At 67.6% G+C, this 63,770-nt stretch overlaps 23 non-coding genes across 23 annotated transcripts; all 23 read left to right on the top strand.

Annotated features, from left to right (window-relative positions):
- The first annotated feature begins 2,494 nt into the window (after nt 1–2,494).
- LOC143640978 (5S ribosomal RNA) lies at nt 2,495–2,613 on the top strand. The gene has a single exon (XR_013155207.1). It is a non-coding gene; the product is annotated as a 5S ribosomal RNA (ribosomal RNA).
- Nucleotides 2,614–5,241: 2,628 nt separating this feature from the next.
- Nucleotides 5,242–5,360, top strand: LOC143640972 (5S ribosomal RNA). The gene has a single exon (XR_013155201.1). It is a non-coding gene; the product is annotated as a 5S ribosomal RNA (ribosomal RNA).
- A 2,625-nt stretch (nt 5,361–7,985) lies between these two features.
- LOC143640977 (5S ribosomal RNA) lies at nt 7,986–8,104 on the top strand. The gene has a single exon (XR_013155206.1). It is a non-coding gene; the product is annotated as a 5S ribosomal RNA (ribosomal RNA).
- Nucleotides 8,105–10,725: 2,621 nt separating this feature from the next.
- LOC143640980 (5S ribosomal RNA) lies at nt 10,726–10,844 on the top strand. The gene has a single exon (XR_013155209.1). It is a non-coding gene; the product is annotated as a 5S ribosomal RNA (ribosomal RNA).
- A 2,629-nt stretch (nt 10,845–13,473) lies between these two features.
- On the top strand, nt 13,474–13,592 carry LOC143640974 (5S ribosomal RNA). Its single transcript, XR_013155203.1, has one exon. It is a non-coding gene; the product is annotated as a 5S ribosomal RNA (ribosomal RNA).
- Nucleotides 13,593–16,220: 2,628 nt separating this feature from the next.
- LOC143640976 (5S ribosomal RNA) lies at nt 16,221–16,339 on the top strand. The gene has a single exon (XR_013155205.1). It is a non-coding gene; the product is annotated as a 5S ribosomal RNA (ribosomal RNA).
- Nucleotides 16,340–18,967: 2,628 nt separating this feature from the next.
- LOC143640973 (5S ribosomal RNA) lies at nt 18,968–19,086 on the top strand. Its single transcript, XR_013155202.1, has one exon. It is a non-coding gene; the product is annotated as a 5S ribosomal RNA (ribosomal RNA).
- A 2,629-nt stretch (nt 19,087–21,715) lies between these two features.
- LOC143640975 (5S ribosomal RNA) lies at nt 21,716–21,834 on the top strand. The gene has a single exon (XR_013155204.1). It is a non-coding gene; the product is annotated as a 5S ribosomal RNA (ribosomal RNA).
- Nucleotides 21,835–24,460: 2,626 nt separating this feature from the next.
- LOC143640979 (5S ribosomal RNA) lies at nt 24,461–24,579 on the top strand. Its single transcript, XR_013155208.1, has one exon. It is a non-coding gene; the product is annotated as a 5S ribosomal RNA (ribosomal RNA).
- A 2,626-nt stretch (nt 24,580–27,205) lies between these two features.
- LOC143380848 (5S ribosomal RNA) lies at nt 27,206–27,324 on the top strand. Its single transcript, XR_013088721.1, has one exon. It is a non-coding gene; the product is annotated as a 5S ribosomal RNA (ribosomal RNA).
- A 2,628-nt stretch (nt 27,325–29,952) lies between these two features.
- On the top strand, nt 29,953–30,071 carry LOC143380849 (5S ribosomal RNA). The gene has a single exon (XR_013088722.2). It is a non-coding gene; the product is annotated as a 5S ribosomal RNA (ribosomal RNA).
- A 2,623-nt stretch (nt 30,072–32,694) lies between these two features.
- LOC143380850 (5S ribosomal RNA) lies at nt 32,695–32,813 on the top strand. The gene has a single exon (XR_013088723.2). It is a non-coding gene; the product is annotated as a 5S ribosomal RNA (ribosomal RNA).
- Nucleotides 32,814–35,425: 2,612 nt separating this feature from the next.
- Nucleotides 35,426–35,543, top strand: LOC143380851 (5S ribosomal RNA). The gene has a single exon (XR_013088724.2). It is a non-coding gene; the product is annotated as a 5S ribosomal RNA (ribosomal RNA).
- Nucleotides 35,544–38,167: 2,624 nt separating this feature from the next.
- Nucleotides 38,168–38,286, top strand: LOC143380852 (5S ribosomal RNA). Its single transcript, XR_013088725.2, has one exon. It is a non-coding gene; the product is annotated as a 5S ribosomal RNA (ribosomal RNA).
- A 2,626-nt stretch (nt 38,287–40,912) lies between these two features.
- Nucleotides 40,913–41,031, top strand: LOC143380855 (5S ribosomal RNA). The gene has a single exon (XR_013088727.1). It is a non-coding gene; the product is annotated as a 5S ribosomal RNA (ribosomal RNA).
- A 2,627-nt stretch (nt 41,032–43,658) lies between these two features.
- On the top strand, nt 43,659–43,777 carry LOC143380856 (5S ribosomal RNA). The gene has a single exon (XR_013088728.2). It is a non-coding gene; the product is annotated as a 5S ribosomal RNA (ribosomal RNA).
- Nucleotides 43,778–46,407: 2,630 nt separating this feature from the next.
- On the top strand, nt 46,408–46,526 carry LOC143380857 (5S ribosomal RNA). Its single transcript, XR_013088729.1, has one exon. It is a non-coding gene; the product is annotated as a 5S ribosomal RNA (ribosomal RNA).
- Nucleotides 46,527–49,156: 2,630 nt separating this feature from the next.
- LOC143380858 (5S ribosomal RNA) lies at nt 49,157–49,275 on the top strand. Its single transcript, XR_013088731.2, has one exon. It is a non-coding gene; the product is annotated as a 5S ribosomal RNA (ribosomal RNA).
- Nucleotides 49,276–51,901: 2,626 nt separating this feature from the next.
- LOC143380859 (5S ribosomal RNA) lies at nt 51,902–52,020 on the top strand. Its single transcript, XR_013088732.2, has one exon. It is a non-coding gene; the product is annotated as a 5S ribosomal RNA (ribosomal RNA).
- A 2,625-nt stretch (nt 52,021–54,645) lies between these two features.
- LOC143380860 (5S ribosomal RNA) lies at nt 54,646–54,764 on the top strand. Its single transcript, XR_013088733.2, has one exon. It is a non-coding gene; the product is annotated as a 5S ribosomal RNA (ribosomal RNA).
- Nucleotides 54,765–57,387: 2,623 nt separating this feature from the next.
- Nucleotides 57,388–57,506, top strand: LOC143380861 (5S ribosomal RNA). The gene has a single exon (XR_013088734.2). It is a non-coding gene; the product is annotated as a 5S ribosomal RNA (ribosomal RNA).
- A 2,624-nt stretch (nt 57,507–60,130) lies between these two features.
- LOC143380862 (5S ribosomal RNA) lies at nt 60,131–60,249 on the top strand. Its single transcript, XR_013088735.2, has one exon. It is a non-coding gene; the product is annotated as a 5S ribosomal RNA (ribosomal RNA).
- A 2,629-nt stretch (nt 60,250–62,878) lies between these two features.
- LOC143380863 (5S ribosomal RNA) lies at nt 62,879–62,997 on the top strand. The gene has a single exon (XR_013088736.2). It is a non-coding gene; the product is annotated as a 5S ribosomal RNA (ribosomal RNA).
- The last annotated feature ends 773 nt before the right edge of the window (nt 62,998–63,770 follow it).

Below are 63,770 nucleotides of genomic sequence, written 5' to 3'. Positions count from 1 at the left end.
CAGCGCCGCGCCCCTGCAGCAAGGCCCACTGGCCTGGCTCTCCCCAGGGACGCTGGGACACTCACTCCATGAGAGCTGGCGAGGAGCCCAGCCGGGTCCAGGCCACGACCTCCCTGTGCAGCCTGACCCACCCCCCCACCCCTCGGCCTCCAGGATGGGGGGTCGGGGGGGACACCTGCCCTTCCCCAGAACGCGGGGCCCGCTCCCCCACCCGTTCCTGCCACACAAGCAGAACCTTGCCACCCACATCCTGGGAGTGGGACAGTCCATCCAGCGTCTCTGGCTGGGTCGGTCTCCCTTCGCACCACCTCCGCAAGGTCCCTCCTGTGTCTCTGCCTCCTTTCCCACCGCCTTCCTCCCTGAGGGTCCCCCTGAGTCTGTCTCTCTGCCTGTCTCTCTCTTTCTCTCTCATCGGAGCACCACATGTCTGTGTGTGTCTCTGCTCATCCATCTCTCCTTCTCCCTTGTGCCTCTCTTGGCCTGTGAGGAGGCATCCCTGTCTCCATCTCCCACTCAATGCCTCTCTGGCCTTGGCTCTCTTCTTTCTCTCTCTTTCACACACACACACACACACACACACACACACACACACACACAGACAGACACACACACACTCACAGAGACACACACTCACCCTTCTGTTCCCCCCCCTCCTCCCACCCAGCCAACTCACTCTGGGCTGCAAGTCACGGAGTCCATGGTCGCCTCGAGATTTTGCGGTCACAGGTTCTCTCATCTGCCGTCTAACTGCCCATGGATGTAAGAGTGGATTCAGACATAACCCTTGAAGTGCGCGCACCACTTCAGGGTGTGTGATCCGCAGAGGCTGAGAGGAGGCCGAGGAGGCCACAGGGTCTTAGGAGTCTGCGCTGAGAGCCAAGCAAGAGAGCAGATGGCAAAGGAGGGCAGGCGCTCCTGGAAGAGGAGGAAGCAGCCTTGAGAGCTGGCAACCGGTTCGGGGCCAGGGGGTTGCCCGGGAGGACCAGGTGCCAAGGGGAGCTGAAGCCCGGCCTGAGGGGACCGGGAGGCAGAGGTCCCTTGGTCGAGGTGACCCGTCCACCTGGAGACGACGGGACAACACGCAGGGCCTGACGACCCAGTGGGCCTGCGTGCCCACAACCAATGCTCCCCTCCCACTCCCCGACCCCCGCAATGCTTGCAGGTGAGGGGGCTTCCCCTCTGTTGAGGCCGCCGACTGAGCTCCCACGGGGCTTTGAATCAGGGTGCTTCTTCCACGGGACGTCCTTTCCGGCAGCACCGCCACTGGACGGAGGGGTCTGTGCCCTTCCTCAGGGCAGTGCTGTGCACGTGCTGGATGTTGACTGGTAGGAACACGGCACAGAGCACTCCGACCATGGCACTGGGTCCCAACCGAGTGACTCTGCGGTGCTTTGCAGAGTGGGCCAGAAACTCCGCGCCTCGGCCCCAGCGGCGCACTTCTGAGCCTGGCTGGCGACTGACTGACTGGGAGCCAGCGGGCCGCAGCCCCCTGGCCAGCCTCTGCCCGGGTTTCTGTGAGTCCCTGCGTGTGTTCCTCCCTCCTGCCCCTCCCTGTGCGTGGCTCCAGGCGCCAGGCACGCGTAGGGGTTGTGTGTGGCCGGCGGCCGGCCATTGCCCAGTCCGACTGCATTTCCAGCTGTCAGGGTCCCTGGGGTGTCCCAGGTGGTGCCCGTTCGCGTCTCCGCCCCTGGCTCTCTGGGCTCCCAGCTAGGCTAGGCTAGGCTAGGTTCTGGCGCCAGCGGGACACTGCTGCGGCCAGGGCTTCTGGGCTTCTCAGCCTGGCGAAGGGCGGGGTGGGCGTGGCGGTGGGGGGCCGGGGATCTCGGGGGGGGGGGGTGGGGTTCGCGGGGAGCCTGGGGCTTGGCGAGGAGGGGCTGAGGAGGCCAGGCCGCGCCAGGCCTGGTGGGGTGTCCGAGGGTGGTGCCCGCTCGCGTCTCCGCCCCTGGCTCTCTGGGCTCCCAGCTAGGCTAGGCTAGGCTAGGCTAGGTTCTGGCGCGAGCGGGACACTGCTGCGGCCAGGGTTTCTGGGCTTCTCCGCCTGGCGAAGGGCGGGGTGGGCGTGGCGGTGGGGGGCCGGGGATCTGGGGGGGGTGGGGGTCGCGGGGAGCCTGGGGCTTGGCGAGGAAGGGCTGAGGAGGCCAGGCCGCGCCAGGCCTGGCCGGGGCGGTGGGGGCCCTGTGGGATCTGGGTGGGGCTCGCGGGAGGTGGAGCCAGGTGGAGAGGGGCGGTGTTGGAGGCGGGACTCAGCCAGTCCCAGTCTCCCAGGACCCCCGGGCCCACTGCCGGGTCAAGTCAGGTGGGAGCGTGAGAGCCCCCAGCCTTGAGTTGAGTTGGGCTGGGCTGCGCTGTTCTGGGGCGGGCGAGGGAGGCCCCGTGCGACCACCCGCTCCGTTTCCCCCCCTCCACCCCCCTCCCCTCCACGCCCCTCCCCTCCCCTGGACTGAAGGGTGGAACCTGGAGCAGCCTCTGGAGGCGTCCCCGGGCGGCCCTCGCCGTCTACGGCCATACCACCCTGAACGCGCCCGATCTCGTCCGATCTCGGAAGCTAAGCAGGGTCGGGCCTGCTTAGTACTTGGATGGGAGACCGCCTGGGAATACCGGGTGCCGTAGGCTTTTGCGCCCCCTTCCCACACACACTTTTAACCCGCGTGGCCCCGAGAGACATGCCGAGACCCCCGGGCCCTCCGGGGCAGGGCGCAGGGGCAGCCCTGGGCTGCCGGTCGGTGTCCCTCCCGTGGGTCAGCGCCCAGCAGCGCCGCGCCCCTGCAGCAAGGCCCACTGGCCTGGCTCTCCCCAGGGACGCTGGGACACTCACTCCATGAGAGCTGGCGAGGAGCCCAGCCGGGTCCAGGCCACGACCTCCCTGTGCAGCCTGACCCACCCCCCCACCCCTCGGCCTCCAGGATGGGGGGTCGGGGGGACACCTGCCCTTCCCCAGAACGCGGGGCCCGCTCCCCCACCCGTTCCTGCCACACAAGCAGAACCTTGCCACCCACATCCTGGGAGTGGGACAGTCCATCCAGCGTCTCTGGCTGGGTCGGTCTCCCTTCGCACCACCTCCGCAAGGTCCCTCCTGTGTCTCTGCCTCCTTTCCCACCGCCTTCCTCCCTGAGGGTCCCCCTGAGTCTGTCTCTCTGCCTGTCTCTCTCTTTCTCTCTCATCGGAGCACCACATGTCTGTGTGTGTCTCTGCTCATCCATCTCTCCTTCTCCCTTGTGCCTCTCTTGGCCTGTGAGGAGGCATCCCTGTCTCCATCTCCCACTCAATGCCTCTCTGGCCTTGGCTCTCTTCTTTCTCTCTCTTTCACACACACACACACACACACACACACACACACACACACACAGACAGACACACACACACTCACAGAGACACACACTCACCCTTCTGTTCCCCCCCCTCCTCCCACCCAGCCAACTCACTCTGGGCTGCAAGTCACGGAGTCCATGGTCGCCTCGAGATTTTGCGGTCACAGGTTCTCTCATCTGCCGTCTAACTGCCCATGGATGTAAGAGTGGATTCAGACATAACCCTTGAAGTGCGCGCACCACTTCAGGGTGTGTGATCCGCAGAGGCTGAGAGGAGGCCGAGGAGGCCACAGGGTCTTAGGAGTCTGCGCTGAGAGCCAAGCAAGAGAGCAGATGGCAAAGGAGGGCAGGCGCTCCTGGAAGAGGAGGAAGCAGCCTTGAGAGCTGGCAACCGGTTCGGGGCCAGGGGGTTGCCCGGGAGGACCAGGTGCCAAGGGGAGCTGAAGCCCGGCCTGAGGGGACCGGGAGGCAGAGGTCCCTTGGTCGAGGTGACCCGTCCACCTGGAGACGACGGGACAACACGCAGGGCCTGACGACCCAGTGGGCCTGCGTGCCCACAACCAATGCTCCCCTCCCACTCCCCGACCCCCGCAATGCTTGCAGGTGAGGGGGCTTCCCCTCTGTTGAGGCCGCCGACTGAGCTCCCACGGGGCTTTGAATCAGGGTGCTTCTTCCACGGGACGTCCTTTCCGGCAGCACCGCCACTGGACGGAGGGGTCTGTGCCCTTCCTCAGGGCAGTGCTGTGCACGTGCTGGATGTTGACTGGTAGGAACACGGCACAGAGCACTCCGACCATGGCACTGGGTCCCAACCGAGTGACTCTGCGGTGCTTTGCAGAGTGGGCCAGAAACTCCGCGCCTCGGCCCCAGCGGCGCACTTCTGAGCCTGGCTGGCGACTGACTGACTGGGAGCCAGCGGGCCGCAGCCCCCTGGCCAGCCTCTGCCCGGGTTTCTGTGAGTCCCTGCGTGTGTTCCTCCCTCCTGCCCCTCCCTGTGCGTGGCTCCAGGCGCCAGGCACGCGTAGGGGTTGTGTGTGGCCGGCGGCCGGCCATTGCCCAGTCCGACTGCATTTCCAGCTGTCAGGGTCCCTGGGGTGTCCCAGGTGGTGCCCGTTCGCGTCTCCGCCCCTGGCTCTCTGGGCTCCCAGCTAGGCTAGGCTAGGCTAGGTTCTGGCGCCAGCGGGACACTGCTGCGGCCAGGGCTTCTGGGCTTCTCAGCCTGGCGAAGGGCGGGGTGGGCGTGGCGGTGGGGGGCCGGGGATCTCGGGGGGGGGGGTGGGGTTCGCGGGGAGCCTGGGGCTTGGCGAGGAGGGGCTGAGGAGGCCAGGCCGCGCCAGGCCTGGTGGGGTGTCCGAGGGTGGTGCCCGCTCGCGTCTCCGCCCCTGGCTCTCTGGGCTCCCAGCTAGGCTAGGCTAGGCTAGGCTAGGTTCTGGCGCGAGCGGGACACTGCTGCGGCCAGGGTTTCTGGGCTTCTCCGCCTGGCGAAGGGCGGGGTGGGCGTGGCGGTGGGGGGCCGGGGATCTGGGGGGGGTGGGGGTCGCGGGGAGCCTGGGGCTTGGCGAGGAAGGGCTGAGGAGGCCAGGCCGCGCCAGGCCTGGCCGGGGCGGTGGGGGCCCTGTGGGATCTGGGTGGGGCTCGCGGGAGGTGGAGCCAGGTGGAGAGGGGCGGTGTTGGAGGCGGGACTCAGCCAGTCCCAGTCTCCCAGGACCCCCGGGCCCACTGCCGGGTCAAGTCAGGTGGGAGCGTGAGAGCCCCCAGCCTTGAGTTGAGTTGGGCTGGGCTGCGCTGTTCTGGGGCGGGCGAGGGAGGCCCCGTGCGACCACCCGCTCCGTTTCCCCCCTCCACCCCCCTCCCCTCCACGCCCCTCCCCTCCCCTGGACTGAAGGGTGGAACCTGGAGCAGCCTCTGGAGGCGTCCCCGGGCGGCCCTCGCCGTCTACGGCCATACCACCCTGAACGCGCCCGATCTCGTCCGATCTCGGAAGCTAAGCAGGGTCGGGCCTGGTTAGTACTTGGATGGGAGACCGCCTGGGAATACCGGGTGCCGTAGGCTTTTGCGCCCCCTTCCCACACACACTTTTAACCCGCGTGGCCCCGAGAGACATGCCGAGACCCCCGGGCCCTCCGGGGCAGGGCGCAGGGGCAGCCCTGGGCTGCCGGTCGGTGTCCCTCCCGTGGGTCAGCGCCCAGCAGCGCCGCGCCCCTGCAGCAAGGCCCACTGGCCTGGCTCTCCCCAGGGACGCTGGGACACTCACTCCATGAGAGCTGGCGAGGAGCCCAGCCGGGTCCAGGCCACGACCTCCCTGTGCAGCCTGACCCACCCCCCCACCCCTCGGCCTCCAGGATGGGGGGTCGGGGGGGACACCTGCCCTTCCCCAGAACGCGGGGCCCGCTCCCCCACCCGTTCCTGCCACACAAGCAGAACCTTGCCACCCACATCCTGGGAGTGGGACAGTCCATCCAGCGTCTCTGGCTGGGTCGGTCTCCCTTCGCACCACCTCCGCAAGGTCCCTCCTGTGTCTCTGCCTCCTTTCCCACCGCCTTCCTCCCTGAGGGTCCCCCTGAGTCTGTCTCTCTGCCTGTCTCTCTCTTTCTCTCTCATCGGAGCACCACATGTCTGTGTGTGTCTCTGCTCATCCATCTCTCCTTCTCCCTTGTGCCTCTCTTGGCCTGTGAGGAGGCATCCCTGTCTCCATCTCCCACTCAATGCCTCTCTGGCCTTGGCTCTCTTCTTTCTCTCTCTTTCACACACACACACACACACACACACACACACACACACACACACAGACACACACACACTCACAGAGACACACACTCACCCTTCTGTTCCCCCCCCTCCTCCCACCCAGCCAACTCACTCTGGGCTGCAAGTCACGGAGTCCATGGTCGCCTCGAGATTTTGCGGTCACAGGTTCTCTCATCTGCCGTCTAACTGCCCATGGATGTAAGAGTGGATTCAGACATAACCCTTGAAGTGCGCGCACCACTTCAGGGTGTGTGATCCGCAGAGGCTGAGAGGAGGCCGAGGAGGCCACAGGGTCTTAGGAGTCTGCGCTGAGAGCCAAGCAAGAGAGCAGATGGCAAAGGAGGGCAGGCGCTCCTGGAAGAGGAGGAAGCAGCCTTGAGAGCTGGCAACCGGTTCGGGGCCAGGGGGTTGCCCGGGAGGACCAGGTGCCAAGGGGAGCTGAAGCCCGGCCTGAGGGGACCGGGAGGCAGAGGTCCCTTGGTCGAGGTGACCCGTCCACCTGGAGACGACGGGACAACACGCAGGGCCTGACGACCCAGTGGGCCTGCGTGCCCACAACCAATGCTCCCCTCCCACTCCCCGACCCCCGCAATGCTTGCAGGTGAGGGGGCTTCCCCTCTGTTGAGGCCGCCGACTGAGCTCCCACGGGGCTTTGAATCAGGGTGCTTCTTCCACGGGACGTCCTTTCCGGCAGCACCGCCACTGGACGGAGGGGTCTGTGCCCTTCCTCAGGGCAGTGCTGTGCACGTGCTGGATGTTGACTGGTAGGAACACGGCACAGAGCACTCCGACCATGGCACTGGGTCCCAACCGAGTGACTCTGCGGTGCTTTGCAGAGTGGGCCAGAAACTCCGCGCCTCGGCCCCAGCGGCGCACTTCTGAGCCTGGCTGGCGACTGACTGACTGGGAGCCAGCGGGCCGCAGCCCCCTGGCCAGCCTCTGCCCGGGTTTCTGTGAGTCCCTGCGTGTGTTCCTCCCTCCTGCCCCTCCCTGTGCGTGGCTCCAGGCGCCAGGCACGCGTAGGGGTTGTGTGTGGCCGGCGGCCGGCCATTGCCCAGTCCGACTGCATTTCCAGCTGTCAGGGTCCCTGGGGTGTCCCAGGTGGTGCCCGTTCGCGTCTCCGCCCCTGGCTCTCTGGGCTCCCAGCTAGGCTAGGCTAGGCTAGGTTCTGGCGCCAGCGGGACACTGCTGCGGCCAGGGCTTCTGGGCTTCTCAGCCTGGCGAAGGGCGGGGTGGGCGTGGCGGTGGGGGGCCGGGGATCTCGGGGGGGGGGGGGTTCGCGGGGAGCCTGGGGCTTGGCGAGGAGGGGCTGAGGAGGCCAGGCCGCGCCAGGCCTGGTGGGGTGTCCGAGGGTGGTGCCCGCTCGCGTCTCCGCCCCTGGCTCTCTGGGCTCCCAGCTAGGCTAGGCTAGGCTAGGCTAGGTTCTGGCGCGAGCGGGACACTGCTGCGGCCAGGGTTTCTGGGCTTCTCCGCCTGGCGAAGGGCGGGGTGGGCGTGGCGGTGGGGGGCCGGGGATCTGGGGGGGGTGGGGGTCGCGGGGAGCCTGGGGCTTGGCGAGGAAGGGCTGAGGAGGCCAGGCCGCGCCAGGCCTGGCCGGGGCGGTGGGGGCCCTGTGGGATCTGGGTGGGGCTCGCGGGAGGTGGAGCCAGGTGGAGAGGGGCGGTGTTGGAGGCGGGACTCAGCCAGTCCCAGTCTCCCAGGACCCCCGGGCCCACTGCCGGGTCAAGTCAGGTGGGAGCGTGAGAGCCCCCAGCCTTGAGTTGAGTTGGGCTGGGCTGCGCTGTTCTGGGGCGGGCGAGGGAGGCCCCGTGCGACCACCCGCTCCGTTTCCCCCCCTCCACCCCCCTCCCCTCCACGCCCCTCCCCTCCCCTGGACTGAAGGGTGGAACCTGGAGCAGCCTCTGGAGGCGTCCCCGGGCGGCCCTCGCCGTCTACGGCCATACCACCCTGAACGCGCCCGATCTCGTCCGATCTCGGAAGCTAAGCAGGGTCGGGCCTGCTTAGTACTTGGATGGGAGACCGCCTGGGAATACCGGGTGCCGTAGGCTTTTGCGCCCCCTTCCCACACACACTTTTAACCCGCGTGGCCCCGAGAGACATGCCGAGACCCCCGGGCCCTCCGGGGCAGGGCGCAGGGGCAGCCCTGGGCTGCCGGTCGGTGTCCCTCCCGTGGGTCAGCGCCCAGCAGCGCCGCGCCCCTGCAGCAAGGCCCACTGGCCTGGCTCTCCCCAGGGACGCTGGGACACTCACTCCATGAGAGCTGGCGAGGAGCCCAGCCGGGTCCAGGCCACGACCTCCCTGTGCAGCCTGACCCACCCCCCCACCCCTCGGCCTCCAGGATGGGGGGTCGGGGGGGACACCTGCCCTTCCCCAGAACGCGGGGCCCGCTCCCCCACCCGTTCCTGCCACACAAGCAGAACCTTGCCACCCACATCCTGGGAGTGGGACAGTCCATCCAGCGTCTCTGGCTGGGTCGGTCTCCCTTCGCACCACCTCCGCAAGGTCCCTCCTGTGTCTCTGCCTCCTTTCCCACCGCCTTCCTCCCTGAGGGTCCCCCTGAGTCTGTCTCTCTGCCTGTCTCTCTCTTTCTCTCTCATCGGAGCACCACATGTCTGTGTGTGTCTCTGCTCATCCATCTCTCCTTCTCCCTTGTGCCTCTCTTGGCCTGTGAGGAGGCATCCCTGTCTCCATCTCCCACTCAATGCCTCTCTGGCCTTGGCTCTCTTCTTTCTCTCTCTTTCACACACACACACACACACACACACACACACAGACAGACACACACACACTCACAGAGACACACACTCACCCTTCTGTTCCCCCCCCTCCTCCCACCCAGCCAACTCACTCTGGGCTGCAAGTCACGGAGTCCATGGTCGCCTCGAGATTTTGCGGTCACAGGTTCTCTCATCTGCCGTCTAACTGCCCATGGATGTAAGAGTGGATTCAGACATAACCCTTGAAGTGCGCGCACCACTTCAGGGTGTGTGATCCGCAGAGGCTGAGAGGAGGCCGAGGAGGCCACAGGGTCTTAGGAGTCTGCGCTGAGAGCCAAGCAAGAGAGCAGATGGCAAAGGAGGGCAGGCGCTCCTGGAAGAGGAGGAAGCAGCCTTGAGAGCTGGCAACCGGTTCGGGGCCAGGGGGTTGCCCGGGAGGACCAGGTGCCAAGGGGAGCTGAAGCCCGGCCTGAGGGGACCGGGAGGCAGAGGTCCCTTGGTCGAGGTGACCCGTCCACCTGGAGACGACGGGACAACACGCAGGGCCTGACGACCCAGTGGGCCTGCGTGCCCACAACCAATGCTCCCCTCCCACTCCCCGACCCCCGCAATGCTTGCAGGTGAGGGGGCTTCCCCTCTGTTGAGGCCGCCGACTGAGCTCCCACGGGGCTTTGAATCAGGGTGCTTCTTCCACGGGACGTCCTTTCCGGCAGCACCGCCACTGGACGGAGGGGTCTGTGCCCTTCCTCAGGGCAGTGCTGTGCACGTGCTGGATGTTGACTGGTAGGAACACGGCACAGAGCACTCCGACCATGGCACTGGGTCCCAACCGAGTGACTCTGCGGTGCTTTGCAGAGTGGGCCAGAAACTCCGCGCCTCGGCCCCAGCGGCGCACTTCTGAGCCTGGCTGGCGACTGACTGACTGGGAGCCAGCGGGCCGCAGCCCCCTGGCCAGCCTCTGCCCGGGTTTCTGTGAGTCCCTGCGTGTGTTCCTCCCTCCTGCCCCTCCCTGTGCGTGGCTCCAGGCGCCAGGCACGCGTAGGGGTTGTGTGTGGCCGGCGGCCGGCCATTGCCCAGTCCGACTGCATTTCCAGCTGTCAGGGTCCCTGGGGTGTCCCAGGTGGTGCCCGTTCGCGTCTCCGCCCCTGGCTCTCTGGGCTCCCAGCTAGGCTAGGCTAGGCTAGGTTCTGGCGCCAGCGGGACACTGCTGCGGCCAGGGCTTCTGGGCTTCTCAGCCTGGCGAAGGGCGGGGTGGGCGTGGCGGTGGGGGGCCGGGGATCTCGGGGGGGGGGGGTGGGGTTCGCGGGGAGCCTGGGGCTTGGCGAGGAGGGGCTGAGGAGGCCAGGCCGCGCCAGGCCTGGTGGGGTGTCCGAGGGTGGTGCCCGCTCGCGTCTCCGCCCCTGGCTCTCTGGGCTCCCAGCTAGGCTAGGCTAGGCTAGGCTAGGTTCTGGCGCGAGCGGGACACTGCTGCGGCCAGGGTTTCTGGGCTTCTCCGCCTGGCGAAGGGCGGGGTGGGCGTGGCGGTGGGGGGCCGGGGATCTGGGGGGGGTGGGGGTCGCGGGGAGCCTGGGGCTTGGCGAGGAAGGGCTGAGGAGGCCAGGCCGCGCCAGGCCTGGCCGGGGCGGTGGGGGCCCTGTGGGATCTGGGTGGGGCTCGCGGGAGGTGGAGCCAGGTGGAGAGGGGCGGTGTTGGAGGCGGGACTCAGCCAGTCCCAGTCTCCCAGGACCCCCGGGCCCACTGCCGGGTCAAGTCAGGTGGGAGCGTGAGAGCCCCCAGCCTTGAGTTGAGTTGGGCTGGGCTGCGCTGTTCTGGGGCGGGCGAGGGAGGCCCCGTGCGACCACCCGCTCCGTTTCCCCCCCTCCACCCCCCTCCCCTCCACGCCCCTCCCCTCCCCTGGACTGAAGGGTGGAACCTGGAGCAGCCTCTGGAGGCGTCCCCGGGCGGCCCTCGCCGTCTACGGCCATACCACCCTGAACGCGCCCGATCTCGTCCGATCTCGGAAGCTAAGCAGGGTCGGGCCTGGTTAGTACTTGGATGGGAGACCGCCTGGGAATACCGGGTGCCGTAGGCTTTTGCGCCCCCTTCCCACACACACTTTTAACCCGCGTGGCCCCGAGAGACATGCCGAGACCCCCGGGCCCTCCGGGGCAGGGCGCAGGGGCAGCCCTGGGCTGCCGGTCGGTGTCCCTCCCGTGGGTCAGCGCCCAGCAGCGCCGCGCCCCTGCAGCAAGGCCCACTGGCCTGGCTCTCCCCAGGGACGCTGGGACACTCACTCCATGAGAGCTGGCGAGGAGCCCAGCCGGGTCCAGGCCACGACCTCCCTGTGCAGCCTGACCCACCCCCCCACCCCTCGGCCTCCAGGATGGGGGGTCGGGGGGGACACCTGCCCTTCCCCAGAACGCGGGGCCCGCTCCCCCACCCGTTCCTGCCACACAAGCAGAACCTTGCCACCCACATCCTGGGAGTGGGACAGTCCATCCAGCGTCTCTGGCTGGGTCGGTCTCCCTTCGCACCACCTCCGCAAGGTCCCTCCTGTGTCTCTGCCTCCTTTCCCACCGCCTTCCTCCCTGAGGGTCCCCCTGAGTCTGTCTCTCTGCCTGTCTCTCTCTTTCTCTCTCATCGGAGCACCACATGTCTGTGTGTGTCTCTGCTCATCCATCTCTCCTTCTCCCTTGTGCCTCTCTTGGCCTGTGAGGAGGCATCCCTGTCTCCATCTCCCACTCAATACCTCTCTGGCCTTGGCTCTCTTCTTTCTCTCTCTTTCACACACACACACACACACACACACACACACACACACAGACAGACACACACACACTCACAGAGACACACACTCACCCTTCTGTTCCCCCCCCTCCTCCCACCCAGCCAACTCACTCTGGGCTGCAAGTCACGGAGTCCATGGTCGCCTCGAGATTTTGCGGTCACAGGTTCTCTCATCTGCCGTCTAACTGCCCATGGATGTAAGAGTGGATTCAGACATAACCCTTGAAGTGCGCGCACCACTTCAGGGTGTGTGATCCGCAGAGGCTGAGAGGAGGCCTAGGAGGCCACAGGGTCTTAGGAGTCTGCGCTGAGAGCCAAGCAAGAGAGCAGATGGCAAAGGAGGGCAGGCGCTCCTGGAAGAGGAGGAAGCAGCCTTGAGAGCTGGCAACCGGTTCGGGGCCAGGGGGTTGCCCGGGAGGACCAGGTGCCAAGGGGAGCTGAAGCCCGGCCTGAGGGGACCGGGAGGCAGAGGTCCCTTGGTCGAGGTGACCCGTCCACCTGGAGACGACGGGACAACACGCAGGGCCTGACGACCCAGTGGGCCTGCGTGCCCACAACCAATGCTCCCCTCCCACTCCCCGACCCCCGCAATGCTTGCAGGTGAGGGGGCTTCCCCTCTGTTGAGGCCGCCGACTGAGCTCCCACGGGGCTTTGAATCAGGGTGCTTCTTCCACGGGACGTCCTTTCCGGCAGCACCGCCACTGGACGGAGGGGTCTGTGCCCTTCCTCAGGGCAGTGCTGTGCACGTGCTGGATGTTGACTGGTAGGAACACGGCACAGAGCACTCCGACCATGGCACTGGGTCCCAACCGAGTGACTCTGCGGTGCTTTGCAGAGTGGGCCAGAAACTCCGCGCCTCGGCCCCAGCGGCGCACTTCTGAGCCTGGCTGGCGACTGACTGACTGGGAGCCAGCGGGCCGCAGCCCCCTGGCCAGCCTCTGCCCGGGTTTCTGTGAGTCCCTGCGTGTGTTCCTCCCTCCTGCCCCTCCCTGTGCGTGGCTCCAGGCGCCAGGCACGCGTAGGGGTTGTGTGTGGCCGGCGGCCGGCCATTGCCCAGTCCGACTGCATTTCCAGCTGTCAGGGTCCCTGGGGTGTCCCAGGTGGTGCCCGTTCGCGTCTCCGCCCCTGGCTCTCTGGGCTCCCAGCTAGGCTAGGCTAGGCTAGGTTCTGGCGCCAGCGGGACACTGCTGCGGCCAGGGCTTCTGGGCTTCTCAGCCTGGCGAAGGGCGGGGTGGGCGTGGCGGTGGGGGGCCGGGGATCTCGGGGGGGGGGGGGGTGGGGTTCGCGGGGAGCCTGGGGCTTGGCGAGGAGGGGCTGAGGAGGCCAGGCCGCGCCAGGCCTGGTGGGGTGTCCGAGGGTGGTGCCCGCTCGCGTCTCCGCCCCTGGCTCTCTGGGCTCCCAGCTAGGCTAGGCTAGGCTAGGCTAGGTTCTGGCGCGAGCGGGACACTGCTGCGGCCAGGGTTTCTGGGCTTCTCCGCCTGGCGAAGGGCGGGGTGGGCGTGGCGGTGGGGGGCCGGGGATCTGGGGGGGGTGGGGTTCGCGGGGAGCCTGGGGCTTGGCGAGGAAGGGCTGAGGAGGCCAGGCCGCGCCAGGCCTGGCCGGGGCGGTGGGGGCCCTGTGGGATCTGGGTGGGGCTCGCGGGAGGTGGAGCCAGGTGGAGAGGGGCGGTGTTGGAGGCGGGACTCAGCCAGTCCCAGTCTCCCAGGACCCCCGGGCCCACTGCCGGGTCAAGTCAGGTGGGAGCGTGAGAGCCCCCAGCCTTGAGTTGAGTTGGGCTGGGCTGCGCTGTTCTGGGGCGGGCGAGGGAGGCCCCGTGCGACCACCCGCTCCGTTTCCCCCCCTCCACCCCCCTCCCCTCCACGCCCCTCCCCTCCCCTGGACTGAAGGGTGGAACCTGGAGCAGCCTCTGGAGGCGTCCCCGGGCGGCCCTCGCCGTCTACGGCCATACCACCCTGAACGCGCCCGATCTCGTCTGATCTCGGAAGCTAAGCAGGGTCGGGCCTGGTTAGTACTTGGATGGGAGACCGCCTGGGAATACCGGGTGCCGTAGGCTTTTGCGCCCCCTTCCCACACACACTTTTAACCCGCGTGGCCCCGAGAGACATGCCGAGACCCCCGGGCCCTCCGGGGCAGGGCGCAGGGGCAGCCCTGGGCTGCCGGTCGGTGTCCCTCCCGTGGGTCAGCGCCCAGCAGCGCCGCGCCCCTGCAGCAAGGCCCACTGGCCTGGCTCTCCCCAGGGACGCTGGGACACTCACTCCATGAGAGCTGGCGAGGAGCCCAGCCGGGTCCAGGCCACGACCTCCCTGTGCAGCCTGACCCACCCCCCCACCCCTCGGCCTCCAGGATGGGGGGTCGGGGGGGACACCTGCCCTTCCCCAGAACGCGGGGCCCGCTCCCCCACCCGTTCCTGCCACACAAGCAGAACCTTGCCACCCACATCCTGGGAGTGGGACAGTCCATCCAGCGTCTCTGGCTGGGTCGGTCTCCCTTCGCACCACCTCCGCAAGGTCCCTCCTGTGTCTCTGCCTCCTTTCCCACCGCCTTCCTCCCTGAGGGTCCCCCTGAGTCTGTCTCTCTGCCTGTCTCTCTCTTTCTCTCTCATCGGAGCACCACATGTCTGTGTGTGTCTCTGCTCATCCATCTCTCCTTCTCCCTTGTGCCTCTCTTGGCCTGTGAGGAGGCATCCCTGTCTCCATCTCCCACTCAATGCCTCTCTGGCCTTGGCTCTCTTCTTTCTCTCTCTTTCACACACACACACACACACACACACACACACACACACAGACAGACACACACACACTCACAGAGACACACACTCACCCTTCTGTTCCCCCCCTCCTCCCACCCAGCCAACTCACTCTGGGCTGCAAGTCACGGAGTCCATGGTCGCCTCGAGATTTTGCGGTCACAGGTTCTCTCATCTGCCGTCTAACTGCCCATGGATGTAAGAGTGGATTCAGACATAACCCTTGAAGTGCGCGCACCACTTCAGGGTGTGTGATCCGCAGAGGCTGAGAGGAGGCCTAGGAGGCCACAGGGTCTTAGGAGTCTGCGCTGAGAGCCAAGCAAGAGAGCAGATGGCAAAGGAGGGCAGGCGCTCCTGGAAGAGGAGGAAGCAGCCTTGAGAGCTGGCAACCGGTTCGGGGCCAGGGGGTTGCCCGGGAGGACCAGGTGCCAAGGGGAGCTGAAGCCCGGCCTGAGGGGACCGGGAGGCAGAGGTCCCTTGGTCGAGGTGACCCGTCCACCTGGAGACGACGGGACAACACGCAGGGCCTGACGACCCAGTGGGCCTGCGTGCCCACAACCAATGCTCCCCTCCCACTCCCCGACCCCCGCAATGCTTGCAGGTGAGGGGGCTTCCCCTCTGTTGAGGCCGCCGACTGAGCTCCCACGGGGCTTTGAATCAGGGTGCTTCTTCCACGGGACGTCCTTTCCGGCAGCACCGCCACTGGACGGAGGGGTCTGTGCCCTTCCTCAGGGCAGTGCTGTGCACGTGCTGGATGTTGACTGGTAGGAACACGGCACAGAGCACTCCGACCATGGCACTGGGTCCCAACCGAGTGACTCTGCGGTGCTTTGCAGAGTGGGCCAGAAACTCCGCGCCTCGGCCCCAGCGGCGCACTTCTGAGCCTGGCTGGCGACTGACTGACTGGGAGCCAGCGGGCCGCAGCCCCCTGGCCAGCCTCTGCCCGGGTTTCTGTGAGTCCCTGCGTGTGTTCCTCCCTCCTGCCCCTCCCTGTGCGTGGCTCCAGGCGCCAGGCACGCGTAGGGGTTGTGTGTGGCCGGCGGCCGGCCATTGCCCAGTCCGACTGCATTTCCAGCTGTCAGGGTCCCTGGGGTGTCCCAGGTGGTGCCCGTTCGCGTCTCCGCCCCTGGCTCTCTGGGCTCCCAGCTAGGCTAGGCTAGGCTAGGTTCTGGCGCCAGCGGGACACTGCTGCGGCCAGGGCTTCTGGGCTTCTCAGCCTGGCGAAGGGCGGGGTGGGCGTGGCGGTGGGGGGCCGGGGATCTCGGGGGGGGGGGGGGTGGGGTTCGCGGGGAGCCTGGGGCTTGGCGAGGAGGGGCTGAGGAGGCCAGGCCGCGCCAGGCCTGGTGGGGTGTCCGAGGGTGGTGCCCGCTCGCGTCTCCGCCCCTGGCTCTCTGGGCTCCCAGCTAGGCTAGGCTAGGCTAGGCTAGGTTCTGGCGCGAGCGGGACACTGCTGCGGCCAGGGTTTCTGGGCTTCTCCGCCTGGCGAAGGGCGGGGTGGGCGTGGCGGTGGGGGGCCGGGGATCTGGGGGGGGTGGGGGTCGCGGGGAGCCTGGGGCTTGGCGAGGAAGGGCTGAGGAGGCCAGGCCGCGCCAGGCCTGGCCGGGGCGGTGGGGGCCCTGTGGGATCTGGGTGGGGCTCGCGGGAGGTGGAGCCAGGTGGAGAGGGGCGGTGTTGGAGGCGGGACTCAGCCAGTCCCAGTCTCCCAGGACCCCCGGGCCCACTGCCGGGTCAAGTCAGGTGGGAGCGTGAGAGCCCCCAGCCTTGAGTTGAGTTGGGCTGGGCTGCGCTGTTCTGGGGCGGGCGAGGGAGGCCCCGTGCGACCACCCGCTCCGTTTCCCCCCCTCCACCCCCCTCCCCTCCACGCCCCTCCCCTCCCCTGGACTGAAGGGTGGAACCTGGAGCAGCCTCTGGAGGCGTCCCCGGGCGGCCCTCGCCGTCTACGGCCATACCACCCTGAACGCGCCCGATCTCGTCCGATCTCGGAAGCTAAGCAGGGTCGGGCCTGCTTAGTACTTGGATGGGAGACCGCCTGGGAATACCGGGTGCCGTAGGCTTTTGCGCCCCCTTCCCACACACACTTTTAACCCGCGTGGCCCCGAGAGACATGCCGAGACCCCCGGGCCCTCCGGGGCAGGGCGCAGGGGCAGCCCTGGGCTGCCGGTCGGTGTCCCTCCCGTGGGTCAGCGCCCAGCAGCGCCGCGCCCCTGCAGCAAGGCCCACTGGCCTGGCTCTCCCCAGGGACGCTGGGACACTCACTCCATGAGAGCTGGCGAGGAGCCCAGCCGGGTCCAGGCCACGACCTCCCTGTGCAGCCTGACCCACCCCCCCACCCCTCGGCCTCCAGGATGGGGGGTCGGGGGGGACACCTGCCCTTCCCCAGAACGCGGGGCCCGCTCCCCCACCCGTTCCTGCCACACAAGCAGAACCTTGCCACCCACATCCTGGGAGTGGGACAGTCCATCCAGCGTCTCTGGCTGGGTCGGTCTCCCTTCGCACCACCTCCGCAAGGTCCCTCCTGTGTCTCTGCCTCCTTTCCCACCGCCTTCCTCCCTGAGGGTCCCCCTGAGTCTGTCTCTCTGCCTGTCTCTCTCTTTCTCTCTCATCGGAGCACCACATGTCTGTGTGTGTCTCTGCTCATCCATCTCTCCTTCTCCCTTGTGCCTCTCTTGGCCTGTGAGGAGGCATCCCTGTCTCCATCTCCCACTCAATGCCTCTCTGGCCTTGGCTCTCTTCTTTCTCTCTCTTTCACACACACACACACACACACACACACACACACACACAGACAGACACACACACACTCACAGAGACACACACTCACCCTTCTGTTCCCCCCCCTCCTCCCACCCAGCCAACTCACTCTGGGCTGCAAGTCACGGAGTCCATGGTCGCCTCGAGATTTTGCGGTCACAGGTTCTCTCATCTGCCGTCTAACTGCCCATGGATGTAAGAGTGGATTCAGACATAACCCTTGAAGTGCGCGCACCACTTCAGGGTGTGTGATCCGCAGAGGCTGAGAGGAGGCCGAGGAGGCCACAGGGTCTTAGGAGTCTGCGCTGAGAGCCAAGCAAGAGAGCAGATGGCAAAGGAGGGCAGGCGCTCCTGGAAGAGGAGGAAGCAGCCTTGAGAGCTGGCAACCGGTTCGGGGCCAGGGGGTTGCCCGGGAGGACCAGGTGCCAAGGGGAGCTGAAGCCCGGCCTGAGGGGACCGGGAGGCAGAGGTCCCTTGGTCGAGGTGACCCGTCCACCTGGAGACGACGGGACAACACGCAGGGCCTGACGACCCAGTGGGCCTGCGTGCCCACAACCAATGCTCCCCTCCCACTCCCCGACCCCCGCAATGCTTGCAGGTGAGGGGGCTTCCCCTCTGTTGAGGCCGCCGACTGAGCTCCCACGGGGCTTTGAATCAGGGTGCTTCTTCCACGGGACGTCCTTTCCGGCAGCACCGCCACTGGACGGAGGGGTCTGTGCCCTTCCTCAGGGCAGTGCTGTGCACGTGCTGGATGTTGACTGGTAGGAACACGGCACAGAGCACTCCGACCATGGCACTGGGTCCCAACCGAGTGACTCTGCGGTGCTTTGCAGAGTGGGCCAGAAACTCCGCGCCTCGGCCCCAGCGGCGCACTTCTGAGCCTGGCTGGCGACTGACTGACTGGGAGCCAGCGGGCCGCAGCCCCCTGGCCAGCCTCTGCCCGGGTTTCTGTGAGTCCCTGCGTGTGTTCCTCCCTCCTGCCCCTCCCTGTGCGTGGCTCCAGGCGCCAGGCACGCGTAGGGGTTGTGTGTGGCCGGCGGCCGGCCATTGCCCAGTCCGACTGCATTTCCAGCTGTCAGGGTCCCTGGGGTGTCCCAGGTGGTGCCCGTTCGCGTCTCCGCCCCTGGCTCTCTGGGCTCCCAGCTAGGCTAGGCTAGGCTAGGTTCTGGCGCCAGCGGGACACTGCTGCGGCCAGGGCTTCTGGGCTTCTCAGCCTGGCGAAGGGCGGGGTGGGCGTGGCGGTGGGGGGCCGGGGATCTCGGGGGGGGGGGGGTGGGGTTCGCGGGGAGCCTGGGGCTTGGCGAGGAGGGGCTGAGGAGGCCAGGCCGCGCCAGGCCTGGTGGGGTGTCCGAGGGTGGTGCCCGCTCGCGTCTCCGCCCCTGGCTCTCTGGGCTCCCAGCTAGGCTAGGCTAGGCTAGGCTAGGTTCTGGCGCGAGCGGGACACTGCTGCGGCCAGGGTTTCTGGGCTTCTCCGCCTGGCGAAGGGCGGGGTGGGCGTGGCGGTGGGGGGCCGGGGATCTGGGGGGGGTGGGGGTCGCGGGGAGCCTGGGGCTTGGCGAGGAAGGGCTGAGGAGGCCAGGCCGCGCCAGGCCTGGCCGGGGCGGTGGGGGCCCTGTGGGATCTGGGTGGGGCTCGCGGGAGGTGGAGCCAGGTGGAGAGGGGCGGTGTTGGAGGCGGGACTCAGCCAGTCCCAGTCTCCCAGGACCCCCGGGCCCACTGCCGGGTCAAGTCAGGTGGGAGCGTGAGAGCCCCCAGCCTTGAGTTGAGTTGGGCTGGGCTGCGCTGTTCTGGGGCGGGCGAGGGAGGCCCCGTGCGACCACCCGCTCCGTTTCCCCCCCTCCACCCCCCTCCCCTCCACGCCCCTCCCCTCCCCTGGACTGAAGGGTGGAACCTGGAGCAGCCTCTGGAGGCGTCCCCGGGCGGCCCTCGCCGTCTACGGCCATACCACCCTGAACGCGCCCGATCTCGTCTGATCTCGGAAGCTAAGCAGGGTCGGGCCTGGTTAGTACTTGGATGGGAGACCGCCTGGGAATACCGGGTGCCGTAGGCTTTTGCGCCCCCTTCCCACACACACTTTTAACCCGCGTGGCCCCGAGAGACATGCCGAGACCCCCGGGCCCTCCGGGGCAGGGCGCAGGGGCAGCCCTGGGCTGCCGGTCGGTGTCCCTCCCGTGGGTCAGCGCCCAGCAGCGCCGCGCCCCTGCAGCAAGGCCCACTGGCCTGGCTCTCCCCAGGGACGCTGGGACACTCACTCCATGAGAGCTGGCGAGGAGCCCAGCCGGGTCCAGGCCACGACCTCCCTGTGCAGCCTGACCCACCCCCCCACCCCTCGGCCTCCAGGATGGGGGGTCGGGGGGGACACCTGCCCTTCCCCAGAACGCGGGGCCCGCTCCCCCACCCGTTCCTGCCACACAAGCAGAACCTTGCCACCCACATCCTGGGAGTGGGACAGTCCATCCAGCGTCTCTGGCTGGGTCGGTCTCCCTTCGCACCACCTCCGCAAGGTCCCTCCTGTGTCTCTGCCTCCTTTCCCACCGCCTTCCTCCCTGAGGGTCCCCCTGAGTCTGTCTCTCTGCCTGTCTCTCTCTTTCTCTCTCATCGGAGCACCACATGTCTGTGTGTGTCTCTGCTCATCCATCTCTCCTTCTCCCTTGTGCCTCTCTTGGCCTGTGAGGAGGCATCCCTGTCTCCATCTCCCACTCAATACCTCTCTGGCCTTGGCTCTCTTCTTTCTCTCTCTTTCACACACACACACACACACACACACACACACACACACAGACAGACACACACACACTCACAGAGACACACACTCACCCTTCTGTTCCCCCCCCTCCTCCCACCCAGCCAACTCACTCTGGGCTGCAAGTCACGGAGTCCATGGTCGCCTCGAGATTTTGCGGTCACAGGTTCTCTCATCTGCCGTCTAACTGCCCATGGATGTAAGAGTGGATTCAGACATAACCCTTGAAGTGCGCGCACCACTTCAGGGTGTGTGATCCGCAGAGGCTGAGAGGAGGCCTAGGAGGCCACAGGGTCTTAGGAGTCTGCGCTGAGAGCCAAGCAAGAGAGCAGATGGCAAAGGAGGGCAGGCGCTCCTGGAAGAGGAGGAAGCAGCCTTGAGAGCTGGCAACCGGTTCGGGGCCAGGGGGTTGCCCGGGAGGACCAGGTGCCAAGGGGAGCTGAAGCCCGGCCTGAGGGGACCGGGAGGCAGAGGTCCCTTGGTCGAGGTGACCCGTCCACCTGGAGACGACGGGACAACACGCAGGGCCTGACGACCCAGTGGGCCTGCGTGCCCACAACCAATGCTCCCCTCCCACTCCCCGACCCCCGCAATGCTTGCAGGTGAGGGGGCTTCCCCTCTGTTGAGGCCGCCGACTGAGCTCCCACGGGGCTTTGAATCAGGGTGCTTCTTCCACGGGACGTCCTTTCCGGCAGCACCGCCACTGGACGGAGGGGTCTGTGCCCTTCCTCAGGGCAGTGCTGTGCACGTGCTGGATGTTGACTGGTAGGAACACGGCACAGAGCACTCCGACCATGGCACTGGGTCCCAACCGAGTGACTCTGCGGTGCTTTGCAGAGTGGGCCAGAAACTCCGCGCCTCGGCCCCAGCGGCGCACTTCTGAGCCTGGCTGGCGACTGACTGACTGGGAGCCAGCGGGCCGCAGCCCCCTGGCCAGCCTCTGCCCGGGTTTCTGTGAGTCCCTGCGTGTGTTCCTCCCTCCTGCCCCTCCCTGTGCGTGGCTCCAGGCGCCAGGCACGCGTAGGGGTTGTGTGTGGCCGGCGGCCGGCCATTGCCCAGTCCGACTGCATTTCCAGCTGTCAGGGTCCCTGGGGTGTCCCAGGTGGTGCCCGTTCGCGTCTCCGCCCCTGGCTCTCTGGGCTCCCAGCTAGGCTAGGCTAGGCTAGGTTCTGGCGCCAGCGGGACACTGCTGCGGCCAGGGCTTCTGGGCTTCTCAGCCTGGCGAAGGGCAGGGTGGGCGTGGCGGTGGGGGGCCGGGGATCTCGGGGGGGGGGGGGGTGGGGTTCGCGGGGAGCCTGGGGCTTGGCGAGGAGGGGCTGAGGAGGCCAGGCCGCGCCAGGCCTGGTGGGGTGTCCGAGGGTGGTGCCCGCTCGCGTCTCCGCCCCTGGCTCTCTGGGCTCCCAGCTAGGCTAGGCTAGGCTAGGCTAGGTTCTGGCGCGAGCGGGACACTGCTGCGGCCAGGGTTTCTGGGCTTCTCCGCCTGGCGAAGGGCGGGGTGGGCGTGGCGGTGGGGGGCCGGGGATCTGGGGGGGGTGGGGGTCGCGGGGAGCCTGGGGCTTGGCGAGGAAGGGCTGAGGAGGCCAGGCCGCGCCAGGCCTGGCCGGGGCGGTGGGGGCCCTGTGGGATCTGGGTGGGGCTCGCGGGAGGTGGAGCCAGGTGGAGAGGGGCGGTGTTGGAGGCGGGACTCAGCCAGTCCCAGTCTCCCAGGACCCCCGGGCCCACTGCCGGGTCAAGTCAGGTGGGAGCGTGAGAGCCCCCAGCCTTGAGTTGAGTTGGGCTGGGCTGCGCTGTTCTGGGGCGGGCGAGGGAGGCCCCGTGCGACCACCCGCTCCGTTTCCCCCCCTCCACCCCCCTCCCCTCCACGCCCCTCCCCTCCCCTGGACTGAAGGGTGGAACCTGGAGCAGCCTCTGGAGGCGTCCCCGGGCGGCCCTCGCCGTCTACGGCCATACCACCCTGAACGCGCCCGATCTCGTCCGATCTCGGAAGCTAAGCAGGGTCGGGCCTGCTTAGTACTTGGATGGGAGACCGCCTGGGAATACCGGGTGCCGTAGGCTTTTGCGCCCCCTTCCCACACACACTTTTAACCCGCGTGGCCCCGAGAGACATGCCGAGACCCCCGGGCCCTCCGGGGCAGGGCGCAGGGGCAGCCCTGGGCTGCCGGTCGGTGTCCCTCCCGTGGGTCAGCGCCCAGCAGCGCCGCGCCCCTGCAGCAAGGCCCACTGGCCTGGCTCTCCCCAGGGACGCTGGGACACTCACTCCATGAGAGCTGGCGAGGAGCCCAGCCGGGTCCAGGCCACGACCTCCCTGTGCAGCCTGACCCACCCCCCCACCCCTCGGCCTCCAGGATGGGGGGTCGGGGGGGACACCTGCCCTTCCCCAGAACGCGGGGCCCGCTCCCCCACCCGTTCCTGCCACACAAGCAGAACCTTGCCACCCACATCCTGGGAGTGGGACAGTCCATCCAGCGTCTCTGGCTGGGTCGGTCTCCCTTCGCACCACCTCCGCAAGGTCCCTCCTGTGTCTCTGCCTCCTTTCCCACCGCCTTCCTCCCTGAGGGTCCCCCTGAGTCTGTCTCTCTGCCTGTCTCTCTCTTTCTCTCTCATCGGAGCACCACATGTCTGTGTGTGTCTCTGCTCATCCATCTCTCCTTCTCCCTTGTGCCTCTCTTGGCCTGTGAGGAGGCATCCCTGTCTCCATCTCCCACTCAATGCCTCTCTGGCCTTGGCTCTCTTCTTTCTCTCTCTTTCACACACACACACACACACACACACACACACACACACAGACAGACACACACACACTCACAGAGACACACACTCACCCTTCTGTTCCCCCCCTCCTCCCACCCAGCCAACTCACTCTGGGCTGCAAGTCACGGAGTCCATGGTCGCCTCGAGATTTTGCGGTCACAGGTTCTCTCATCTGCCGTCTAACTGCCCATGGATGTAAGAGTGGATTCAGACATAACCCTTGAAGTGCGCGCACCACTTCAGGGTGTGTGATCCGCAGAGGCTGAGAGGAGGCCGAGGAGGCCACAGGGTCTTAGGAGTCTGCGCTGAGAGCCAAGCAAGAGAGCAGATGGCAAAGGAGGGCAGGCGCTCCTGGAAGAGGAGGAAGCAGCCTTGAGAGCTGGCAACCGGTTCGGGGCCAGGGGGTTGCCCGGGAGGACCAGGTGCCAAGGGGAGCTGAAGCCCGGCCTGAGGGGACCGGGAGGCAGAGGTCCCTTGGTCGAGGTGACCCGTCCACCTGGAGACGACGGGACAACACGCAGGGCCTGACGACCCAGTGGGCCTGCGTGCCCACAACCAATGCTCCCCTCCCACTCCCCGACCCCCGCAATGCTTGCAGGTGAGGGGGCTTCCCCTCTGTTGAGGCCGCCGACTGAGCTCCCACGGGGCTTTGAATCAGGGTGCTTCTTCCACGGGACGTCCTTTCCGGCAGCACCGCCACTGGACGGAGGGGTCTGTGCCCTTCCTCAGGGCAGTGCTGTGCACGTGCTGGATGTTGACTGGTAGGAACACGGCACAGAGCACTCCGACCATGGCACTGGGTCCCAACCGAGTGACTCTGCGGTGCTTTGCAGAGTGGGCCAGAAACTCCGCGCCTCGGCCCCAGCGGCGCACTTCTGAGCCTGGCTGGCGACTGACTGACTGGGAGCCAGCGGGCCGCAGCCCCCTGGCCAGCCTCTGCCCGGGTTTCTGTGAGTCCCTGCGTGTGTTCCTCCCTCCTGCCCCTCCCTGTGCGTGGCTCCAGGCGCCAGGCACGCGTAGGGGTTGTGTGTGGCCGGCGGCCGGCCATTGCCCAGTCCGACTGCATTTCCAGCTGTCAGGGTCCCTGGGGTGTCCCAGGTGGTGCCCGTTCGCGTCTCCGCCCCTGGCTCTCTGGGCTCCCAGCTAGGCTAGGCTAGGCTAGGTTCTGGCGCCAGCGGGACACTGCTGCGGCCAGGGCTTCTGGGCTTCTCAGCCTGGCGAAGGGCGGGGTGGGCGTGGCGGTGGGGGGCCGGGGATCTCGGGGGGGGGGGGTGGGGTTCGCGGGGAGCCTGGGGCTTGGCGAGGAGGGGCTGAGGAGGCCAGGCCGCGCCAGGCCTGGTGGGGTGTCCGAGGGTGGTGCCCGCTCGCGTCTCCGCCCCTGGCTCTCTGGGCTCCCAGCTAGGCTAGGCTAGGCTAGGCTAGGTTCTGGCGCGAGCGGGACACTGCTGCGGCCAGGGTTTCTGGGCTTCTCCGCCTGGCGAAGGGCGGGGTGGGCGTGGCGGTGGGGGGCCGGGGATCTGGGGGGGGTGGGGGTCGCGGGGAGCCTGGGGCTTGGCGAGGAAGGGCTGAGGAGGCCAGGCCGCGCCAGGCCTGGCCGGGGCGGTGGGGGCCCTGTGGGATCTGGGTGGGGCTCGCGGGAGGTGGAGCCAGGTGGAGAGGGGCGGTGTTGGAGGCGGGACTCAGCCAGTCCCAGTCTCCCAGGACCCCCGGGCCCACTGCCGGGTCAAGTCAGGTGGGAGCGTGAGAGCCCCCAGCCTTGAGTTGAGTTGGGCTGGGCTGCGCTGTTCTGGGGCGGGCGAGGGAGGCCCCGTGCGACCACCCGCTCCGTTTCCCCCCCTCCACCCCCCTCCCCTCCACGCCCCTCCCCTCCCCTGGACTGAAGGGTGGAACCTGGAGCAGCCTCTGGAGGCGTCCCCGGGCGGCCCTCGCCGTCTACGGCCATACCACCCTGAACGCGCCCGATCTCGTCCGATCTCGGAAGCTAAGCAGGGTCGGGCCTGGTTAGTACTTGGATGGGAGACCGCCTGGGAATACCGGGTGCCGTAGGCTTTTGCGCCCCCTTCCCACACACACTTTTAACCCGCGTGGCCCCGAGAGACATGCCGAGACCCCCGGGCCCTCCGGGGCAGGGCGCAGGGGCAGCCCTGGGCTGCCGGTCGGTGTCCCTCCCGTGGGTCAGCGCCCAGCAGCGCCGCGCCCCTGCAGCAAGGCCCACTGGCCTGGCTCTCCCCAGGGACGCTGGGACACTCACTCCATGAGAGCTGGCGAGGAGCCCAGCCGGGTCCAGGCCACGACCTCCCTGTGCAGCCTGACCCACCCCCCCACCCCTCGGCCTCCAGGATGGGGGGTCGGGGGGGACACCTGCCCTTCCCCAGAACGCGGGGCCCGCTCCCCCACCCGTTCCTGCCACACAAGCAGAACCTTGCCACCCACATCCTGGGAGTGGGACAGTCCATCCAGCGTCTCTGGCTGGGTCGGTCTCCCTTCGCACCACCTCCGCAAGGTCCCTCCTGTGTCTCTGCCTCCTTTCCCACCGCCTTCCTCCCTGAGGGTCCCCCTGAGTCTGTCTCTCTGCCTGTCTCTCTCTTTCTCTCTCATCGGAGCACCACATGTCTGTGTGTGTCTCTGCTCATCCATCTCTCCTTCTCCCTTGTGCCTCTCTTGGCCTGTGAGGAGGCATCCCTGTCTCCATCTCCCACTCAATGCCTCTCTGGCCTTGGCTCTCTTCTTTCTCTCTCTTTCACACACACACACACACACACACACACACACACACACAGACAGACACACACACACTCACAGAGACACACACTCACCCTTCTGTTCCCCCCCCTCCTCCCACCCAGCCAACTCACTCTGGGCTGCAAGTCACGGAGTCCATGGTCGCCTCGAGATTTTGCGGTCACAGGTTCTCTCATCTGCCGTCTAACTGCCCATGGATGTAAGAGTGGATTCAGACATAACCCTTGAAGTGCGCGCACCACTTCAGGGTGTGTGATCCGCAGAGGCTGAGAGGAGGCCGAGGAGGCCACAGGGTCTTAGGAGTCTGCGCTGAGAGCCAAGCAAGAGAGCAGATGGCAAAGGAGGGCAGGCGCTCCTGGAAGAGGAGGAAGCAGCCTTGAGAGCTGGCAACCGGTTCGGGGCCAGGGGGTTGCCCGGGAGGACCAGGTGCCAAGGGGAGCTGAAGCCCGGCCTGAGGGGACCGGGAGGCAGAGGTCCCTTGGTCGAGGTGACCCGTCCACCTGGAGACGACGGGACAACACGCAGGGCCTGACGACCCAGTGGGCCTGCGTGCCCACAACCAATGCTCCCCTCCCACTCCCCGACCCCCGCAATGCTTGCAGGTGAGGGGGCTTCCCCTCTGTTGAGGCCGCCGACTGAGCTCCCACGGGGCTTTGAATCAGGTGCTTCTTCCACGGGACGTCCTTTCCGGCAGCACCGCCACTGGACGGAGGGTCTGTGCCCTTCCTCAGGGCAGTGCTGTGCACGTGCTGGATGTTGACTGGTAGGAACACGGCACAGAGCACTCCGACCATGGCACTGGGTCCCAACCGAGTGACTCTGCGGTGCTTTGCAGAGTGGGCCAGAAACTCCGCGCCTCGGCCCCAGCGGCGCACTTCTGAGCCTGGCTGGCGACTGACTGACTGGGAGCCAGCGGGCCGCAGCCCCTGGCCAGCCTCTGCCCGGGTTTCTGTGAGTCCCTGCGTGTGTTCCTCCCTCCTGCCCCTCCCTGTGCGTGGCTCCAGGCGCCAGGCACGCGTAGGGGTTGTGTGTGGCCGGCGGCCGGCCATTGCCCAGTCCGACTGCATTTCCAGCTGTCAGGGTCCCTGGGGTGTCCCAGGTGGTGCCCGTTCGCGTCTCCGCCCCTGGCTCTCTGGGCTCCCAGCTAGGCTAGGCTAGGCTAGGTTCTGGCGCCAGCGGGACACTGCTGCGGCCAGGGCTTCTGGGCTTCTCAGCCTGGCGAAGGGCGGGGTGGGCGTGGCGGTGGGGGGCCGGGGATCTCTGGGGGGGGGGGTGGGGTTCGCGGGGAGCCTGGGGCTTGGCGAGGAGGGGCTGAGGAGGCCAGGCCGCGCCAGGCCTGGTGGGGTGTCCGAGGGTGGTGCCCGCTCGCGTCTCCGCCCCTGGCTCTCTGGGCTCCCAGCTAGGCTAGGCTAGGCTAGGCTAGGTTCTGGCGCGAGCGGGACACTGCTGCGGCCAGGGTTTCTGGGCTTCTCCGCCTGGCGAAGGGCGGGGTGGGCGTGGCGGTGGGGGGCCGGGGATCTGGGGGGGGGTGGGGGTCGGCGGGGAGCCTGGGGCTTGGCGAGGAAGGGCTGAGGAGGCCAGGCCGCGCCAGGCCTGGCCGGGGCGGTGGGGGCCCTGTGGGATCTGGGTGGGGCTCGCGGGAGGTGGAGCCAGGTGGAGAGGGGCGGTGTTGGAGGCGGGACTCAGCCAGTCCCAGTCTCCCAGGACCCCCGGGCCCACTGCCGGGTCAAGTCAGGTGGGAGCGTGAGAGCCCCCAGCCTTGAGTTGAGTTGGGCTGGGCTGCGCTGTTCTGGGGCGGGCGAGGGAGGCCCCGTGCGACCACCCGCTCCGTTTCCCCCCCTCCACCCCCCTCCCCTCCACGCCCCGCCCCCCTCCCTGGACTGAAGGGTGGAACCTGGAGCAGCTCTGGAGGCGTCCCCGGGCGGCCCTCGCCGTCTACGGCCATACCACCCTGAACGCGCCCGATCTCGTCTGATCTCGGAAGCTAAGCAGGGTCGGGCCTGGTTAGTACTTGGATGGGAGACCGCCTGGGAATACCGGGTGCCGTAGGCTTTTGCGCCCCCTTCCCACACACACTTTTAACCCGCGTGGCCCCGAGAGACATGCCGAGACCCCCGGGCCCTCCGGGGCAGGGCGCAAGGGCAGCCCTGGGCTGCCGGTCGGTGTCCCTCCCGTGGGTCAGCGCCCAGCAGCGCCGCGCCCCTGCAGCAAGGCCCACTGGCCTGGCTCTCCCCAGGGACGCTGGGACACTCACTCCATGAGAGCTGGCGAGGAGCCCAGCCGGGTCCAGGCCACGACCTCCCTGTGCAGCCTGACCCACCCCCCCACCCCTCGGCCTCCAGGATGGGGGGTCGGGGGGGACACCTGCCCTTCCCCAGAACGCGGGGCCCGCTCCCCCACCCGTTCCTGCCACACAAGCAGAACCTTGCCACCCACATCCTGGGAGTGGGACAGTCCATCCAGCGTCTCTGGCTGGGTCGGTCTCCCTTCGCACCACCTCCGCAAGGTCCCTCCTGTGTCTCTGCCTCCTTTCCCACCGCCTTCCTCCCTGAGGGTCCCCCTGAGTCTGTCTCTCTGCCTGTCTCTCTCTTTCTCTCTCATCGGAGCACCACATGTCTGTGTGTGTCTCTGCTCATCCATCTCTCCTTCTCCCTTGTGCCTCTCTTGGCCTGTGAGGAGGCATCCCTGTCTCCATCTCCCACTCAATGCCTCTCTGGCCTTGGCTCTCTTCTTTCTCTCTCTTTCACACACACACACACACACACACACACACACACACACAGACAGACACACACACACTCACAGAGACACACACTCACCCTTCTGTTCCCCCCCCTCCTCCCACCCAGCCAACTCACTCTGGGCTGCAAGTCACGGAGTCCATGGTCGCCTCGAGATTTTGCGGTCACAGGTTCTCTCATCTGCCGTCTAACTGCCCATGGATGTAAGAGTGGATTCAGACATAACCCTTGAAGTGCGCGCACCACTTCAGGGTGTGTGATCCGCAGAGGCTGAGAGGAGGCCGAGGAGGCCACAGGGTCTTAGGAGTCTGCGCTGAGAGCCAAGCAAGAGAGCAGATGGCAAAGGAGGGCAGGCGCTCCTGGAAGAGGAGGAAGCAGCCTTGAGAGCTGGCAACCGGTTCGGGGCCAGGGGGTTGCCCGGGAGGACCAGGTGCCAAGGGGAGCTGAAGCCCGGCCTGAGGGGACCGGGAGGCAGAGGTCCCTTGGTCGAGGTGACCCGTCCACCTGGAGACGACGGGACAACACGCAGGGCCTGACGACCCAGTGGGCCTGCGTGCCCACAACCAATGCTCCCCTCCCACTCCCCGACCCCCGCAATGCTTGCAGGTGAGGGGGCTTCCCCTCTGTTGAGGCCGCCGACTGAGCTCCCACGGGGCTTTGAATCAGGGTGCTTCTTCCACGGGACGTCCTTTCCGGCAGCACCGCCACTGGACGGAGGGGTCTGTGCCCTTCCTCAGGGCAGTGCTGTGCACGTGCTGGATGTTGACTGGTAGGAACACGGCACAGAGCACTCCGACCATGGCACTGGGTCCCAACCGAGTGACTCTGCGGTGCTTTGCAGAGTGGGCCAGAAACTCCGCGCCTCGGCCCCAGCGGCGCACTTCTGAGCCTGGCTGGCGACTGACTGACTGGGAGCCAGCGGGCCGCAGCCCCCTGGCCAGCCTCTGCCCGGGTTTCTGTGAGTCCCTGCGTGTGTTCCTCCCTCCTGCCCCTCCCTGTGCGTGGCTCCAGGCGCCAGGCACGCGTAGGGGTTGTGTGTGGCCGGCGGCCGGCCATTGCCCAGTCCGACTGCATTTCCAGCTGTCAGGGTCCCTGGGGTGTCCCAGGTGGTGCCCGTTCGCGTCTCCGCCCCTGGCTCTCTGGGCTCCCAGCTAGGCTAGGCTAGGCTAGGTTCTGGCGCCAGCGGGACACTGCTGCGGCCAGGGCTTCTGGGCTTCTCAGCCTGGCGAAGGGCGGGGTGGGCGTGGCGGTGGGGGGCCGGGGATCTCGGGGGGGGGGGGGTGGGGTTCGCGGGGAGCCTGGGGCTTGGCGAGGAGGGGCTGAGGAGGCCAGGCCGCGCCAGGCCTGGTGGGGTGTCCCAGGGTGGTGCCCGCTCGCGTCTCCGCCCCTGGCTCTCTGGGCTCCCAGCTAGGCTAGGCTAGGCTAGGCTAGGTTCTGGCGCGAGCGGGACACTGCTGCGGCCAGGGTTTCTGGGCTTCTCCGCCTGGCGAAGGGCGGGGTGGGCGTGGCGGTGGGGGGCCGGGGATCTGGGGGGGGTGGGGGTCGCGGGGAGCCTGGGGCTTGGCGAGGAAGGGCTGAGGAGGCCAGGCCGCGCCAGGCCTGGCCGGGGCGGTGGGGGCCCTGTGGGATCTGGGTGGGGCTCGCGGGAGGTGGAGCCAGGTGGAGAGGGGCGGTGTTGGAGGCGGGACTCAGCCAGTCCCAGTCTCCCAGGACCCCCGGGCCCACTGCCGGGTCAAGTCAGGTGGGAGCGTGAGAGCCCCCAGCCTTGAGTTGAGTTGGGCTGGGCTGCGCTGTTCTGGGGCGGGCGAGGGAGGCCCCGTGCGACCACCCGCTCCGTTTCCCCCCCTCCACCCCCCTCCCCTCCACGCCCCTCCCCTCCCCTGGACTGAAGGGTGGAACCTGGAGCAGCCTCTGGAGGCGTCCCCGGGCGGCCCTCGCCGTCTACGGCCATACCACCCTGAACGCGCCCGATCTCGTCCGATCTCGGAAGCTAAGCAGGGTCGGGCCTGGTTAGTACTTGGATGGGAGACCGCCTGGGAATACCGGGTGCCGTAGGCTTTTGCGCCCCCTTCCCACACACACTTTTAACCCGCGTGGCCCCGAGAGACATGCCGAGACCCCCGGGCCCTCCGGGGCAGGGCGCAGGGGCAGCCCTGGGCTGCCGGTCGGTGTCCCTCCCGTGGGTCAGCGCCCAGCAGCGCCGCGCCCCTGCAGCAAGGCCCACTGGCCTGGCTCTCCCCAGGGACGCTGGGACACTCACTCCATGAGAGCTGGCGAGGAGCCCAGCCGGGTCCAGGCCACGACCTCCCTGTGCAGCCTGACCCACCCCCCCACCCCTCGGCCTCCAGGATGGGGGGTCGGGGGGACACCTGCCCTTCCCCAGAACGCGGGCCCGCTCCCCCACCCGTTCCTGCCACACAAGCAGAACCTTGCCACCCACATCCTGGGAGTGGGACAGTCCATCCAGCGTCTCTGGCTGGGTCGGTCTCCCTTCGCACCACCTCCGCAAGGTCCCTCCTGTGTCTCTGCCTCCTTTCCCACCGCCTTCCTCCCTGAGGGTCCCCCTGAGTCTGTCTCTCTGCCTGTCTCTCTCTTTCTCTCTCATCGGAGCACCACATGTCTGTGTGTGTCTCTGCTCATCCATCTCTCCTTCTCCCTTGTGCCTCTCTTGGCCTGTGAGGAGGCATCCCTGTCTCCATCTCCCACTCAATGCCTCTCTGGCCTTGGCTCTCTTCTTTCTCTCTCTTTCACACACACACACACACACACACACACACACACACAGACACACACACACTCACAGAGACACACACTCACCCTTCTGTTCCCCCCCCTCCTCCCACCCAGCCAACTCACTCTGGGCTGCAAGTCACGGAGTCCATGGTCGCCTCGAGATTTTGCGGTCACAGGTTCTCTCATCTGCCGTCTAACTGCCCATGGATGTAAGAGTGGATTCAGACATAACCCTTGAAGTGCGCGCACCACTTCAGGGTGTGTGATCCGCAGAGGCTGAGAGGAGGCCGAGGAGGCCACAGGGTCTTAGGAGTCTGCGCTGAGAGCCAAGCAAGAGAGCAGATGGCAAAGGAGGGCAGGCGCTCCTGGAAGAGGAGGAAGCAGCCTTGAGAGCTGGCAACCGGTTCGGGGCCAGGGGGTTGCCCGGGAGGACCAGGTGCCAAGGGGAGCTGAAGCCGGCCTGAGGGGACCGGGAGGCAGAGGTCCCTTGGTCGAGGTGACCCGTCCACCTGGAGACGACGGGACAACACGCAGGGCCTGACGACCCAGTGGGCCTGCGTGCCCACAACCAATGCTCCCCTCCCACTCCCCGACCCCCGCAATGCTTGCAGGTGAGGGGGCTTCCCCTCTGTTGAGGCCGCCGACTGAGCTCCCACGGGGCTTTGAATCAGGGTGCTTCTTCCACGGGACGTCCTTTCCGGCAGCACCGCCACTGGACGGAGGGGTCTGTGCCCTTCCTCAGGGCAGTGCTGTGCACGTGCTGGATGTTGACTGGTAGGAACACGGCACAGAGCACTCCGACCATGGCACTGGGTCCCAACCGAGTGACTCTGCGGTGCTTTGCAGAGTGGGCCAGAAACTCCGCGCCTCGGCCCCAGCGGCGCACTTCTGAGCCTGGCTGGCGACTGACTGACTGGGAGCCAGCGGGCCGCAGCCCCCTGGCCAGCCTCTGCCCGGGTTTCTGTGAGTCCCTGCGTGTGTTCCTCCCTCCTGCCCCTCCCTGTGCGTGGCTCCAGGCGCCAGGCACGCGTAGGGGTTGTGTGTGGCCGGCGGCCGGCCATTGCCCAGTCCGACTGCATTTCCAGCTGTCAGGGTCCCTGGGGTGTCCCAGGTGGTGCCCGTTCGCGTCTCCGCCCCTGGCTCTCTGGGCTCCCAGCTAGGCTAGGCTAGGCTAGGTTCTGGCGCCAGCGGGACACTGCTGCGGCCAGGGCTTCTGGGCTTCTCAGCCTGGCGAAGGGCGGGGTGGGCGTGGCGGTGGGGGGCCGGGGATCTCGGGGGGGGGGGGGGGTGGGGTTCGCGGGGAGCCTGGGGCTTGGCGAGGAGGGGCTGAGGAGGCCAGGCCGCGCCAGGCCTGGTGGGGTGTCCCAGGGTGGTGCCCGCTCGCGTCTCCGCCCCTGGCTCTCTGGGCTCCCAGCTAGGCTAGGCTAGGCTAGGCTAGGTTCTGGCGCGAGCGGGACACTGCTGCGGCCAGGGTTTCTGGGCTTCTCCGCCTGGCGAAGGGCGGGGTGGGCGTGGCGGTGGGGGGCCGGGGATCTGGGGGGGGTGGGGGTCGCGGGGAGCCTGGGGCTTGGCGAGGAAGGGCTGAGGAGGCCAGGCCGCGCCAGGCCTGGCCGGGGCGGTGGGGGCCCTGTGGGATCTGGGTGGGGCTCGCGGGAGGTGGAGCCAGGTGGAGAGGGGCGGTGTTGGAGGCGGGACTCAGCCAGTCCCAGTCTCCCAGGACCCCCGGGCCCACTGCCGGGGTCAAGTCAGGTGGGAGGCGTGAGAGCCCCCAGCCTTGAGTTGAGTTGGGCTGGGCTGCGCTGTTCTGGGGCGGGCGAGGGAGGCCCCGTGCGACCACCCGCTCCGTTTCCCCCCCTCCACCCCCCTCCCCTCCACGCCCCTCCCCTCCCCTGGACTGAAGGGTGGAACCTGGAGCAGCCTCTGGAGGCGTCCCCGGGCGGCCCTCGCCGTCTACGGCCATACCACCCTGAACGCGCCCGATCTCGTCCGATCTCGGAAGCTAAGCAGGGTCGGGCCTGGTTAGTACTTGGATGGGAGACCGCCTGGGAATACCGGGTGCCGTAGGCTTTTGCGCCCCCTTCCCACACACACTTTTAACCCGCGTGGCCCCGAGAGACATGCCGAGACCCCCGGGCCCTCCGGGGCAGGGCGCAGGGGCAGCCCTGGGCTGCCGGTCGGTGTCCCTCCCGTGGGTCAGCGCCCAGCAGCGCCGCGCCCCTGCAGCAAGGCCCACTGGCCTGGCTCTCCCCAGGGACGCTGGGACACTCACTCCATGAGAGCTGGCGAGGAGCCCAGCCGGGTCCAGGCCACGACCTCCCTGTGCAGCCTGACCCACCCCCCACCCCTCGGCCTCCAGGATGGGGGTCGGGGGGGACACCTGCCCTTCCCCAGAACGCGGGGCCCGCTCCCCCACCCGTTCCTGCCACACAAGCAGAACCTTGCCACCCACATCCTGGGAGTGGGACAGTCATCCAGCGTCTCTGGCTGGGTCGGTCTCCCTTCGCACCACCTCCGCAAGGTCCCTCCTGTGTCTCTGCCTCCTTTCCCACCGCCTTCCTCCCTGAGGGTCCCCCTGAGTCTGTCTCTCTGCCTGTCTCTCTCTTTCTCTCTCATCGGAGCACCACATGTCTGTGTGTGTCTCTGCTCATCCATCTCTCCTTCTCCCTTGTGCCTCTCTTGGCCTGTGAGGAGGCATCCCTGTCTCCATCTCCCACTCAATGCCTCTCTGGCCTTGGCTCTCTTCTTTCTCTCTCTTTCACACACACACACACACACACACACACACACACAGACAGACACACACACACTCACAGAGACACACACTCACCCTTCTGTTCCCCCCCTCCTCCCACCCAGCCAACTCACTCTGGGCTGCAAGTCACGGAGTCCATGGTCGCCTCGAGATTTTGCGGTCACAGGTTCTCTCATCTGCCGTCTAACTGCCCATGGATGTAAAGAGTGGATTCAGACATAACCCTTGAAGTGCGCGCACCACTTCAGGGTGTGTGATCCGCAGAGGCTGAGAGGAGGCCGAGGAGGCCACAGGGTCTTAGGAGTCTGCGCTGAGAGCCAAGCAAGAGAGCAGATGGCAAAGGAGGGCAGGCGCTCCTGGAAGAGGAGGAAGCAGCCTTGAGAGCTGGCAACCGGTTCGGGGCCAGGGGTTGCCCGGGAGGACCAGGTGCCAAGGGGAGCTGAAGCCCGGCCTGAGGGGACCGGGAGGCAGAGGTCCCTTGGTCGAGGTGACCCGTCCACCTGGAGACGGACACACACGCAGGGCCTGACGACCCAGTGGGCCTGCGTGCCCACAACCAATGCTCCCCTCCCACTCCCCGACCCCCGCAATGCTTGCAGGTGAGGGGGCTTCCCCTCTGTTGAGGCCGCCGACTGAGCTCCCACGGGGCTTTGAATCAGGGTGCTTCTTCCACGGGACGTCCTTTCCGGCAGCACCGCCACTGGACGGAGGGGTCTGTGCCCTTCCTCAGGGCAGTGCTGTGCACGTGCTGGATGTTGACTGGTAGGAACACGGCACAGAGCACTCCGACCATGGCACTGGGTCCCAACCGAGTGACTCTGCGGTGCTTTGCAGAGTGGGCCAGAAACTCCGCGCCTCGGCCCCAGCGGCGCACTTCTGAGCCTGGCTGGCGACTGACTGACTGGGAGCCAGCGGGCCGCAGCCCCCTGGCCAGCCTCTGCCCGGGTTTCTGTGAGTCCCTGCGTGTGTTCCTCCCTCCTGCCCCTCCCTGTGCGTGGCTCCAGGCGCCAGGCACGCGTAGGGGTTGTGTGTGGCCGGCGGCCGGCCATTGCCCAGTCCCACTGCATTTCCAGCTGTCAGGGTCCCTGGGGTGTCCCAGGTGGTGCCCGTTCGCGTCTCCGCCCTGGCTCTCTGGGCTCCCAGCTAGGCTAGGCTAGGCTAGGTTCTGGCGCCAGCGGGACACTGCTGCAGCCAGGGCTTCTGGGCTTCTCAGCCTGGCGAAGGGCGGGGTGGGCGTGGCGGTGGGGGGCCGGGGATCTCGGGGGGGGGGGGGGTTCGCGGGGAGCCTGGGGCTTGGCGAGGAGGGGCTGAGGAGGCCAGGCCGCGCCAGGCCTGGTGGGGTGTCCGAGGGTGGTGCCCGCTCGCGTCTCCGCCCCTGGCTCTCTGGGCTCCCAGCTAGGCTAGGCTAGGCTAGGCTAGGTTCTGGCGCGAGCGGGACACTGCTGCGGCCAGGGTTTCTGGGCTTCTCCGCCTGGCGAAGGGCGGGGTGGGCGTGGCGGTGGGGGGCCGGGGATCTGGGGGGGGTGGGGGTCGCGGGGAGCCTGGGGCTTGGCGAGGAAGGGCTGAGGAGGCCAGGCCGCGCCAGGCCTGGCCGGGGCGGTGGGGGCCCTGTGGGATCTGGGTGGGGCTCGCGGGAGGTGGAGCCAGGTGGAGAGGGGCGGTGTTGGAGGCGGGACTCAGCCAGTCCCAGTCTCCCAGGACCCCCGGGCCCACTGCCGGGTCCAGTCAGGTGGGAGCGTGAGAGCCCCCAGCCTTGAGTTGAGTTGGGCTGGGCTGCGCTGTTCTGGGGCGGGCGAGGGAGGCCCCGTGCGACCACCCGCTCCGTTTCCCCCCCTCCACCCCCCTCCCCTCCACGCCCCTCCCCTCCCCTGGACTGAAGGGTGGAACCTGGAGCAGCCTCTGGAGGCGTCCCCGGGCGGCCCTCGCCGTCTACGGCCATACCACCCTGAACGCGCCCGATCTCGTCCGATCTCGGAAGCTAAGCAGGGTCGGGCCTGCTTAGTACTTGGATGGGAGACCGCCTGGGAATACCGGTGCCGTAGGCTTTTGCGCCCCCTTCCCACACACACTTTTAACCCGCGTGGCCCCGAGAGACATGCCGAGACCCCCGGGCCCTCCGGGGCAGGGCGCAGGGGCAGCCCTGGGCTGCCGGTCGGTGTCCCTCCCGTGGGTCAGCGCCCAGCAGCGCCGCGCCCCTGCAGCAAGGCCCACTGGCCTGGCTCTCCCCAGGGACGCTGGGACACTCACTCCATGAGAGCTGGCGAGGAGCCCAGCCGGGTCCAGGCCACGACCTCCCTGTGCAGCCTGACCCACCCCCCCACCCCTCGGCCTCCAGGATGGGGGGTCGGGGGGGACACCTGCCCTTCCCCAGAACGCGGGGCCCGCTCCCCCACCCGTTCCTGCCACACAAGCAGAACCTTGCCACCCACATCCTGGGAGTGGGACAGTCCATCCAGCGTCTCTGGCTGGGTCGGTCTCCCTTCGCACCACCTCCGCAAGGTCCCTCCTGTGTCTCTGCCTCCTTTCCCACCGCCTTCCTCCCTGAGGGTCCCCCTGAGTCTGTCTCTCTGCCTGTCTCTCTCTTTCTCTCTCATCGGAGCACCACATGTCTGTGTGTGTCTCTGCTCATCCATCTCTCCTTCTCCCTTGTGCCTCTCTTGGCCTGTGAGGAGGCATCCCTGTCTCCATCTCCCACTCAATGCCTCTCTGGCCTTGGCTCTCTTCTTTCTCTCTCTTTCACACACACACACACACACACACACACACACACACACACACAGACACACACACACTCACAGAGACACACACTCACCCTTCTGTTCCCCCCCCTCCTCCCACCCAGCCAACTCACTCTGGGCTGCAAGTCACGGAGTCCATGGTCGCCTCGAGATTTTGCGGTCACAGGTTCTCTCATCTGCCGTCTAACTGCCCATGGATGTAAGAGTGGATTCAGACATAACCCTTGAAGTGCGCGCACCACTTCAGGGTGTGTGATCCGCAGAGGCTGAGAGGAGGCCGAGGAGGCCACAGGGTCTTAGGAGTCTGCGCTGAGAGCCAAGCAAGAGAGCAGATGGCAAAGGAGGGCAGGCGCTCCTGGAAGAGGAGGAAGCAGCCTTGAGAGCTGGCAACCGGTTCGGGGCCAGGGGGTTGCCCGGGAGGACCAGGTGCCAAGGGGAGCTGAAGCCCGGCCTGAGGGGACCGGGAGGCAGAGGTCCCTTGGTCGAGGTGACCCGTCCACCTGGAGACGACGGGACAACACGCAGGGCCTGACGACCCAGTGGGCCTGCGTGCCCACAACCAATGCTCCCCTCCCACTCCCCGACCCCCGCAATGCTTGCAGGTGAGGGGGCTTCCCCTCTGTTGAGGCCGCCGACTGAGCTCCCACGGGGCTTTGAATCAGGGTGCTTCTTCCACGGGACGTCCTTTCCGGCAGCACCGCCACTGGACGGAGGGGTCTGTGCCCTTCCTCAGGGCAGTGCTGTGCACGTGCTGGATGTTGACTGGTAGGAACACGGCACAGAGCACTCCGACCATGGCACTGGGTCCCAACCGAGTGACTCTGCGGTGCTTTGCAGAGTGGGCCAGAAACTCCGCGCCTCGGCCCCAGCGGCGCACTTCTGAGCCTGGCTGGCGACTGACTGACTGGGAGCCAGCGGGCCGCAGCCCCCTGGCCAGCCTCTGCCCGGGTTTCTGTGAGTCCCTGCGTGTGTTCCTCCCTCCTGCCCCTCCCTGTGCGTGGCTCCAGGCGCCAGGCACGCGTAGGGGTTGTGTGTGGCCGGCGGCCGGCCATTGCCCAGTCCCACTGCATTTCCAGCTGTCAGGGTCCCTGGGGTGTCCCAGGTGGTGCCCGTTCGCGTCTCCGCCCCTGGCTCTCTGGGCTCCCAGCTAGGCTAGGCTAGGCTAGGTTCTGGCGCCAGCGGGACACTGCTGCGGCCAGGGCTTCTGGGCTTCTCAGCCTGGCGAAGGGCGGGGTGGGCGTGGCGGTGGGGGGCCGGGGATCTCGGGGGGGGGTGGGGTTCGCGGGGAGCCTGGGGCTTGGCGAGGAGGGGCTGAGGAGGCCAGGCCGCGCCAGGCCTGGTGGGGTGTCCGAGGGTGGTGCCCGCTCGCGTCTCCGCCCCTGGCTCTCTGGGCTCCCAGCTAGGCTAGGCTAGGCTAGGCTAGGTTCTGGCGCGAGCGGGACACTGCTGCGGCCAGGGTTTCTGGGCTTCTCCGCCTGGCGAAGGGCGGGGTGGGCGTGGCGGTGGGGGGCCGGGGATCTGGGGGGGGTGGGGGTCGCGGGGAGCCTGGGGCTTGGCGAGGAAGGGCTGAGGAGGCCAGGCCGCGCCAGGCCTGGCCGGGGCGGTGGGGGCCCTGTGGGATCTGGGTGGGGCTCGCGGGAGGTGGAGCCAGGTGGAGAGGGGCGGTGTTGGAGGCGGGACTCAGCCAGTCCCAGTCTCCCAGGACCCCCGGGCCCACTGCCGGGTCAAGTCAGGTGGGAGCGTGAGAGCCCCCAGCCTTGAGTTGAGTTGGGCTGGGCTGCGCTGTTCTGGGGCGGGCGAGGGAGGCCCCGTGCGACCACCCGCTCCGTTTCCCCCCCTCCACCCCCCTCCCCTCCACGCCCCTCCCCTCCCCTGGACTGAAGGGTGGAACCTGGAGCAGCCTCTGGAGGCGTCCCCGGGCGGCCCTCGCCGTCTACGGCCATACCACCCTGAACGCGCCCGATCTCGTCCGATCTCGGAAGCTAAGCAGGGTCGGGCCTGCTTAGTACTTGGATGGGAGACCGCCTGGGAATACCGGGTGCCGTAGGCTTTTGCGCCCCCTTCCCACACACACTTTTAACCCGCGTGGCCCCGAGAGACATGCCGAGACCCCCGGGCCCTCCGGGGCAGGGCGCAGGGGCAGCCCTGGGCTGCCGGTCGGTGTCCCTCCCGTGGGTCAGCGCCCAGCAGCGCCGCGCCCCTGCAGCAAGGCCCACTGGCCTGGCTCTCCCCAGGGACGCTGGGACACTCACTCCATGAGAGCTGGCGAGGAGCCCAGCCGGGTCCAGGCCACGACCTCCCTGTGCAGCCTGACCCACCCCCCCACCCCTCGGCCTCCAGGATGGGGGGTCGGGGGGGACACCTGCCCTTCCCCAGAACGCGGGGCCCGCTCCCCACCCGTTCCTGCCACACAAGCAGAACCTTGCCACCCACATCCTGGGAGTGGGACAGTCCATCCAGCGTCTCTGGCTGGGTCGGTCTCCCTTCGCACCACCTCCGCAAGGTCCCTCCTGTGTCTCTGCCTCCTTTCCCACCGCCTTCCTCCCTGAGGGTCCCCCTGAGTCTGTCTCTCTGCCTGTCTCTCTCTTTCTCTCTCATCGGAGCACCACATGTCTGTGTGTGTCTCTGCTCATCCATCTCTCCTTCTCCCTTGTGCCTCTCTTGGCCTGTGAGGAGGCATCCCTGTCTCCATCTCCCACTCAATGCCTCTCTGGCCTTGGCTCTCTTCTTTCTCTCTCTTTCACACACACACACACACACACACACACACACACACACACAGACAGACACACACACACTCACAGAGACACACACTCACCCTTCTGTTCCCCCCCCTCCTCCCACCCAGCCAACTCACTCTGGGCTGCAAGTCACGGAGTCCATGGTCGCCTCGAGATTTTGCGGTCACAGGTTCTCTCATCTGCCGTCTAACTGCCCATGGATGTAAGAGTGGATTCAGACATAACCCTTGAAGTGCGCGCACCACTTCAGGGTGTGTGATCCGCAGAGGCTGAGAGGAGGCCGAGGAGGCCACAGGGTCTTAGGAGTCTGCGCTGAGAGCCAAGCAAGAGAGCAGATGGCAAAGGAGGGCAGGCGCTCCTGGAAGAGGAGGAAGCAGCCTTGAGAGCTGGCAACCGGTTCGGGGCCAGGGGGTTGCCCGGGAGGACCAGGTGCCAAGGGGAGCTGAAGCCCGGCCTGAGGGGACCGGGAGGCAGAGGTCCCTTGGTCGAGGTGACCCGTCCACCTGGAGACGACGGGACAACACGCAGGGCCTGACGACCCAGTGGGCCTGCGTGCCCACAACCAATGCTCCCCTCCCACTCCCCGACCCCCGCAATGCTTGCAGGTGAGGGGGCTTCCCCTCTGTTGAGGCCGCCGACTGAGCTCCCACGGGGCTTTGAATCAGGGTGCTTCTTCCACGGGACGTCCTTTCCGGCAGCACCGCCACTGGACGGAGGGGTCTGTGCCCTTCCTCAGGGCAGTGCTGTGCACGTGCTGGATGTTGACTGGTAGGAACACGGCACAGAGCACTCCGACCATGGCACTGGGTCCCAACCGAGTGACTCTGCGGTGCTTTGCAGAGTGGGCCAGAAACTCCGCGCCTCGGCCCCAGCGGCGCACTTCTGAGCCTGGCTGGCGACTGACTGACTGGGAGCCAGCGGGCCGCAGCCCCCTGGCCAGCCTCTGCCCGGGTTTCTGTGAGTCCCTGCGTGTGTTCCTCCCTCCTGCCCCTCCCTGTGCGTGGCTCCAGGCGCCAGGCACGCGTAGGGGTTGTGTGTGGCCGGCGGCCGGCCATTGCCCAGTCCGACTGCATTTCCAGCTGTCAGGGTCCCTGGGGTGTCCCAGGTGGTGCCCGTTCGCGTCTCCGCCCCTGGCTCTCTGGGCTCCCAGCTAGGCTAGGCTAGGCTAGGTTCTGGCGCCAGCGGGACACTGCTGCGGCCAGGGCTTCTGGGCTTCTCAGCCTGGCGAAGGGCGGGGTGGGCGTGGCGGTGGGGGGCCGGGGATCTCGGGGGGGGGGGTGGGGTTCGCGGGGAGCCTGGGGCTTGGCGAGGAGGGGCTGAGGAGGCCAGGCCGCGCCAGGCCTGGTGGGGTGTCCGAGGGTGGTGCCCGCTCGCGTCTCCGCCCCTGGCTCTCTGGGCTCCCAGCTAGGCTAGGCTAGGCTAGGCTAGGTTCTGGCGCGAGCGGGACACTGCTGCGGCCAGGGTTTCTGGGCTTCTCCGCCTGGCGAAGGGCGGGGTGGGCGTGGCGGTGGGGGGCCGGGGATCTGGGGGGGTGGGGGGTCGCGGGGAGCCTGGGGCTTGGCGAGGAAGGGCTGAGGAGGCCAGGCCGCGCCAGGCCTGGCCGGGGCGGTGGGGGCCCTGTGGGATCTGGGTGGGGCTCGCGGGAGGTGGAGCCAGGTGGAGAGGGGCGGTGTTGGAGGCGGGACTCAGCCAGTCCCAGTCTCCCAGGACCCCGGGCCCACTGCCGGGTCAAGTCAGGTGGGAGCGTGAGAGCCCCCAGCCTTGAGTTGAGTTGGGCTGGGCTGCGCTGTTCTGGGGCGGGCGAGGGAGGCCCCGTGCGACCACCCGCTCCGTTTCCCCCCCTCCACCCCCCTCCCCTCCACGCCCCTCCCCTCCCCTGGACTGAAGGGTGGAACCTGGAGCAGCCTCTGGAGGCGTCCCCGGGCGGCCCTCGCCGTCTACGGCCATACCACCCTGAACGCGCCCGATCTCGTCTGATCTCGGAAGCTAAGCAGGGTCGGGCCTGGTTAGTACTTGGATGGGAGACCGCCTGGGAATACCGGGTGCCGTAGGCTTTTGCGCCCCCTTCCCACACACACTTTTAACCCGCGTGGCCCCGAGAGACATGCCGAGACCCCCGGGCCCTCCGGGGCAGGGCGCAGGTCAGCCCTGGGCTGCCGGTCGGTGTCCCTCCCGTGGGTCAGCGCCCAGCAGCGCCGCGCCCCTGCAGCAAGGCCCACTGGCCTGGCTCTCCCCAGGGACGCTGGGACACTCACTCCATGAGAGCTGGCGAGGAGCCCAGCCGGGTCCAGGCCACGACCTCCCTGTGCAGCCTGACCCACCCCCCACCCCTCGGCCTCCAGGATGGGGGGTCGGGGGGGACACCTGCCCTTCCCCAGAACGCGGGGCCCGCTCCCCCACCCGTTCCTGCCACACAAGCAGAACCTTGCCACCCACATCCTGGGAGTGGGACAGTCCATCCAGCGTCTCTGGCTGGGTCGGTCTCCCTTCGCACCACCTCCGCAAGGTCCCTCCTGTGTCTCTGCCTCCTTTCCCACCGCCTTCCTCCCTGAGGGTCCCCCTGAGTCTGTCTCTCTGCCTGTCTCTCTCTTTCTCTCTCATCGGAGCACCACATGTCTGTGTGTGTCTCTGCTCATCCATCTCTCCTTCTCCCTTGTGCCTCTCTTGGCCTGTGAGGAGGCATCCCTGTCTCCATCTCCCACTCAATGCCTCTCTGGCCTTGGCTCTCTTCTTTCTCTCTCTTTCACACACACACACACACACACACACACACACACACACACAGACAGACACACACACACTCACAGAGACACACACTCACCCTTCTGTTCCCCCCCCTCCTCCCACCCAGCCAACTCACTCTGGGCTGCAAGTCACGGAGTCCATGGTCGCCTCGAGATTTTGCGGTCACAGGTTCTCTCATCTGCCGTCTAACTGCCCATGGATGTAAGAGTGGATTCAGACATAACCCTTGAAGTGCGCGCACCACTTCAGGGTGTGTGATCCGCAGAGGCTGAGAGGAGGCCGAGGAGGCCACAGGGTCTTAGGAGTCTGCGCTGAGAGCCAAGCAAGAGAGCAGATGGCAAAGGAGGGCAGGCGCTCCTGGAAGAGGAGGAAGCAGCCTTGAGAGCTGGCAACCGGTTCGGGGCCAGGGGGTTGCCCGGGAGGACCAGGTGCCAAGGGGAGCTGAAGCCCGGCCTGAGGGGACCGGGAGGCAGAGGTCCCTTGGTCGAGGTGACCCGTCCACCTGGAGACGACGGGACAACACGCAGGGCCTGACGACCCAGTGGGCCTGCGTGCCCACAACCAATGCTCCCCTCCCACTCCCCGACCCCCGCAATGCTTGCAGGTGAGGGGGCTTCCCCTCTGTTGAGGCCGCCGACTGAGCTCCCACGGGGCTTTGAATCAGGGTGCTTCTTCCACGGGACGTCCTTTCCGGCAGCACCGCCACTGGACGGAGGGGTCTGTGCCCTTCCTCAGGGCAGTGCTGTGCACGTGCTGGATGTTGACTGGTAGGAACACGGCACAGAGCACTCCGACCATGGCACTGGGTCCCAACCGAGTGACTCTGCGGTGCTTTGCAGAGTGGGCCAGAAACTCCGCGCCTCGGCCCCAGCGGCGCACTTCTGAGCCTGGCTGGCGACTGACTGACTGGGAGCCAGCGGGCCGCAGCCCCCTGGCCAGCCTCTGCCCGGGTTTCTGTGAGTCCCTGCGTGTGTTCCTCCCTCCTGCCCCTCCCTGTGCGTGGCTCCAGGCGCCAGGCACGCGTAGGGGTTGTGTGTGGCCGGCGGCCGGCCATTGCCCAGTCCGACTGCATTTCCAGCTGTCAGGGTCCCTGGGGTGTCCCAGGTGGTGCCCGTTCGCGTCTCCGCCCCTGGCTCTCTGGGCTCCCAGCTAGGCTAGGCTAGGCTAGGTTCTGGCGCCAGCGGGACACTGCTGCGGCCAGGGCTTCTGGGCTTCTCAGCCTGGCGAAGGGCGGGGTGGGCGTGGCGGTGGGGGGCCGGGGATCTCGGGGGGGGGGGGTGGGGTTCGCGGGGAGCCTGGGGCTTGGCGAGGAGGGGCTGAGGAGGCCAGGCCGCGCCAGGCCTGGTGGGGTGTCCGAGGGTGGTGCCCGCTCGCGTCTCCGCCCCTGGCTCTCTGGGCTCCCAGCTAGGCTAGGCTAGGCTAGGCTAGGTTCTGGCGCGAGCGGGACACTGCTGCGGCCAGGGTTTCTGGGCTTCTCCGCCTGGCGAAGGGCGGGGTGGGCGTGGCGGTGGGGGGCCGGGGATCTGGGGGGGGTGGGGGTCGCGGGGAGCCTGGGGCTTGGCGAGGAAGGGCTGAGGAGGCCAGGCCGCGCCAGGCCTGGCCGGGGCGGTGGGGGCCCTGTGGGATCTGGGTGGGGCTCGCGGGAGGTGGAGCCAGGTGGAGAGGGGCGGTGTTGGAGGCGGGACTCAGCCAGTCCCAGTCTCCCAGGACCCCCGGGCCCACTGCCGGGTCAAGTCAGGTGGGAGCGTGAGAGCCCCCAGCCTTGAGTTGAGTTGGGCTGGGCTGCGCTGTTCTGGGGCGGGCGAGGGAGGCCCCGTGCGACCACCCGCTCCGTTTCCCCCCCTCCACCCCCCTCCCCTCCACGCCCCTCCCCTCCCCTGGACTGAAGGGTGGAACCTGGAGCAGCCTCTGGAGGCGTCCCCGGGCGGCCCTCGCCGTCTACGGCCATACCACCCTGAACGCGCCCGATCTCGTCCGATCTCGGAAGCTAAGCAGGGTCGGGCCTGCTTAGTACTTGGATGGGAGACCGCCTGGGAATACCGGGTGCCGTAGGCTTTTGCGCCCCCTTCCCACACACACTTTTAACCCGCGTGGCCCCGAGAGACATGCCGAGACCCCCGGGCCCTCCGGGGCAGGGCGCAGGGGCAGCCCTGGGCTGCCGGTCGGTGTCCCTCCCGTGGGTCAGCGCCCAGCAGCGCCGCGCCCCTGCAGCAAGGCCCACTGGCCTGGCTCTCCCCAGGGACGCTGGGACACTCACTCCATGAGAGCTGGCGAGGAGCCCAGCCGGGTCCAGGCCACGACCTCCCTGTGCAGCCTGACCCACCCCCCCACCCCTCGGCCTCCAGGATGGGGGGTCGGGGGGGACACCTGCCCTTCCCCAGAACGCGGGGCCCGCTCCCCCACCCGTTCCTGCCACACAAGCAGAACCTTGCCACCCACATCCTGGGAGTGGGACAGTCCATCCAGCGTCTCTGGCTGGGTCGGTCTCCCTTCGCACCACCTCCGCAAGGTCCCTCCTGTGTCTCTGCCTCCTTTCCCACCGCCTTCCTCCCTGAGGGTCCCCCTGAGTCTGTCTCTCTGCCTGTCTCTCTCTTTCTCTCTCATCGGAGCACCACATGTCTGTGTGTGTCTCTGCTCATCCATCTCTCCTTCTCCCTTGTGCCTCTCTTGGCCTGTGAGGAGGCATCCCTGTCTCCATCTCCCACTCAATGCCTCTCTGGCCTTGGCTCTCTTCTTTCTCTCTCTTTCACACACACACACACACACACACACACACACACACACACACAGACAGACACACACACACTCACAGAGACACACACTCACCCTTCTGTTCCCCCCCTCCTCCCACCCAGCCAACTCACTCTGGGCTGCAAGTCACGGAGTCCATGGTCGCCTCGAGATTTTGCGGTCACAGGTTCTCTCATCTGCCGTCTAACTGCCCATGGATGTAAGAGTGGATTCAGACATAACCCTTGAAGTGCGCGCACCACTTCAGGGTGTGTGATCCGCAGAGGCTGAGAGGAGGCCGAGGAGGCCACAGGGTCTTAGGAGTCTGCGCTGAGAGCCAAGCAAGAGAGCAGATGGCAAAGGAGGGCAGGCGCTCCTGGAAGAGGAGGAAGCAGCCTTGAGAGCTGGCAACCGGTTCGGGGCCAGGGGGTTGCCCGGGAGGACCAGGTGCCAAGGGGAGCTGAAGCCCGGCCTGAGGGGACCGGGAGGCAGAGGTCCCTTGGTCGAGGTGACCCGTCCACCTGGAGACGACGGGACAACACGCAGGGCCTGACGACCCAGTGGGCCTGCGTGCCCACAACCAATGCTCCCCTCCCACTCCCCGACCCCCGCAATGCTTGCAGGTGAGGGGGCTTCCCCTCTGTTGAGGCCGCCGACTGAGCTCCCACGGGGCTTTGAATCAGGGTGCTTCTTCCACGGGACGTCCTTTCCGGCAGCACCGCCACTGGACGGAGGGGTCTGTGCCCTTCCTCAGGGCAGTGCTGTGCACGTGCTGGATGTTGACTGGTAGGAACACGGCACAGAGCACTCCGACCATGGCACTGGGTCCCAACCGAGTGACTCTGCGGTGCTTTGCAGAGTGGGCCAGAAACTCCGCGCCTCGGCCCCAGCGGCGCACTTCTGAGCCTGGCTGGCGACTGACTGACTGGGAGCCAGCGGGCCGCAGCCCCCTGGCCAGCCTCTGCCCGGGTTTCTGTGAGTCCCTGCGTGTGTTCCTCCCTCCTGCCCCTCCCTGTGCGTGGCTCCAGGCGCCAGGCACGCGTAGGGGTTGTGTGTGGCCGGCGGCCGGCCATTGCCCAGTCCGACTGCATTTCCAGCTGTCAGGGTCCCTGGGGTGTCCCAGGTGGTGCCCGTTCGCGTCTCCGCCCCTGGCTCTCTGGGCTCCCAGCTAGGCTAGGCTAGGCTAGGTTCTGGCGCCAGCGGGACACTGCTGCGGCCAGGGCTTCTGGGCTTCTCAGCCTGGCGAAGGGCGGGGTGGGCGTGGCGGTGGGGGGCCGGGGATCTCGGGGGGGGGGGGTGGGGTTCGCGGGGAGCCTGGGGCTTGGCGAGGAGGGGCTGAGGAGGCCAGGCCGCGCCAGGCCTGGTGGGGTGTCCGAGGGTGGTGCCCGCTCGCGTCTCCGCCCCTGGCTCTCTGGGCTCCCAGCTAGGCTAGGCTAGGCTAGGCTAGGTTCTGGCGCGAGCGGGACACTGCTGCGGCCAGGGTTTCTGGGCTTCTCCGCCTGGCGAAGGGCGGGGTGGGCGTGGCGGTGGGGGGCCGGGGATCTGGGGGGGGTGGGGGTCGCGGGGAGCCTGGGGCTTGGCGAGGAAGGGCTGAGGAGGCCAGGCCGCGCCAGGCCTGGCCTGGGCGGTGGGGGCCCTGTGGGATCTGGGTGGGGCTCGCGGGAGGTGGAGCCAGGTGGAGAGGGGCGGTGTTGGAGGCGGGACTCAGCCAGTCCCAGTCTCCCAGGACCCCCGGGCCCACTGCCGGGTCAAGTCAGGTGGGAGCGTGAGAGCCCCCAGCCTTGAGTTGAGTTGGGCTGGGCTGCGCTGTTCTGGGGCGGGCGAGGGAGGCCCCGTGCGACCACCCGCTCCGTTTCCCCCCCTCCACCCCCCTCCCCTCCACGCCCCTCCCCTCCCCTGGACTGAAGGGTGGAACCTGGAGCAGCCTCTGGAGGCGTCCCCGGGCAGCCCTCGCCGTCTACGGCCATACCACCCTGAACGCGCCCGATCTCGTCTGATCTCGGAAGCTAAGCAGGGTCGGGCCTGGTTAGTACTTGGATGGGAGACCGCCTGGGAATACCGGGTGCCGTAGGCTTTTGCGCCCCCTTCCCACACACACTTTTAACCCGCGTGGCCCCGAGAGACATGCCGAGACCCCCGGGCCCTCCGGGGCAGGGCGCAGGGGCAGCCCTGGGCTGCCGGTCGGTGTCCCTCCCGTGGGTCAGCGCCCAGCAGCGCCGCGCCCCTGCAGCAAGGCCCACTGGCCTGGCTCTCCCCAGGGACGCTGGGACACTCACTCCATGAGAGCTGGCGAGGAGCCCAGCCGGGTCCAGGCCACGACCTCCCTGTGCAGCCTGACCCACCCCCCCACCCCTCGGCCTCCAGGATGGGGGGTCGGGGGGGACACCTGCCCTTCCCCAGAACGCGGGGCCCGCTCCCCCACCCGTTCCTGCCACACAAGCAGAACCTTGCCACCCACATCCTGGGAGTGGGACAGTCCATCCAGCGTCTCTGGCTGGGTCGGTCTCCCTTCGCACCACCTCCGCAAGGTCCCTCCTGTGTCTCTGCCTCCTTTCCCACCGCCTTCCTCCCTGAGGGTCCCCCTGAGTCTGTCTCTCTGCCTGTCTCTCTCTTTCTCTCTCATCGGAGCACCACATGTCTGTGTGTGTCTCTGCTCATCCATCTCTCCTTCTCCCTTGTGCCTCTCTTGGCCTGTGAGGAGGCATCCCTGTCTCCATCTCCCACTCAATGCCTCTCTGGCCTTGGCTCTCTTCTTTCTCTCTCTTTCACACACACACACACACACACACACACACACACACACACAGACAGACACACACACACTCACAGAGACACACACTCACCCTTCTGTTCCCCCCCCTCCTCCCACCCAGCCAACTCACTCTGGGCTGCAAGTCACGGAGTCCATGGTCGCCTCGAGATTTTGCGGTCACAGGTTCTCTCATCTGCCGTCTAACTGCCCATGGATGTAAGAGTGGATTCAGACATAACCCTTGAAGTGCGCGCACCACTTCAGGGTGTGTGATCCGCAGAGGCTGAGAGGAGGCCGAGGAGGCCACAGGGTCTTAGGAGTCTGCGCTGAGAGCCAAGCAAGAGAGCAGATGGCAAAGGAGGGCAGGCGCTCCTGGAAGAGGAGGAAGCAGCCTTGAGAGCTGGCAACCGGTTCGGGGCCAGGGGGTTGCCCGGGAGGACCAGGTGCCAAGGGGAGCTGAAGCCCGGCCTGAGGGGACCGGGAGGCAGAGGTCCCTTGGTCGAGGTGACCCGTCCACCTGGAGACGACGGGACAACACGCAGGGCCTGACGACCCAGTGGGCCTGCGTGCCCACAACCAATGCTCCCCTCCCACTCCCCGACCCCCGCAATGCTTGCAGGTGAGGGGGCTTCCCCTCTGTTGAGGCCGCCGACTGAGCTCCCACGGGGCTTTGAATCAGGGTGCTTCTTCCACGGGACGTCCTTTCCGGCAGCACCGCCACTGGACGGAGGGGTCTGTGCCCTTCCTCAGGGCAGTGCTGTGCACGTGCTGGATGTTGACTGGTAGGAACACGGCACAGAGCACTCCGACCATGGCACTGGGTCCCAACCGAGTGACTCTGCGGTGCTTTGCAGAGTGGGCCAGAAACTCCGCGCCTCGGCCCCAGCGGCGCACTTCTGAGCCTGGCTGGCGACTGACTGACTGGGAGCCAGCGGGCCGCAGCCCCCTGGCCAGCCTCTGCCCGGGTTTCTGTGAGTCCCTGCGTGTGTTCCTCCCTCCTGCCCCTCCCTGTGCGTGGCTCCAGGCGCCAGGCACGCGTAGGGGTTGTGTGTGGCCGGCGGCCGGCCATTGCCCAGTCCGACTGCATTTCCAGCTGTCAGGGTCCCTGGGGTGTCCCAGGTGGTGCCCGTATGCGTCTCCGCCCCTGGCTCTCTGGGCTCCCAGCTAGGCTAGGCTAGGCTAGGTTCTGGCGCCAGCGGGACACTGCTGCGGCCAGGGCTTCTGGGCTTCTCAGCCTGGCGAAGGGCGGGGTGGGCGTGGCGGTGGGGGGCCGGGGATCTCGGGGGGGGGGGGGTGGGGTTCGCGGGGAGCCTGGGGCTTGGCGAGGAGGGGCTGAGGAGGCCAGGCCGCGCCAGGCCTGGTGGGGTGTCCGAGGGTGGTGCCCGCTCGCGTCTCCGCCCCTGGCTCTCTGGGCTCCCAGCTAGGCTAGGCTAGGCTAGGCTAGGTTCTGGCGCGAGCGGGACACTGCTGCGGCCAGGGTTTCTGGGCTTCTCCGCCTGGCGAAGGGCGGGGTGGGCGTGGCGGTGGGGGGCCGGGGATCTGGGGGGGGTGGGGGTCGCGGGGAGCCTGGGGCTTGGCGAGGAAGGGCTGAGGAGGCCAGGCCGCGCCAGGCCTGGCCGGGGCGGTGGGGGCCCTGTGGGATCTGGGTGGGGCTCGCGGGAGGTGGAGCCAGGTGGAGAGGGGCGGTGTTGGAGGCGGGACTCAGCCAGTCCCAGTCTCCCAGGACCCCCGGGCCCACTGCCGGGTCAAGTCAGGTGGGAGCGTGAGAGCCCCCAGCCTTGAGTTGAGTTGGGCTGGGCTGCGCTGTTCTGGGGCGGGCGAGGGAGGCCCCGTGCGACCACCCGCTCCGTTTCCCCCCCTCCACCCCCCTCCCCTCCACGCCCCTCCCCTCCCCTGGACTGAAGGGTGGAACCTGGAGCAGCCTCTGGAGGCGTCCCCGGGCGGCCCTCGCCGTCTACGGCCATACCACCCTGAACGCGCCCGATCTCGTCCGATCTCGGAAGCTAAGCAGGGTCGGGCCTGGTTAGTACTTGGATGGGAGACCGCCTGGGAATACCGGGTGCCGTAGGCTTTTGCGCCCCCTTCCCACACACACTTTTAACCCGCGTGGCCCCGAGAGACATGCCGAGACCCCCGGGCCCTCCGGGGCAGGGCGCAGGGGCAGCCCTGGGCTGCCGGTCGGTGTCCCTCCCGTGGGTCAGCGCCCAGCAGCGCCGCGCCCCTGCAGCAAGGCCCACTGGCCTGGCTCTCCCCAGGGACGCTGGGACACTCACTCCATGAGAGCTGGCGAGGAGCCCAGCCGGGTCCAGGCCACGACCTCCCTGTGCAGCCTGACCCACCCCCCCACCCCTCGGCCTCCAGGATGGGGGGTCGGGGGGGACACCTGCCCTTCCCCAGAACGCGGGGCCCGCTCCCCCACCCGTTCCTGCCACACAAGCAGAACCTTGCCACCCACATCCTGGGAGTGGGACAGTCCATCCAGCGTCTCTGGCTGGGTCGGTCTCCCTTCGCACCACCTCCGCAAGGTCCCTCCTGTGTCTCTGCCTCCTTTCCCACCGCCTTCCTCCCTGAGGGTCCCCCTGAGTCTGTCTCTCTGCCTGTCTCTCTCTTTCTCTCTCATCGGAGCACCACATGTCTGTGTGTGTCTCTGCTCATCCATCTCTCCTTCTCCCTTGTGCCTCTCTTGGCCTGTGAGGAGGCATCCCTGTCTCCATCTCCCACTCAATGCCTCTCTGGCCTTGGCTCTCTTCTTTCTCTCTCTTTCACACACACACACACACACACACACACACACACACACAGACAGACACACACACACTCACAGAGACACACACTCACCCTTCTGTTCCCCCCCCTCCTCCCACCCAGCCAACTCACTCTGGGCTGCAAGTCACGGAGTCCATGGTCGCCTCGAGATTTTGCGGTCACAGGTTCTCTCATCTGCCGTCTAACTGCCCATGGATGTAAGAGTGGATTCAGACATAACCCTTGAAGTGCGCGCACCACTTCAGGGTGTGTGATCCGCAGAGGCTGAGAGGAGGCCGAGGAGGCCACAGGGTCTTAGGAGTCTGCGCTGAGAGCCAAGCAAGAGAGCAGATGGCAAAGGAGGGCAGGCGCTCCTGGAAGAGGAGGAAGCAGCCTTGAGAGCTGGCAACCGGTTCGGGGCCAGGGGGTTGCCCGGGAGGACCAGGTGCCAAGGGGAGCTGAAGCCCGGCCTGAGGGGACCGGGAGGCAGAGGTCCCTTGGTCGAGGTGACCCGTCCACCTGGAGACGACGGGACAACACGCAGGGCCTGACGACCCAGTGGGCCTGCGTGCCCACAACCAATGCTCCCCTCCCACTCCCCGACCCCCGCAATGCTTGCAGGTGAGGGGGCTTCCCCTCTGTTGAGGCCGCCGACTGAGCTCCCACGGGGCTTTGAATCAGGGTGCTTCTTCCACGGGACGTCCTTTCCGGCAGCACCGCCACTGGACGGAGGGGTCTGTGCCCTTCCTCAGGGCAGTGCTGTGCACGTGCTGGATGTTGACTGGTAGGAACACGGCACAGAGCACTCCGACCATGGCACTGGGTCCCAACCGAGTGACTCTGCGGTGCTTTGCAGAGTGGGCCAGAAACTCCGCGCCTCGGCCCCAGCGGCGCACTTCTGAGCCTGGCTGGCGACTGACTGACTGGGAGCCAGCGGGCCGCAGCCCCCTGGCCAGCCTCTGCCCGGGTTTCTGTGAGTCCCTGCGTGTGTTCCTCCCTCCTGCCCCTCCCTGTGCGTGGCTCCAGGCGCCAGGCACGCGTAGGGGTTGTGTGTGGCCGGCGGCCGGCCATTGCCCAGTCCCACTGCATTTCCAGCTGTCAGGGTCCCTGGGGTGTCCCAGGTGGTGCCCGTTCGCGTCTCCGCCCCTGGCTCTCTGGGCTCCCAGCTAGGCTAGGCTAGGCTAGGTTCTGGCGCCAGCGGGACACTGCTGCGGCCAGGGCTTCTGGGCTTCTCAGCCTGGCGAAGGGCGGGGTGGGCGTGGCGGTGGGGGGCCGGGGATCTCGGGGGGGGGGGTGGGGTTCGCGGGGAGCCTGGGGCTTGGCGAGGAGGGGCTGAGGAGGCCAGGCCGCGCCAGGCCTGGTGGGGTGTCCGAGGGTGGTGCCCGCTCGCGTCTCCGCCCCTGGCTCTCTGGGCTCCCAGCTAGGCTGGGCTAGGCTAGGCTAGGTTCTGGCGCGAGCGGGACACTGCTGCGGCCAGGGTTTCTGGGCTTCTCCGCCTGGCGAAGGGCGGGGTGGGCGTGGCGGTGGGGGGCCGGGGATCTGGGGGGGGTGGGGGTCGCGGGGAGCCTGGGGCTTGGCGAGGAAGGGCTGAGGAGGCCAGGCCGCGCCAGGCCTGGCCGGGGCGGTGGGGGCCCTGTGGGATCTGGGTGGGGCTCGCGGGAGGTGGAGCCAGGTGGAGAGGGGCGGTGTTGGAGGCGGGACTCAGCCAGTCCCAGTCTCCCAGGACCCCCGGGCCCACTGCCGCGTCAAGTCAGGTGGGAGCGTGAGAGCCCCCAGCCTTGAGTTGAGTTGGGCTGGGCTGCGCTGTTCTGGGGCGGGCGAGGGAGGCCCCGTGCGACCACCCGCTCCGTTTCCCCCCCTCCACCCCCCTCCCCTCCACGCCCCTCCCCTCCCCTGGACTGAAGGGTGGAACCTGGAGCAGCCTCTGGAGGCGTCCCCGGGCGGCCCTCGCCGTCTACGGCCATACCACCCTGAACGCGCCCGATCTCGTCTGATCTCGGAAGCTAAGCGGGGTCGGGCCTGGTTAGTACTTGGATGGGAGACCGCCTGGGAATACCGGGTGCCGTAGGCTTTTGCGCCCCCTTCCCACACACACTTTTAACCCGCGTGGCCCCGAGAGACATGCCGAGACCCCCGGGCCCTCCGGGGCAGGGCGCAGGGGCAGCCCTGGGCTGCCGGTCGGTGTCCCTCCCGTGGGTCAGCGCCCAGCAGCGCCGCGCCCCTGCAGCAAGGCCCACTGGCCTGGCTCTCCCCAGGGACGCTGGGACACTCACTCCATGAGAGCTGGCGAGGAGCCCAGCCGGGTCCAGGCCACGACCTCCCTGTGCAGCCTGACCCACCCCCCCACACCTCGGCCTCCAGGATGGGGGGTCGGGGGGGACACCTGCCCTTCCCCAGAACGCGGGGCCCGCTCCCCCACCCGTTCCTGCCACACAAGCAGAACCTTGCCACCCACATCCTGGGAGTGGGACAGTCCATCCAGCGTCTCTGGCTGGGTCGGTCTCACTTCGCACCACCTCCGCAAGGTCCCTCCTGTGTCTCTGCCTCCTTTCCCACCGCCTTCCTCCCTGAGGGTCCCCCTGAGTCTGTCTCTCTGCCTGTCTCTCTCTTTCTCTCTCATCGGAGCACCACATGTCTGTGTGTGTCTCTGCTCATCCATCTCTCCTTCTCCCTTGTGCCTCTCTTGGCCTGTGAGGAGGCATCCCTGTCTCCATCTCCCACTCAATGCCTCTCTGGCCTTGGCTCTCTTCTTTCTCTCTCTTTCACACACACACACACACACACACACACACACACACACACACAGACACACACACACTCACAGAGACACACACTCACCCTTCTGTTCCCCCCCCTCCTCCCACCCAGCCAACTCACTCTGGGCTGCAAGTCACGGAGTCCATGGTCGCCTCGAGATTTTGCGGTCACAGGTTCTCTCATCTGCCGTCTAACTGCCCATGGATGTAAGAGTGGATTCAGACATAACCCTTGAAGTGCGCGCACCACTTCAGGGTGTGTGATCCGCAGAGGCTGAGAGGAGGCCGAGGAGGCCACAGGGTCTTAGGAGTCTGCGCTGAGAGCCAAGCAAGAGAGCAGATGGCAAAGGAGGGCAGGCGCTCCTGGAAGAGGAGGAAGCAGCCTTGAGAGCTGGCAACCGGTTCGGGGCCAGGGGGTTGCCCGGGAGGACCAGGTGCCAAGGGGAGCTGAAGCCCGGCCTGAGGGGACCGGGAGGCAGAGGTCCCTTGGTCGAGGTGACCCGTCCACCTGGAGACGACGGGACAACACGCAGGGCCTGACGACCCAGTGGGCCTGCGTGCCCACAACCAATGCTCCCCTCCCACTCCCCGACCCCCGCAATGCTTGCAGGTGAGGGGGCTTCCCCTCTGTTGAGGCCGCCGACTGAGCTCCCACGGGGCTTTGAATCAGGGTGCTTCTTCCACGGGACGTCCTTTCCGGCAGCACCGCCACTGGACGGAGGGGTCTGTGCCCTTCCTCAGGGCAGTGCTGTGCACGTGCTGGATGTTGACTGGTAGGAACACGGCACAGAGCACTCCGACCATGGCACTGGGTCCCAACCGAGTGACTCTGCGGTGCTTTGCAGAGTGGGCCAGAAACTCCGCGCCTCGGCCCCAGCGGCGCACTTCTGAGCCTGGCTGGCGACTGACTGACTGGGAGCCAGCGGGCCGCAGCCCCCTGGCCAGCCTCTGCCCGGGTTTCTGTGAGTCCCTGCGTGTGTTCCTCCCTCCTGCCCCTCCCTGTGCGTGGCTCCAGGCGCCAGGCACGCGTAGGGGTTGTGTGTGGCCGGCGGCCGGCCATTGCCCAGTCCGACTGCATTTCCAGCTGTCAGGGTCCCTGGGGTGTCCCAGGTGGTGCCCGTTCGCGTCTCCGCCCCTGGCTCTCTGGGCTCCCAGCTAGGCTAGGCTAGGCTAGGTTCTGGCGCCAGCGGGACACTGCTGCGGCCAGGGCTTCTGGGCTTCTCAGCCTGGCGAAGGGCGGGGTGGGCGTGGCGGTGGGGGGCCGGGGATCTCGGGGGGGGGGTGGGGTTCGCGGGGAGCCTGGGGCTTGGCGAGGAGGGGCTGAGGAGGCCAGGCCGCGCCAGGCCTGGTGGGGTGTCCGAGGGTGGTGCCCGCTCGCGTCTCCGCCCCTGGCTCTCTGGGCTCCCAGCTAGGCTAGGCTAGGCTAGGCTAGGTTCTGGCGCGAGCGGGACACTGCTGCGGCCAGGGTTTCTGGGCTTCTCCGCCTGGCGAAGGGCGGGGTGGGCGTGGCGGTGGGGGGCCGGGGATCTGGGGGGGGTGGGGGTCGCGGGGAGCCTGGGGCTTGGCGAGGAAGGGCTGAGGAGGCCAGGCCGCGCCAGGCCTGGCCGGGGCGGTGGGGGCCCTGTGGGATCTGGGTGGGGCCCGCGGGAGGTGGAGCCAGGTGGAGAGGGGCGGTGTTGGAGGCGGGACTCAGCCAGTCCCAGTCTCCCAGGACCCCCGGGCCCACTGCCGGGTCAAGTCAGGTGGGAGCGTGAGAGCCCCCAGCCTTGAGTTGAGTTGGGCTGGGCTGCGCTGTTCTGGGGCGGGCGAGGGAGGCCCCGTGCGACCACCCGCTCCGTTTCCCCCCCTCCACCCCCCTCCCCTCCACGCCCCTCCCCTCCCCTGGACTGAAGGGTGGAACCTGGAGCAGCCTCTGGAGGCGTCCCCGGGCGGCCCTCGCCGTCTACGGCCATACCACCCTGAACGCGCCCGATCTCGTCTGATCTCGGAAGCTAAGCAGGGTCGGGCCTGGTTAGTACTTGGATGGGATTCCGCCTGGGAATACCGGGTGCCGTAGGCTTTTGCGCCCCCTTCCCACACACACTTTTAACCCGCGTGGCCCCGAGAGACATGCCGAGACCCCCGGGCCCTCCGGGGCAGGGCGCAGGGGCAGCCCTGGGCTGCCGGTCGGTGTCCCTCCCGTGGGTCAGCGCCCAGCAGCGCCGCGCCCCTGCAGCAAGGCCCACTGGCCTGGCTCTCCCCAGGGACGCTGGGACACTCACTCCATGAGAGCTGGCGAGGAGCCCAGCCGGGTCCAGGCCACGACCTCCCTGTGCAGCCTGACCCACCCCCCCACCCCTCGGCCTCCAGGATGGGGGGTCGGGGGGGACACCTGCCCTTCCCCAGAACGCGGGGCCCGCTCCCCCACCCGTTCCTGCCACACAAGCAGAACCTTGCCACCCACATCCTGGGAGTGGGACAGTCCATCCAGCGTCTCTGGCTGGGTCGGTCTCCCTTCGCACCACCTCCGCAAGGTCCCTCCTGTGTCTCTGCCTCCTTTCCCACCGCCTTCCTCCCTGAGGGTCCCCCTGAGTCTGTCTCTCTGCCTGTCTCTCTCTTTCTCTCTCATCGGAGCACCACATGTCTGTGTGTGTCTCTGCTCATCCATCTCTCCTTCTCCCTTGTGCCTCTCTTGGCCTGTGAGGAGGCATCCCTGTCTCCATCTCCCACTCAATGCCTCTCTGGCCTTGGCTCTCTTCTTTCTCTCTCTTTCACACACACACACACACACACACACACACACACACACACAGACACACACACACTCACAGAGACACACACTCACCCTTCTGTTCCCCCCCCTCCTCCCACCCAGCCAACTCACTCTGGGCTGCAAGTCACGGAGTCCATGGTCGCCTCGAGATTTTGCGGTCACAGGTTCTCTCATCTGCCGTCTAACTGCCCATGGATGTAAGAGTGGATTCAGACATAACCCTTGAAGTGCGCGCACCACTTCAGGGTGTGTGATCCGCAGAGGCTGAGAGGAGGCCGAGGAGGCCACAGGGTCTTAGGAGTCTGCGCTGAGAGCCAAGCAAGAGAGCAGATGGCAAAGGAGGGCAGGCGCTCCTGGAAGAGGAGGAAGCAGCCTTGAGAGCTGGCAACCGGTTCGGGGCCAGGGGGTTGCCCGGGAGGACCAGGTGCCAAGGGGAGCTGAAGCCCGGCCTGAGGGGACCGGGAGGCAGAGGTCCCTTGGTCGAGGTGACCCGTCCACCTGGAGACGACGGGACAACACGCAGGGCCTGACGACCCAGTGGGCCTGCGTGCCCACAACCAATGCTCCCCTCCCACTCCCCGACCCCCGCAATGCTTGCAGGTGAGGGGGCTTCCCCTCTGTTGAGGCCGCCGACTGAGCTCCCACGGGGCTTTGAATCAGGGTGCTTCTTCCACGGGACGTCCTTTCCGGCAGCACCGCCACTGGACGGAGGGGTCTGTGCCCTTCCTCAGGGCAGTGCTGTGCACGTGCTGGATGTTGACTGGTAGGAACACGGCACAGAGCACTCCGACCATGGCACTGGGTCCCAACCGAGTGACTCTGCGGTGCTTTGCAGAGTGGGCCAGAAACTCCGCGCCTCGGCCCCAGCGGCGCACTTCTGAGCCTGGCTGGCGACTGACTGACTGGGAGCCAGCGGGCCGCAGCCCCCTGGCCAGCCTCTGCCCGGGTTTCTGTGAGTCCCTGCGTGTGTTCCTCCCTCCTGCCCCTCCCTGTGCGTGGCTCCAGGCGCCAGGCACGCGTAGGGGTTGTGTGTGGCCGGCGGCCGGCCATTGCCCAGTCCCACTGCATTTCCAGCTGTCAGGGTCCCTGGGGTGTCCCAGGTGGTGCCCGTTCGCGTCTCCGCCCCTGGCTCTCTGGGCTCCCAGCTAGGCTAGGCTAGGCTAGGTTCTGGCGCCAGCGGGACACTGCTGCGGCCAGGGCTTCTGGGCTTCTCAGCCTGGCGAAGGGCGGGGTGGGCGTGGCGGTGGGGGGCCGGGGATCTCGGGGGGGGGGTGGGGTTCGCGGGGAGCCTGGGGCTTGGCGAGGAGGGGCTGAGGAGGCCAGGCCGCGCCAGGCCTGGTGGGGTGTCCGAGGGTGGTGCCCGCTCGCGTCTCCGCCCCTGGCTCTCTGGGCTCCCAGCTAGGCTAGGCTAGGCTAGGCTAGGTTCTGGCGCGAGCGGGACACTGCTGCGGCCAGGGTTTCTGGGCTTCTCCGCCTGGCGAAGGGCGGGGTGGGCGTGGCGGTGGGGGGCCGGGGATCTGGGGGGGGTGGGGGTCGCGGGGAGCCTGGGGCTTGGCGAGGAAGGGCTGAGGAGGCCAGGCCGCGCCAGGCCTGGCCGGGGCGGTGGGGGCCCTGTGGGATCTGGGTGGGGCCCGCGGGAGGTGGAGCCAGGTGGAGAGGGGCGGTGTTGGAGGCGGGACTCAGCCAGTCCCAGTCTCCCAGGACCCCCGGGCCCACTGCCGGGTCAAGTCAGGTGGGAGCGTGAGAGCCCCCAGCCTTGAGTTGAGTTGGGCTGGGCTGCGCTGTTCTGGGGCGGGCGAGGGAGGCCCCGTGCGACCACCCGCTCCGTTTCCCCCCCTCCACCCCCCTCCCCTCCACGCCCCTCCCCTCCCCTGGACTGAAGGGTGGAACCTGGAGCAGCCTCTGGAGGCGTCCCCGGGCGGCCCTCGCCGTCTACGGCCATACCACCCTGAACGCGCCCGATCTCGTCTGATCTCGGAAGCTAAGCAGGGTCGGGCCTGGTTAGTACTTGGATGGGATTCCGCCTGGGAATACCGGGTGCCGTAGGCTTTTGCGCCCCCTTCCCACACACACTTTTAACCCGCGTGGCCCCGAGAGACATGCCGAGACCCCCGGGCCCTCCGGGGCAGGGCGCAGGGGCAGCCCTGGGCTGCCGGTCGGTGTCCCTCCCGTGGGTCAGCGCCCAGCAGCGCCGCGCCCCTGCAGCAAGGCCCACTGGCCTGGCTCTCCCCAGGGACGCTGGGACACTCACTCCATGAGAGCTGGCGAGGAGCCCAGCCGGGTCCAGGCCACGACCTCCCTGTGCAGCCTGACCCACCCCCCCACCCCTCGGCCTCCAGGATGGGGGGTCGGGGGGGACACCTGCCCTTCCCCAGAACGCGGGGCCCGCTCCCCCACCCGTTCCTGCCACACAAGCAGAACCTTGCCACCCACATCCTGGGAGTGGGACAGTCCATCCAGCGTCTCTGGCTGGGTCGGTCTCCCTTCGCACCACCTCCGCAAGGTCCCTCCTGTGTCTCTGCCTCCTTTCCCACCGCCTTCCTCCCTGAGGGTCCCCCTGAGTCTGTCTCTCTGCCTGTCTCTCTCTTTCTCTCTCATCGGAGCACCACATGTCTGTGTGTGTCTCTGCTCATCCATCTCTCCTTCTCCCTTGTGCCTCTCTTGGCCTGTGAGGAGGCATCCCTGTCTCCATCTCCCACTCAATGCCTCTCTGGCCTTGGCTCTCTTCTTTCTCTCTCTTTCACACACACACACACACACACACACACACACACACACAGACACACACACACTCACAGAGACACACACTCACCCTTCTGTTCCCCCCCCTCCTCCCACCCAGCCAACTCACTCTGGGCTGCAAGTCACGGAGTCCATGGTCGCCTCGAGATTTTGCGGTCACAGGTTCTCTCATCTGCCGTCTAACTGCCCATGGATGTAAGAGTGGATTCAGACATAACCCTTGAAGTGCGCGCACCACTTCAGGGTGTGTGATCCGCAGAGGCTGAGAGGAGGCCGAGGAGGCCACAGGGTCTTAGGAGTCTGCGCTGAGAGCCAAGCAAGAGAGCAGATGGCAAAGGAGGGCAGGCGCTCCTGGAAGAGGAGGAAGCAGCCTTGAGAGCTGGCAACCGGTTCGGGGCCAGGGGGTTGCCCGGGAGGACCAGGTGCCAAGGGGAGCTGAAGCCCGGCCTGAGGGGACCGGGAGGCAGAGGTCCCTTGGTCGAGGTGACCCGTCCACCTGGAGACGACGGGACAACACGCAGGGCCTGACGACCCAGTGGGCCTGCGTGCCCACAACCAATGCTCCCCTCCCACTCCCCGACCCCCGCAATGCTTGCAGGTGAGGGGGCTTCCCCTCTGTTGAGGCCGCCGACTGAGCTCCCACGGGGCTTTGAATCAGGGTGCTTCTTCCACGGGACGTCCTTTCCGGCAGCACCGCCACTGGACGGAGGGGTCTGTGCCCTTCCTCAGGGCAGTGCTGTGCACGTGCTGGATGTTGACTGGTAGGAACACGGCACAGAGCACTCCGACCATGGCACTGGGTCCCAACCGAGTGACTCTGCGGTGCTTTGCAGAGTGGGCCAGAAACTCCGCGCCTCGGCCCCAGCGGCGCACTTCTGAGCCTGGCTGGCGACTGACTGACTGGGAGCCAGCGGGCCGCAGCCCCCTGGCCAGCCTCTGCCCGGGTTTCTGTGAGTCCCTGCGTGTGTTCCTCCCTCCTGCCCCTCCCTGTGCGTGGCTCCAGGCGCCAGGCACGCGTAGGGGTTGTGTGTGGCCGGCGGCCGGCCATTGCCCAGTCCCACTGCATTTCCAGCTGTCAGGGTCCCTGGGGTGTCCCAGGTGGTGCCCGTTCGCGTCTCCGCCCCTGGCTCTCTGGGCTCCCAGCTAGGCTAGGCTAGGCTAGGTTCTGGCGCCAGCGGGACACTGCTGCGGCCAGGGCTTCTGGGCTTCTCAGCCTGGCGAAGGGCGGGGTGGGCGTGGCGGTGGGGGGCCGGGGATCTCGGGGGGGGGGGGGTGGGGTTCGCGGGGAGCCTGGGGCTTGGCGAGGAGGGGCTGAGGAGGCCAGGCCGCGCCAGGCCTGGTGGGGTGTCCGAGGGTGGTGCCCGCTCGCGTCTCCGCCCCTGGCTCTCTGGGCTCCCAGCTAGGCTGGGCTAGGCTAGGCTAGGTTCTGGCGCGAGCGGGACACTGCTGCGGCCAGGGTTTCTGGGCTTCTCCGCCTGGCGAAGGGCGGGGTGGGCGTGGCGGTGGGGGGCCGGGGATCTGGGGGGGGTGGGGGTCGCGGGGAGCCTGGGGCTTGGCGAGGAAGGGCTGAGGAGGCCAGGCCGCGCCAGGCCTGGCCGGGGCGGTGGGGGCCCTGTGGGATCTGGGTGGGGCTCGCGGGAGGTGGAGCCAGGTGGAGAGGGGCGGTGTTGGAGGCGGGACTCAGCCAGTCCCAGTCTCCCAGGACCCCCGGGCCCACTGCCGCGTCAAGTCAGGTGGGAGCGTGAGAGCCCCCAGCCTTGAGTTGAGTTGGGCTGGGCTGCGCTGTTCTGGGGCGGGCGAGGGAGGCCCCGTGCGACCACCCGCTCCGTTTCCCCCCCTCCACCCCCCTCCCCTCCACGCCCCTCCCCTCCCCTGGACTGAAGGGTGGAACCTGGAGCAGCCTCTGGAGGCGTCCCCGGGCGGCCCTCGCCGTCTACGGCCATACCACCCTGAACGCGCCCGATCTCGTCTGATCTCGGAAGCTAAGCGGGGTCGGGCCTGGTTAGTACTTGGATGGGAGACCGCCTGGGAATACCGGGTGCCGTAGGCTTTTGCGCCCCCTTCCCACACACACTTTTAACCCGCGTGGCCCCGAGAGACATGCCGAGACCCCCGGGCCCTCCGGGGCAGGGCGCAGGGGCAGCCCTGGGCTGCCGGTCGGTGTCCCTCCCGTGGGTCAGCGCCCAGCAGCGCCGCGCCCCTGCAGCAAGGCCCACTGGCCTGGCTCTCCCCAGGGACGCTGGGACACTCACTCCATGAGAGCTGGCGAGGAGCCCAGCCGGGTCCAGGCCACGACCTCCCTGTGCAGCCTGACCCACCCCCCCACACCTCGGCCTCCAGGATGGGGGGTCGGGGGGGACACCTGCCCTTCCCCAGAACGCGGGGCCCGCTCCCCCACCCGTTCCTGCCACACAAGCAGAACCTTGCCACCCACATCCTGGGAGTGGGACAGTCCATCCAGCGTCTCTGGCTGGGTCGGTCTCACTTCGCACCACCTCCGCAAGGTCCCTCCTGTGTCTCTGCCTCCTTTCCCACCGCCTTCCTCCCTGAGGGTCCCCCTGAGTCTGTCTCTCTGCCTGTCTCTCTCTTTCTCTCTCATCGGAGCACCACATGTCTGTGTGTGTCTCTGCTCATCCATCTCTCCTTCTCCCTTGTGCCTCTCTTGGCCTGTGAGGAGGCATCCCTGTCTCCATCTCCCACTCAATGCCTCTCTGGCCTTGGCTCTCTTCTTTCTCTCTCTTTCACACACACACACACACACACACACACAACACACACACACACAGACACACACACACTCACAGAGACACACACTCACCCTTCTGTTCCCCCCCCTCCTCCCACCCAGCCAACTCACTCTGGGCTGCAAGTCACGGAGTCCATGGTCGCCTCGAGATTTTGCGGTCACAGGTTCTCTCATCTGCCGTCTAACTGCCCATGGATGTAAGAGTGGATTCAGACATAACCCTTGAAGTGCGCGCACCACTTCAGGGTGTGTGATCCGCAGAGGCTGAGAGGAGGCCGAGGAGGCCACAGGGTCTTAGGAGTCTGCGCTGAGAGCCAAGCAAGAGAGCAGATGGCAAAGGAGGGCAGGCGCTCCTGGAAGAGGAGGAAGCAGCCTTGAGAGCTGGCAACCGGTTCGGGGCCAGGGGGTTGCCCGGGAGGACCAGGTGCCAAGGGGAGCTGAAGCCCGGCCTGAGGGGACCGGGAGGCAGAGGTCCCTTGGTCGAGGTGACCCGTCCACCTGGAGACGACGGGACAACACGCAGGGCCTGACGACCCAGTGGGCCTGCGTGCCCACAACCAATGCTCCCCTCCCACTCCCCGACCCCCGCAATGCTTGCAGGTGAGGGGGCTTCCCCTCTGTTGAGGCCGCCGACTGAGCTCCCACGGGGCTTTGAATCAGGGTGCTTCTTCCACGGGACGTCCTTTCCGGCAGCACCGCCACTGGACGGAGGGGTCTGTGCCCTTCCTCAGGGCAGTGCTGTGCACGTGCTGGATGTTGACTGGTAGGAACACGGCACAGAGCACTCCGACCATGGCACTGGGTCCCAACCGAGTGACTCTGCGGTGCTTTGCAGAGTGGGCCAGAAACTCCGCGCCTCGGCCCCAGCGGCGCACTTCTGAGCCTGGCTGGCGACTGACTGACTGGGAGCCAGCGGGCCGCAGCCCCCTGGCCAGCCTCTGCCCGGGTTTCTGTGAGTCCCTGCGTGTGTTCCTCCCTCCTGCCCCTCCCTGTGCGTGGCTCCAGGCGCCAGGCACGCGTAGGGGTTGTGTGTGGCCGGCGGCCGGCCATTGCCCAGTCCGACTGCATTTCCAGCTGTCAGGGTCCCTGGGGTGTCCCAGGTGGTGCCCGTTCGCGTCTCCGCCCCTGGCTCTCTGGGCTCCCAGCTAGGCTAGGCTAGGCTAGGTTCTGGCGCCAGCGGGACACTGCTGCGGCCAGGGCTTCTGGGCTTCTCAGCCTGGCGAAGGGCGGGGGTGGGCGTGGCGGTGGGGGGCCGGGGATCTCGGGGGGGGGGGTGGGGTTCGCGGGGAGCCTGGGGCTTGGCGAGGAGGGGCTGAGGAGGCCAGGCCGCGCCAGGCCTGGTGGGGTGTCCGAGGGTGGTGCCCGCTCGCGTCTCCGCCCCTGGCTCTCTGGGCTCCCAGCTAGGCTAGGCTAGGCTAGGCTAGGTTCTGGCGCGAGCGGGACACTGCTGCTGCCAGGGGTTTCTGGGCTTCTCCGCCTGGCGAAGGGCGGGGTGGGAGTGGCGGTGGGGGGCCGGGGATCTGGGGGGGGTGGGGGTCGCGGGGAGCCTGGGGCTTGGCGAGGAAGGGCTGAGGAGGCCAGGCCGCGCCAGGCCTGGCCGGGGCGGTGGGGGCCCTGTGGGATCTGGGTGGGGCCCGCGGGAGGTGGAGCCAGGTGGAGAGGGGCGGTGTTGGAGGCGGGACTCAGCCAGTCCCAGTCTCCCAGGACCCCCGGGCCCACTGCCGGGTCAAGTCAGGTGGGAGCGTGAGAGCCCCCAGCCTTGAGTTGAGTTGGGCTGGGCTGCGCTGTTCTGGGGCGGGCGAGGGAGGCCCCGTGCGACCACCCGCTCCGTTTCCCCCCCTCCACCCCCCTCCCCTCCACGCCCCTCCCCTCCCCTGGACTGAAGGGTGGAACCTGGAGCAGCCTCTGGAGGCGTCCCCGGGCGGCCCTCGCCGTCTACGGCCATACCACCCTGAACGCGCCCGATCTCGTCTGATCTCGGAAGCTAAGCAGGGTCGGGCCTGGTTAGTACTTGGATGGGATTCCGCCTGGGAATACCGGGTGCCGTAGGCTTTTGCGCCCCCTTCCCACACACACTTTTAACCCGCGTGGCCCCGAGAGACATGCCGAGACCCCCGGGCCCTCCGGGGCAGGGCGCAGGGGCAGCCCTGGGCTGCCGGTCGGTGTCCCTCCCGTGGGTCAGCGCCCAGCAGCGCCGCGCCCCTGCAGCAAGGCCCACTGGCCTGGCTCTCCCCAGGGACGCTGGGACACTCACTCCATGAGAGCTGGCGAGGAGCCCAGCCGGGTCCAGGCCACGACCTCCCTGTGCAGCCTGACCCACCCCCCCCACCCCTCGGCCTCCAGGATGGGGGTCGGGGGGGACACCTGCCCTTCCCCAGAACGCGGGGCCCGCTCCCCCACCCGTTCCTGCCACACAAGCAGAACCTTGCCACCCACATCCTGGGAGTGGGACAGTCCATCCAGCGTCTCTGGCTGGGTCGGTCTCCCTTCGCACCACCTCCGCAAGGTCCCTCCTGTGTCTCTGCCTCCTTTCCCACCGCCTTCCTCCCTGAGGGTCCCCCTGAGTCTGTCTCTCTGCCTGTCTCTCTCTTTCTCTCTCATCGGAGCACCACATGTCTGTGTGTGTCTCTGCTCATCCATCTCTCCTTCTCCCTTGTGCCTCTCTTGGCCTGTGAGGAGGCATCCCTGTCTCCATCTCCCACTCAATGCCTCTCTGGCCTTGGCTCTCTTCTTTCTCTCTCTTTACACACACACACACACACACACACACACACACACACACAGACACACACACACTCACAGAGACACCACACTCACCCTTCTGT

This window comes from Callospermophilus lateralis, unplaced genomic scaffold, assembly GCF_048772815.1.
Source record: "Callospermophilus lateralis isolate mCalLat2 unplaced genomic scaffold, mCalLat2.hap1 Scaffold_8129, whole genome shotgun sequence".
Taxonomy (NCBI): Eukaryota; Metazoa; Chordata; class Mammalia; order Rodentia; family Sciuridae; genus Callospermophilus; species Callospermophilus lateralis.
The sequence above is the reverse complement of the archived record's forward strand: the minus strand, read 5'-3'. Positions and strand labels throughout refer to the sequence as shown.